Below are 72,089 nucleotides of genomic sequence, written 5' to 3'. Positions count from 1 at the left end.
TGTCTCTGTGTGTGTGCGTGTGTCTGTGCGTGTGTCTGTCTCTGTGTGTGTGCGTGTGTCTGTGCGTGTGTCTGTCTCTGTGTGTGTGCGTGTGTCTGTGCGTGTGTCTGTCTCTGTGTGTGTGCGTGTGTCTGTCTCTGTGTGTGTGCGTGTGTCTGTGCGTGTGTCTGTCTCTGTGTGTGTGCGTGTGTCTGTCTCTGTGTGTGTGCGTGTGTCTGTGCGTGTGTCTGTCTCTGTGTGTGTGTGCGTGTGTCTGTCTCTGTGTGTGTGCGTGTGTCTGTGCGTGTGTCTGTCTCTGTGTGTGTGCGTGTGTCTGTCTCTGTGTGTGTGCGTGTGTCTGTGCGTGTGTCTGTCTCTGTGTGTGTGCGTGTGTCTGTCTCTGTGTCTGGGGCACTCACTCGTCTATGATTGCGGTGTCCAGCCAGATTAGTTAGCAAGAGCTTTCTTTAGGAGAGCCACTGCTAGGTTTCCCTATGGCTGGGTCCTTCTACACTATATGTTTGGGGAAGAAAATAAATAAATAAAGGGACAATGTTATTCTCAGTGAAAAGTAATGGCAGTCCTTCGTAAAGATAGTGAAAGAACAGCGAATTCCCCCCCCCCCCCCCCTTTTATTTACAGACGAGCTTCAATGGGAAAGTAAGTCTAGTAACAATAAAATAATTCACTGTTCAGTTATTGTCCTATTGTAGTCAAGCAATGGAGACTACAAGGTTGGACAAAAAAAGGAAAGAAATGAATGAATACAAATTCCACAAATAAAAGTTGTTATAATGTGTACCATGTTTCCTTTGAATTATTCCTATATCTGGCATACAGGTTAGGGAATTAGTTAAGGAATATTATACAGTAATGACGTGTGTGTTATTTACTGTACAATCACTGACTCAGTACATCACACACTCAGTGTAAACTTGTGTTTTTTGAACTAATTAAACTTTTCCTTAACGAGTAACTGGAGTATTCCTAATGTTTGTCTCAATTAGTTAAATCATTTCTCCATCCAAGTAAGTCTAATTTTAGAATTGCACAGACTCAGAATAATGATTGGTTATCTGAGAATGTTCAAAGTTTCTGTACTTCGTGGTACAACAATAATCGTAAAACAAATGTAAAGGATAATACAGATAATAAAAGGTGATAACAGCTTAAAATATTGACAATAGGAAATATTAGAAATATTATAGAATAGAGGATAAAAAATAAGAGTAGACACATAACAGTAGACGAGGAACAGCAAACTGAAATAGAAGAAAACAGATTGAATAAAACACACAACAAACTACAGCATGGGCTGGATAATGGACTAAAAGAAAAAAAAAATATGGACTTTCATTTTATGGAAATAAGTCCAACAAATCTCAACAACATTAAGGGAATTTTAAGCCAGTGCAGAAGTTCACTGGGACCAGTATTCAGTCTCCAGTTTTATAACGCTGGACTAAATAGATATTTTAGCAGTAGAAGTTTTAACATCTCTGCTGAGAGCGAGTTTAAAACTAGCAGTAATGTATTCCTGTCAGTCAGGAAAACTCAGGTAAAGACAAGACAAGGCCAGACACCACCCTCCGAATTACCGACCTGGATTTGAAGTGTCTGCGTGAGACTGAGGCACTGTCCCCTGACACCGTGGTCGGGTTGTTGTCTAAAGTCTGGTTCGATCTTGGACGCGAGGGTGTCCGACAACTAACAAACATCTTTTGAGATACATAAAGTTGAAAACGTACTAGAACATGTGTGCTTCGCATACAACGAGTTTACAAACACCTCAAGATCCAGCTTCAGCTCCATGGCAGCTGCTCTCCTTACTTCCTTAGTGTCATTTGAAACTCCGCCCATCATCACAGCTTGTGCTCAGTCCTCTAGTTTCTAGTGAGATGGCACTTTCGATGCAGAAATGTTCTGATTGGCTAGTCATATCAGAGCTGAGACACTGTTTGAAGTGGAGGTGCCAATCACCTGTCTCCTGTGTCGGCCGGTCTGAGTAGATTACACTGATTAATTGGTGTTAAGCCGTGTCTCTGCATTTGCATACTGAGTAAATTGTCTTGATTAAGTAGGGATAGCCTCTGTCTACGCATTTGCTGACTTTTTGCAGAGAATACCAATCTGTCTGCAATATGATCTACAATAACCAACTAAGAATACCGTAACAGAAGTAAATTAGCCAACTAAAGAATATACTTTTGGCATAACAACTTTCTGTGAATTTTGCCCCATGTTTTTAAATAACACAAAAATGTGCTTGACTGTGGACAAGACAGTTTGTGATAAATTGTAGGATTGCTGGAAACACACAGTTTGTTTGGGGTTCAGAGCCAGCCCCCCTCCACAGATCCCAGCCTCTCAGCTGCTGTTTGTTTGTGTTTACAGAGACCAGCAACATCACTGAGAGATACACCCTGATTGATGAACAGAAAACCTGGACTGAAGCTCAGCAGTACTGTAGAGAACACCACACTGACCTCGTCAGTATAAAGAGTGCCAGTGAAAATGAAGACTTAGTGAACAAAGCACAGGGCACGCCCTTCTGGATAGGCCTGTTCAATGAGCCCTGGAAGTGGTCACACCAGGGGGATAGCTACACATTTTACAACTGGAGCAATGGGGAACCAAACAGTGGGGGAGACAATGTGAAGTGTGTGACAATGAGTAAGAGTGGTGGATGGCTTGGCTATGACTGCAACTCTCTCTTCCCCTTCTTCTGCTGTGAGGGTGAGGACCTTGTTCAGACTGTGTTCTCATTTAATTCAGGGGGAACAAGGGAAGCATGATTAGATCACTTCAATAGGTCCTGTTGGTGACAAATCCACTGCGGGAATCAATCACAGAGGGTCTAAATGGGGTTAAAAGAGTAAACCCCATTTCTATTTACTTAGGCTTTAAGGTATTGTGCTGTGCTGTGCTTTGCAATATCCTATAATAACACGACATGTACCTTTACACATTCTAAAACAACATTAACATTGACAGTGAATTGAGTTTTTCTCACAACGATTTCTTTGCCTACCTGGTGTTTCCATGACCTTCGTCACTCATGCCAGAATGATACTCGTGTTACAGTACAAACCACAAGCATGTTGTTAGTATATTTATTATCACCATACAGTTCTACTAGTATCCTACATTCTTACAAGCCCAGTAATCTGTGACTGTTGGTTCCATTTCCAGTGGAAATCTTTTCTCTGAAGAACATGTTTTCACTCATCTTTATTGTGCTGTCCCCTCTCCCCAGGCGGCTCCTCTGGTCAGTGTTTCTATGAAGGAGCTGGGAAGACATGGCAGGAAGCTCAGAGCTACTGTAGAAACCAAGGCAGAGACCTGCCCAGCATTTACGACCAGGCCAGGGTTAATGAGCTTATAGGTCTTGTATCTTCAACTAATGACACAGCTTACTGGATTGGGCTGTATCATGACAAAGAGAACGGGCAGTGGTCCAGTGGAGATGGTGACATCTACTCCAACTGGGAACCACACCTCTTATGTGCTTCAGTCAATGCGGAGGGAGAGTGGGAGGATTCAATCTGCGATCAGAGAAAGTATTTCATGTGCTACAGCGGTGAGTTGAGATTCAATTCCTTTGTTAATGAAACGGGCTGTATTCTTGAAACATTCAAAAGAAGAAACATCTTCTTAAATCCAGCATGTTTCTAAGATTTTTTAGAAAAGGCTACGAAGATTTGTTATTTATAACAAATGTTCTTTTTTTTCCTTCATAAGAAACTGAAGAAAAATATTTGTCAGGACAATCTTGTGTTAAATAACCACCTTTATTACAATACAAAATCTTACAGATTTCCAAAAACATTGAACCCAAACAATGGGCCGCCTGCTAAAAAACAAACAATGCAATAATAAATCTATGCGACGTGTTCAACCCGGTGAAGAAAAGTGATGAGGCAGAGAGCATCGTATACTCCAACCCTTAGGACAAGGCTGGGAGTGAGGTGGTGGGGAGGAGCTGCTAATTCGAAAGCATGGCAAAACTTTGCAAAATAGGTTTATACACCTTTATGGGTTAATTGGAACTTGCTTGTAATAGGCTTGTAGATTAACCAATGAATGTACCAGACCCTTGTACTGTAGGTTTTCTGCCTGAAACCTCACAAGCTTTCTAGTATTCTTCAAAGAAATGTTCTTATTTTTTTGGTTTAGATTGTTTATGTTTCAGATACCAAAATCCTTGTTTTAAATGTGTAGCCCTTATTAGATATGTATAAGAAATAGGTTTAACAGTTAGAATATTTTTTTTTATTCACATAAAAGGTGATAATGGGGTTTGTAGCTTTGCTATATTATGTGCAGTGGGCTGAACCTCTTATGACTGATTCATGTGTTACGCAAATTAGTCTGACAGCTATTCTGCAATATATAAAAGTTGCATCTCCCTGTTGCAAGTTAGTTTCAGTCACCATGGGCAACGGATCTGACAGATTTTGATACAGAGCTGATAGCACAATAGGTGCTTGATTGGCAGGTGCTTCCCTAACCAACACCAGGCTACATAAATGCCATGTTTCATGAGGTCTCCAAAGTGATGAGTCAGTCTTGTTGTTCATGAGAAGTATACCCTTTATTTCTCTTCCAAACACTTTTGTTGGATTCATGCAGTGGTGGTGGAGTTTGTTTTTAAAAATTGAGGTTAGCAGTTTTATCATCACCCTTTTTATACACGGGCAGTCTTATTGCACATGGAACTCGGGTTCAATCACTTTACAGCAGGAGAGCCAGCGCACCTCCACAGCTGACATTGACTTTGATCTGCTGTTTGTGTTTACAGAGGCCAGCGACATCACTGAGAGATACACCCTGATTGAAGAACTGAAAACCTGGACTGAAGCTCAGCAGTACTGTAGAGAAAACCACACCGACCTCGTCAGTATAAAGAGTGCCAGTGAACATGAAGACTTAGTGAAGAAAGCACAGGGCACGCCCTTCTGGATAGGCCTGTTCAATGAGACCTGGAAGTGGCCACACCAGGGGGATAACTACACATTTTACAGCTGGAGCAAAGGGGAACCAAACAATGACGGAGGCAATCAGAACTGTGTGATGATGAGTAAGACTGGTGAATGGACTGACACTGGCTGCAATGATCTGAACTCCTTCTTCTGCTGTGAGGGTGAGGACCCTGTTCAGACTGTGTTCTCATTTAATTCAGTGTAAATCTTCAGGGGGAACGAGGGATGCATGATTAGATCACTTCAATAGGTCCTGGTGGTGACAAATCCACTGCGGGAATCAATCACAGAGGGTCTAAATGGGGTTAAAAGAGTAAACCCCATTTCTATTACTTAGGCTTTAAGGTGCTGTGCAATATCCTATAATAACAAGACATGTACCTTTACACATTCTAAAACAACATTAACATTGATTGACAGTGAATTGAGTTTTTCTCACAACGATTTCTTTGTCTACCTGGTGTTTCCATGACCTTCGTCACTCATGTTACAGTACAAACCACAAGCATGTTGTTAGCATATTTATTATCACCATACAGTTCTACTAGTATCCTACATTCTTACAAGCCCAGTAATCTGTGACTGTTGGTTCCATTTCCAGTGGAAATCTTTTCTCTGAAGAACATGTTTTCACTCATCTTTATTGTGCTGTCCCCTCTCCCCAGGCGGCTCCTCTGGTCAGTGTTTCTATGAAGGAACTAAGAAGACATGGCAGGAAGCTCAGAGCTACTGCAGAAACCAAGGCAGAGACCTGCCCAGCATTTACGACCAGGCCAGGGTTAATGAGCTTATAGGTCTTATATCTTCAACTAATGACACAGCTTACTGGATCGGGCTGTATCATGACAAAGAGAACTGGCAGTGGTCCAGTGGAGGTGATGTCATCTACTCCAACTGGGGACGACACCTCTTCTGTGCTTCAGTCAATGCGGAGGGAGAGTGGGAGGATTCAATCTGCGATCAGAGAAAGTATTTCATGTGCTACAGCGGTGAGTTGAGATTCAATTCCTTTGTTAATGAAACGGGCTGTATTCTTGAAACATTCAAAAGAAGAAACATCATCTTAAATCCAGCATGTTTCTAAGATTTTTTAGAAAAGGCTACGAAGATTTGTTATTTATAACAAATGTTCTTTTTTTTCCTTCATAAGAAACTGAAGAAAAATATTTGTCAGGACAATCTTGTGTTAAATAACCACCTTTATTACAATACAAAATCTTACAGATTTCCAAAAACATTGAACCCAAACAATGGGCTGCCTGCTAAAAAACAAACAATACAATAATAAATCTATGCGACGTGTTCAACCCGGTGAAGAAAAGTGATGAGGCAGAGAGCATCGTATACTCCAACCCTTAGGACAAGGCTGGGAGTGAGGTGGTGGTGGCTGGGGAGGAGGTGCTAATTCAAAATCATGGCAAAAGTTTGCAAAATAGGTTTATATACAGTGCCGTGAAAAAGTATCTGCACCCTGTCTGATTTTCTGCATTTTTGCATATTTTTGACAATGTTATCAGATCTTCAACCAAAACCTAATATTAGATAAAAGGGACCCTGAGTGAACAAATAACACGAATTTGATACATATTTCATTTATTTATTAAAGAAAGTTATGCAACACCCAATGCCCCCGTGTGAAAAAGTAATCCCCCCCTTAGACTCAATAACTGGTTACACCACCTTTAGCAGCAATAACTGCAACCATACGCTTCCTGTAGTTATTGATTAGTCTCTCACAGCGCCGTGGAGGAATTTTGGCCCACTCCTCCATGCAGAACTGCTTCAACTCAGTGACATTTGTGGGTTTTCAAGCATGAACTGCTCATTTCAGGTCCTGCCACAACATCTCAATGGGGTTTAGGTCTGGACTTTGACTAGGCCATTCCAAAACTTTAAAATTCTTGTTCTTCAACCATTCTGATGTAGACTTGCTTGTGTGTTTCGGATCATTGTCTTGCTGCATGACCCAGCTGCGCTTCAGCTTCAGCTCACGGACGGATGGCCTGACAGTCTCCTGTAGAATTCTCTGATACAGAGCAGAATTCATGGTTCCTTCAATGATGGCAAGGCATCCAGGTCCTGATGCAGCAAAGCATCCCCAAACCATGACACTACCACCACCATGCTTGACCGTTGGTATGAGGTTCTTACTGTGGAATGCAGTGTTTGGTTTTCGCCAGACATAACGGGGCCCATGTTGGCCAAAATGTTCCACTTTTGACTCATCTGTCCATAGGACATTGTTCCAGAACTCTTGAGGATCATCCAGGTGCTTGAACACTGACCTTAGCTGAGGCGAGAGAGGCCTGCAGATCCCTGGATGTTGTTCTAGGGTTCTTTGTGACTTCCTGGACGATTTTACGCCTTGCTCTTGGAGAGATTTTGGCAGGACGGCCACTCCTGGGAAGATTCACTACTGTCCCAAACTTTCTCCATTTGGACAATATGGCTCTGATTGTGGTTCGGTGGATCCCCAGAGTCTTAGAAATGGCTTTGTAACCCTTTCCAGACTGATTGGCATCAACAACTTTTTTTTCCGGAGGTCTTCAGGAATTTCTTTTGTTCGTGGCATGATGTGCCTCTAGAACAGGGGAGTCAAACTCCAGTCCTCGAGGGCCGCAGGGTCTTCTGGTTTTCATTCCAACTTAAGCTCTCAATTAACATAATTGATCTAATTAGTAGTTCAATTGGACATATTTCATATGTTTCAAGGTCTTTTACACTTGAGGATTTAAAAAATGCACTTGATTCAAGGTACACTACCTGTGAAACATTTTGAGGCCAGAAGAGAAGTGTTAAATGTGTCCAGTTAATCAAATAATTAGACTAATTAAGTAATTGAGAGCTCGGGTGGAACGAAAGCCAGAAGACACTGCGCCCCTCCAGGAACGGAGTTTGACACCCCTGCTCTAGAACCTGTGTGCTGACAACTTCACTCTGTTGTCAGCACAAAGTTAGTCAGATTTATATTGGGCAGGGCTGGCCCAAATTAGGCCTGGTTGTTAAGTACTCAAACAGCTGACCCTAATTATCCCTTTAATTGGGTTGAGTTAACTAGGAGGGGCAATAACTTTTTCACACCTGAAGATTGCATGTTTGATTACCTTGCACACAAAACAAACGCAAGAAGCACCAAACTTTGGTGTCATTTTTTCTCTCAGACTCCCTCTATATACTACTACAGCCCACAAAAAAATCTGACCAAATACAATGTGAAAAATACTTTTTCACGGCACTGTACCTTATAGCTTGCTGGTAATAGGCTTGTAGATTAACCAATGAATGTGCCAGGCCCTTGTACTGTAGGTTTTCTGCCTGAAACCTCACAAGCTTTCTAGTATTCTTCAAAGAAATGTTCTTATTTTTTTGGTTTAGATTGTTTATGTTTCAGATACCAAAATCCTTGTTTTAAATGTGTAGCCCTTATTAGATATGTATAAGAAATAGGTTTAACAGTTAGAATATTTTTTTTTATTCACATAAAAGGTGATAATGGGGTTTGTAGCTTTGCTATATTATGTGCAGTGGGCTGAACCTCTCATGACTGATTCATGTGTTACGCAAATTAGTCTGACAGCTATTCTGCAATATATTAAAGTTGCATCTCCCTGTTGCAAGTTAGTTTCAGACATCATGGGCAACGGATCTGACAGATTTTGATACAGAGCTGATAGCACAGTAGGTGCTTCCCTAACCAACACCAGGCTACATAGTCACATGAGTCAGTCTTGTTGTTCATGACAAATATAACCTTTATTTCTATTCCAAACAGTTTTGTTGTGTTCATGCAGTGGTGGTGGAGTTTGTTTTTAAAAATTGAGGTTAGCAGTTTTATCATCACCCTTATTATACACGGGCAGTCTTATTGCACATGGGACTCGGGTTCAATCACTTTACAGCAGGAGAGCCAGCGCACCTCCAAAGCTGACATTGACTTTGATCTGCTGTTTGTGTTTACAGAGGCCAGCGACATCACTGAGAGATACACCCTGATTGAAGAACTGAAAACCTGGACTGAAGCTCAGCAGTACTGTAGAGAATATCACACCGACCTCGTCAGTATAAAGAACGCCAGTGAAAATGAAGAAATAGTGAAGAAAGCGCAGGGCAAGCCCTTCTGGATAGGCCTGTTCAATGAGCCCTGGAAGTGGTCACACCGGGGGCATAACTACACATTTCACAACTGGAGCAATGGGGAACCAAACAGTGGGGGAGACAATGTGAAGTGTGTGACAATGAGTAAGAGTGGTGGATGGAATGACTACGGCTGCAGCTATCTCCTCCCCTTCTTCTGCTCTAACCGTAAGGATCCTGCTCAGTCTGTGCTGCTGTTCGTACCCCAGTCTGTGAGCAGGGACTCAGAGGCTCAGTCCATCTCATCCTACAGTAGCTGTCTGACCTCCAGAGCAGGGCAGGGTGTAGTCTAGAGATCTGAAGAGCCAGAATCCAGCCCGGTCATTAAGAGTGTGAGAGGGAGCAGCTACCCCTCATTGTTATACCCAGGAGAGACGTGTGCTGTGATATACATTCTTACTATTTATCTCTATAAACTATTTATTGTATTAATTTGAAAACAATAAGCCATGTCATTGTGAACATTGCCCAGGTGGAGACAGCAGCACAGACACATTTTCATTTCAATTCATTTGATCAATACACTTAAAACAGGAAACGCTAAATCTTCTTGTGTGTTTTTACAGAGTCAACCCCCCCCCCTTCCACTCTGGACTCTCAAAGTATGCAGTGTAATCAGTTCAGTGGATTCAGAATCCACAGCAGGAATCTGGCTTTGTTCTAATCTTTCTTTTTTCTCTTTCTTTTTACATAACCAGAAACCTGGAGACCCTCTTCCACTCCGGTCTCTCACGGTAAGTGCAGTTTGAAGATGGCAGTGTGTTCAGTGTGATTGACAGCCCACCTCACATGTCATGTGATCCACTAGACCTATATAAGCTGTGTGAGTTGTGTGCAACTATTCAGCAACAACACTAGGAGAGCAGAAGGTTGTCTTTCGGCTTGGAATCCTAATTTATACAGTTACATGATATTGTACAGTTCAAAGAATCTGTCTTAGCAAAATCGACTGCCTGATAATGTCCCACTGCACTCAAATGATTTTATCATCAGTAGGTTATGCTGCAGTATGTACTGGTAACATTGTAGCTTTGTTATAAATTACTTCATTATTTTATTTATTTTACAGATTCAAACCCCACTAGCCCCCCTTCCACTCCGGTCTCTCAAAGTATGCAGTGTAATCAGTTCAGTGGATTCAGAATCCACAGCAGGAATCTGGCTTTGTTATAATCTTTCTTTTTTCTCTTTTTCTTTTTACATAACCAGAATCCTCGAGCCCCTCTTCCACTCCGGTCTCTCAAAGTAAGTGCAGTTTGAAGATGGCAGTGTGTTCAGTGTGATTGACAGCACACCTCACATGTCATGTGATCCACTAGACCTATATAAGCTGTGTGAGTTGTGTGCAACTATTCAGCAACAACACTAGGAGAGCAGAAGGTTGTCTTTAGGCTTGGAATCCTAATTTATACAGTTACATGATATTGTACAGTTCAAAGAATCTGTCTTAGCAAAATCGACTGCCTGATAATGTCCCACTGCACTCAAATGATTTTATCATCAGTAGGTTATGCTGCAGTATGTACTGGTAACATTGTAGCTTTGTTATAAATTACTTCATTATTTTATTTATTTTACAGATTCAAACCCCACTAGCCCCCCTTCCACTCCGGTCTCTCAAAGTATGCAGTGTAATCAGTTCAGTGGATTCAGAATCCACAGCAGGAATCTGGCTTTGTTATAATCTTTCTTTTTTCTCTTTTTCTTTTTACATAACCAGAATCCTCGAGCCCCTCTTCCACTCCGGTCTCTCAAAGTAAGTGCAGTTTGAAGATGGCAGTGTGTTCAGTGTGATTGACAGCACACCTCACATGTCATGTGATCCACTAGACCTATATAAGCTGTGTGAGTTGTGTGCAACTATTCAGCAACAACACTAGGAGAGCAGAAGGTTGTCTTTAGGCTTGGAATCCTAATTTATACAGTTACATGATATTGTACAGTTCAAAGAATCTGTCTTAGCAAAATCGACTGCCTGATAATGTCCCACTGCACTCAAATGATTTTATCATCAGTAGGTTATGCTGCAGTATGTACTGGTAACATTGTAGCTTTGTTATAAATTACTTCATTATTTTATTTATTTTACAGATTCAAACCCCACTAGCCCCCCTTCCACTCCGGTCTCTCAAAGTATGCAGTGTAATCAGTTCAGTGGATTCAGAATCCACAGCAGGAATCTGGCTTTGTTATAATCTTTCTTTTTTCTCTTTTTCTTTTTACATAACCAGAATCCTCGAGCCCCTCTTCCACTCCGGTCTCTCAAAGTAAGTGCAGTTTGAAGATGGCAGTGTGTTCAGTGTGATTGACAGCACACCTCACATGTCATGTGATCCACTAGACCTATATAAGCTGTGTGAGTTGTGTGCAACTATTCAGCAACAACACTAGGAGAGCAGAAGGTTGTCTTTAGGCTTGGAATCCTAATTTATACAGTTACATGATATTGTACAGTTCAAAGAATCTGTCTTAGCAAAATCGACTGCCTGATAATGTCCCACTGCACTCAAATGATTTTATCATCAGTAGGTTATGCTGCAGTATGTACTGGTAACATTGTAGCTTTGTTATAAATTACTTCATTATTTTATTTATTTTACAGATTCAAACCCCACTAGCCCCCCTTCCACTCCGGTCTCTCAAAGTATGCAGTGTAATCAGTTCAGTGGATTCAGAATCCACAGCAGGAATCTGGCTTTGTTATAATCTTTCTTTTTTCTCTTTTTCTTTTTACATAACCAGAATCCTCGAGCCCCTCTTCCACTCCGGTCTCTCAAAGTAAGTGCAGTTTGAAGATGGCAGTGTGTTCAGTGTGATTGACAGCCCACCTCACATGTCATGTGATCCACTAGACCTATATAAGCTGTGTGAGTTGTGTGCAACTATTCAGCAACAACACTAGGAGAGCAGAAGGTTGTCTTTCGGCTTGGAATCCTAATTTATACAGTTACATGATATTGTACAGTTCAAATAATCTATCTTAGGAAAATCGACTGCCTGATAATGTCCTACTCAAATGATGTTATCATCAGAAGGCTGTGCTGCATTATGTACAGGTAACATTCATGGGGTTTCCGTGCAGGGCAATTTACACGTGAAATGGCGTTGCGCGGGCACGTTTGGGAGAATTACTCGGGTAAATCAGGTTTGTGGCCGAAAAAAATGGCCAAAGAGAGGGATAGGGTAAATCTCATTTACTTGTGTAGATGACGAAACACATAGGAAAATCCATGCCCAGTTTCACATGGAAACCAGCATTTCACGTGTAAATGTGAATGAGCGTGTCTATCCTTAAGTGACATCACTATAAATACTGCAAGGGAGCAGGTCAGCTGTTACTGTGGATTCCAAGATGGCAGAAAGTAAGTGGTTGATGGGCGGTTTTATGGTTAGCAGTGGTGTAGTTCACCTTGATGCACTCTCAGAACTGACCAAATAAAATAGCAAATTAACGTATTATAGCGATCTCTGTTAACGAGGGCAGGCGCATCACACAGGGCAAGGCAATCCACACACAGGCGGAGGGCGATCGTGAACCTGGGACCTCTCGCACTAAAGCACAGCACCGATACCGCTGTACAAAAGAGCCGGCTCCCTTGCAAGGAGCGTATATCGGGCTTATGTCCTCATGTGTGATTACGTCACCTACCAGCCCTGCTGCTGCCTTCCCCGGTGCACGCTACAGTATTGATTGTGTTTTATTTGTTTGCATCATTAATATTTAACACTGACAGTAAATCCAACACAACTTAAAAGAAAGTAGAGAATCTCTGACATCACGAGCCTCCTCAGATCACTGCTGTCCAACTGAAACTGGTGGCTGAGGTGACCTTCACAGTTGCCAAGTCCGCTTATAATAAGCTGGGTTGTGCTTGTTTTTTTGAGAGTCGCGGGTTGTAATTTGCATACACATCCATACTCTAGCATGGGTTGCACTTGTTTTGAAAGGCAGTGATGCTTTTTTTTCTCGTGAGACTTGGCAACACTGGTAACCTTCCCCGTCTGTCTCACAGGCAGCCACTGATTCCTGAACACCTCATTCTGTTGACAGAGTTTGTGCAGGATACAGCAGGCAGCGGCAATGTTGGGAATGAACTAATGCTGCACTTCAGTCCGTTTCATCAGTATCTGCCACCTCCCTTTCAAGTGCCCACTACCCGTATTTGCGGATGGATAAGGTCTCTATGCAAGGGTAGTATACGCAGCATCACCTGATCCCCTATATACTGTATTGCCTGAATGAAAAGGAAATATATATAACATCTCCGCCGGTTTTCAACCATGGTGATCTGCAATACCTGTTGGTCAGTTTCATTTTATACCTCCTGAGTTCATTTTTAATTAACGAGTCGTAAGATAAATTAGTTGAAACAGTATTCACTACTAACGACATGACACCCCACTAATGACATTTGAAAAACAATTTGGTCAAGAGCAGTAAAACACATTATTAATCAACCAGGCACGAGGTATTTTGCTTTATTACAGCAGCTTAGATTCATTCGTGTACCAGTTCTCTGCGCATGGAAACCACATTTTCACAAAATGTCACTAGTAATCTTCAAAAACAGCACGAGTTCTTTACGCATAGCTAATTTACATATCAACCCCCACCTTTTCCATTCATTTGCATGATGCCGGGTGAAAAACTCAAGTAAACTAAACTGAGCGAATGGAAACCCAAAAAAGCATTTTACACGAGACATTTTTCTCAAGCAAATCTCTCGAGCTAAAAAAAACCACGCATGGAAACTCCACCATTGTTACATGTGTGATGCAAGTCCAGTCTGGCTTGAGGATAATCTGAGCCATATTGCTGTCATAAAGAAATGTAGGCTGATGGCAGCTGTAGAAGCACAATTTAAATATTACTGCAAACACCAACCCAACACTCATGACTGGCACATGAATAGTACATGAATGGCACACATATAAAAGCATATTGAAGTCAATGACATTATTATTATTATCATTACCAGGCACTCCAGTCCCTGAGGAGCTCCACCTGATCTCTCACAGTATGGTCTGGCCGGAGGCTTGGCAGTACTGCAAGGATCACTACACTGACCTAGTGAGCCTCACAAGCCTGGCTGCACAGAACAGAGTGTCGGAGCTCGTCAGGAACAGCACTGCGTCGCGATTCTGGATCGGCCTGCACAGAACCGTTGTGTATGATAACTGGTACTGGGTTGCTGGTAAGGATAAGAGGTCCCCCCTAAACTACACTGACTGGGCCCCTGGGGAGCCCAACAATCCTTACTTTGAGCACTGTGGGGAGATGGTGCTGCGGGAGGATGGGGGTGCTGAATGGAATGATCTGTGCTGCTATGAAAAGCTCCCCTTTGTCTGTTTCAAAGATTAAAAACTACCAGAAAAGGTTTTACAGCAGTGGCTCTAGTTGGGACCCCTTTAAAGTCACTTTAGAAATCTAAATTTAAATCGTATGAACATGGAATGTGTGAATAATAAAACAAAAATAAATCTTGTGTCTGACAGAGTTGGACAATGCCATGTCTGCTCTCTATAAAGAGGTGCTGCAATGCACTGCAGCCATCGCGGATGCTAGGTCTGCTTGTGATGTGGTCATTAAAAACCTTTCTGTGACCCCCAGGGGGTCCCAGCCCCCAGTCTGAGAACCACTGTCTCCACAGAACCCAGAGCTTTACTATAGGAGTAGTGCACCAAAATACTACACAATCCACGAGAAGGAAATACTATGTAGCAATCTTTAATGATCTAAATTATTGTGATATTTCATTCCATAATTGTTTAATATCCTATTGTGTGTGTTCTGTATGATTCTCTATTGTTTCCGCTCAGAGCATTATCTGCCATGCTTACTAACTATTCCAGCAATCGTGGCTTCTGAAAAGACTCAAAATCACTTCCTCACAATCAGCCTTGAGCAGTCTTTTCAGAAGCTGCTTCACTTGTTTTTATTAATTCTGGATCCACAGCTGTTTAAAATGCAGCATGTAGATAAACTGCTGCATCCTGGTACCTTTGGTTTCAATTGGTTTCACTTGGTTTCAGTTATTATTATGTAGAACATTGCCTTTGAAATATCTACATGTTCCAAATTGAAATATAAAACACAAGCAAAAAAAAAAAGGTCCAGTGATAATATTGCTGGTGTTGGTAAGCTTTCAGAAAATGAATTTGAAAGCTGGAGTTAGCAGTCCTTTAATATAGGGTATAGGGGAGAAGTTCAGAGGGGGTAATGCTTAGCTTGCTATTCTCATTATTGCTACTTTTAAGCACTTTATTTTATTTAAATATAAAAATAGTTTTTACATATTTAGAGAGCGTGTCTGTCATCAGTCAGGCCTGTATGATGTCATCAGCACCAGTATACAAAATCGCCACATGGAAAACAAAAGAGAATCAAACTTTTTATTTTCCTTGTTTGCACGTTTGTGTTGCTTCCCTGAGCTGCAGCAGAGCGGACATTCATACCCTCTGCTGCTGCAGGTAGTGGCAGGAGTGAGTCGGGTTGGGGTTGGGGTTGGGGTTGGGGTTGGGGTTGGGGTTGGGGTTGGGGTTAGGCCTGTTTAGTGCACATCAGAGTGACACAGAGTGGCCAGAAAGCTTCAAAGGAGGGAGGAAGCTTGTGTGCCTGCCTGCCTGCAGCTGAAACGACCTGCCTCTGGGGAATGCAAACAAACTGGACAGCCAACAGGGTCTGGTTTCTGATGAAACCACCTCATGCTATTCTGTTGAATGTAATAAACAGACACACTAGTTATATTTTAGTAGTTATATTTTAGTAGTTCTATTTTAATATGATGCTGCAGTTTTAACTAAACTGGAAATCTGTAATAGATAGCGTGAGTCATAGCTCACTTTATAGTCTGGATTTCTGTGTGTATTTCTTGGGATTATAAGATTAATAAAGGTTTGCAATTTGAACCCCCTGTCTTTTGTTTCTTGATTTCTCTAAATATAACAAATATCACTATAACACTATGAACTTCAAAACATTTTAATCATCCTGAAATATAACCCACTGTTACACAGAAGCTTCCCTAAACACAAGACGTTTGGAGTTAGACTACCACCTACTGTTTCTTTTTATTTTTCACAATTATTTTTCAAGTTTTTCTCCCCAATTTGAAATGCCCAATTATTTTTATTTCACGTGTGCCGTCAGCCGTCCGCTTCTTTTCACTCTGCAGGCCTGCCATGCAGCCATCTCAGAGCTACAGCATTGGAGGGCCACACAGCTCTGGGCAACTTACAGGCAGGCACGCAGGCGCCCGGCCAGTCCACAGGGGTCACCCTGGCGGTGCTCTGCCAATTGTGCGCCGCCACCTCAGAGCTCCCGTCCACGGTCGGCAGTGGAATAGCCTGGACTCAAACCGGCGATCTCCAGGCTATAGGGCGCATCCTGCACTCCACGTGGAGTGCCTTCACAGGATGCGCCACTCCGGAGCCCACCTACTGTTTCTGAGGTACTGCAGGATTTCTAAAGCTAGCAAGATAGCAACTATATTAGACAGCAGCTTTGTTCTTCATAATTCAATTGGTTTATTCAGTATATATTGATTGATATATTTTAAAGATCATGTACAAAATAAAAAGGCTACACTGTTTAAAGTGATAAAAACACAATAGTATAACATGACAGATAACTACATTTTGTGTTAGTATTATTTATTCATTTGGCAGACACCTTTTATCCAAGGTGACGTACAGGTATTACAGGGCAGTACAGGGTTACAATGCAGGATTCATAATTAAATACTGTATAGTTTACAGTAAGTGCAATAATACTAAAAGAATACACTATGAAATAGGATGCAACAAGTTAGGATTGCAAGTTATATCTACAATAACGTAGTAGTGCAATAATACATTGCAAGCCCAGTGCATGAACAATCCACTACAGGAGTTTAAAACATCTCTGTCCTCCTTAAACGTCTCCCCTGAGTTTGAGTGTGCTCAGAGCAATAAAAGAAGTACATGCGAAATCTGACTGGCTAGAGAAGAGAAGGAGCGGCACGGGAGGATGGAGAGTGGAGGGAAAGCATGACCAGCCCGCCAGGAGAGGAGGAGCGGAGAGGGGGTGTAGGGAGACACGAGGGATTAGAGGTAGGAGGGGGCAGTGTGGTGAAGAGTGTGGTAGACAAGAACAAGGGTCTTGAATTGAATGCAAGCAGAGATAGGTAGCCAGTGGAGAGTGTGAAGCAGAGGGGCAGCATGAGAGTAGCAGGGTTGGGAGAATAGCAGCAGAATTTTGAATGAGCTGAAGGGGGCGGATAGACAGTAGTCCAATATGGAGAGTACAAGAGCTTGGGCCAGGAGTTGGGTGGAATAATAAGTAGAAGCGGCAGCTGCATGTTACGGAAGAGATGTGTTGAGAGAAGGAGAGGGGGGTCAAGAGTAGCACCTAGGGTTTTAGCTCAAGGAGATGGAGAGTGTTATAGAATCGAGGGATAATGAGAGGGAGAGGAAGGAGGAGAAGCAAAAGATCAGATTTAGAGAGGTTGAGTTTGAGGTAGTGAGAATGTGTCCAAGTTGAGATAGCTGAGAGGAATTCTGAGATGCGGGAGGAGATGTGGGAATCAAAGGAGGGGAAGGAGAGGAAGAGCTAGGCGCCATCCGCGTAAAGGTGCTAGGGGAGAAAATTGTGGTTTAAAGTTTGGAGTAGGTTTGTGTGTAGATGTAAAAGCGTGGATGTACCTGGAGAATCGACTGTGTGTGAGTGAGCCTGGAGCACATAATCAAGATGTGCTGCATACTGAGGTGCTTGGAATTCATTGTTTCTGACTCACATGACAACACCACAGTCTCTCTGCTTTACAATGCACTCAACAGTGCCATCTACTGGCGGCTTTCTATACAGACATTACATTACTTTTGTTATTAACTAACAGAGACACACATTGATTTTACTTTGTTTTCTTACCAACATGCTGCTTCAGGGTTATTTCAAAGTATTTAAAGTGATTTTGTGAGTTTACATTTACACGTGGACTAGTGTGCATCATATTTCCAGAGTTGAAACATTATTGTGCACAGGTCTGATCACATTGATCACAGGTACATGGCTACCAGTCCAGCGGACCTGATGTCTCCTCACATAGACTGAATTCAATCCAAATAGCCTTACTTGAAAATCGCTGCCATCATTTTGATTTAATGTGGGATTTAGTTTCAAGGGCATAAGGACCCACATTTAAAATGAGCTTCAAACACACTGTGAAGACATTGGTTGAAGTTTTTAAAATCCTGAAATATGTTGACAAACTTACTCTCGTCACTATTTCAAGCACCGCACAGAAAGCAGGACTGGAGGACACTGTTACAAACAGACAGGACACAGCGAAGGAGACACTTACACAGAGAGGGCTGGGGGCATGGAACAGGTTACCAAGCCCTTCTGAGTTGACTAGGCAAAGTTCTGGGATCAACCAGCTGCTGGGGGCCAGATGCGCACTGATGGGAGGAATCTTCAGAACTTGTCTTCTGTATTACGGAGGGTTCTGTTTAAGACTATTCGGATTCTATAAACAAAGCTACAGGGGAACTGTTATGAGAAACATCCACACACATGGAACAGGATTCTGACACCAGGGGGCGCTATACTGCAGAATGGAAATGGCCCACTGGCATTACTTCACTTCCCTTCCTCAACAGCGACCCGGTCATCTCCTGCATGCAAAGGAGAGTTGACACAGATAGTCATACTGAGCAAGTAATGGCATAAACAGCACCCTCTATCAGTGGTTGGCTATGACTATGACTAATCTAGGCAGGAAGCCAGCAGATTAGAAGTGTCCGTGTTTCGTACACTACAGATCTGCTGCTGGCACCAGTACCGAATTCCAGGCAGCTCGAATGGTATGGGTTCTAGATAGGAGACAAGCACGCCCTGCGTTTATTACACAAAACGTTTCTCTTTATAGAGGAAACCGTAACGTAACGTTACAGTAATGTATTACAGTAATGCTATGCAATGCAATCGCGCTAATAGTTTACTATTTGTGAGAATTGTCTTATTTTCAACAATTATCATGCCGTTAGTTTGTTAAATGTGAAAACAGATTCCTATTACAATTCACCTTTCAGCAGCATCTCGTTTCGGGACGTCCATAACAGTGAGTGATATAGTAGCAGTTAATATTGTTAAAACCATAACCACATTTTATTATAATGTATAAACCCGTATCAGTATCGCTCTCTGGAAATGATAGCAGATATACACGTTACAACAAACAATACACCACAATCTATTTCATTTAAAGGTCATACATCGAGGGTGTTACACAGGCAAATGATATACTGGGAATCTGTTTTAAAACAAGGGGTTTATTAAACATGCATTCAATCTAATAGTAGGCTATGTACAGAAAAATAAAAACGAGCAATGCGGACTAGTTTAGAGGAGCGAGCTGCTAGCCCAGTCTGAGAGGGCCTGGACTAGTTTAGAGGAGCGAGCTGCTAGCCCAGTCTGAGAGGGCCTGGACTAGTTTAGAGGAGCGAGCTGCTAGCCCAGTCTGAGAGGGCCTGGACTAGTTTAGAGGAGCGAGCTGCTAGCCCAGTCTGAGAGGGCCTGGACTAGTTTAGAGGAGCGAGCTGCTAGCCCAGTCTGAGAGGGCCTGGACTAGTTTAGAGGAGCGAGCTGCTAGCCCAGTCTGAGAGGGCCTGGACTAGTTTAGAGGAGCGAGCTGCTAGCCCAGTCTGAGAGGGCCTGGACTAGTTTAGAGGAGCGAGCTGCTAGCCCAGTCTGAGAGGGCCTGGACTAGTTTAGAGGAGCGAGCTGCTAGCCCAGTCTGAGAGGGCCTGGACTAGTTTAGAGGAGCGAGCTGCTAGCCCAGTCTGAGAGGGCCTGGACTAGTTTAGAGGGGCGAGCTGCTAGCCCAGTCTGAGAGGGCCTGGACTAGTTTAGAGGAGCGAGCTGCTAGCCCAGTCTGAGAGGGCCTGGACTAGTTTAGAGGAGCGAGCTGCTAGCCCAGTCTGAGAGGGCCTGGACTAGTTTAGAGGAGCGAGCTGCTAGCCCAGTCTGAGAGGGCCTGGACTAGTTTAGAGGAGCGAGCTGCTAGCCCAGTCTGAGAGGGTCAGGACTAGTTTAGAGGAGCGAGCTGCTAGCCCAGTCTGAGAGGGCCTGGACTAGTTTAGAGGGGCGAGCTGCTAGCCCAGTCTGAGAGGGCCTGGACTAGTTTAGAGGAGCGAGCTGCTAGCCCAGTCTGAGAGGGCCTGGACTAGTTTAGAGGAGCGAGCTGCTAGCCCAGTCTGAGAGGGTCAGGACTAGTTTAGAGGAGCGAGCTGCTAGCCCAGTCTGAGAGGGCCTGGACTAGTTTAGAGGAGCGAGCTGCTAGCCCAGTCTGAGAGGGCCTGGACTAGTTTAGAGGAGCGAGCTGCTAGCCCAGTCTGAGAGGGCCTGGACTAGTTTAGAGGAGCAAGCTGCTAGCCCGGTCTTAGAAGCGGTCTGAGAGGGCCTGGACTAGTTTAGAGGAGCGAGCTGCTAGCCCAGTCTGAGAGGGCCTGGACTAGTTTAGAGGGGCGAGCTGCTAGCCCAGTCTGAGAGGGCCTGGACTAGTTTAGAGGAGCGAGCTGCTAGCCCAGTCTGAGAGGGTCAGGACTAGTTTAGAGGAGCGAGCTGCTAGCCCAGTCTGAGAGGGCCTGGACTAGTTTAGAGGAGCGAGCTGCTAGCCCAGTCTGAGAGGGCCTGGACTAGTTTAGAGGAGCGAGCTGCTAGCCCAGTCTGAGAGGGCCTGGACTAGTTTAGAGGAGCGAGCTGCTAGCCCAGTCTGAGAGGGCCTGGACTAGTTTAGAGGAGCGAGCTGCTAGCCCAGTCTGAGAGGGCCTGGACTAGTTTAGAGGAGCGAGCTGCTAGCCCGGTCTTAGAAGCGGTCTGAGAGGGCCTGGACTTGGAAATTAGGAAAAGAAGAGCTCCCTGACCGAGGAGCCGTCCTGCTCGGAGGAGAGGGCTCAGTCCCGAAGGGTGCTAGCGCGAGGATCCGAAAACACATAAAAGGGCTCTGACTCAGCAGAGGCGCCTCTCAGGGCGATAGGAACAGTCCTGGTGCGGTGCGGACCTGAAAGGAAATGGTAAAGGGTTCCCTGACTCGTCTGGTGCAGCCCTCGGATGAGGTGAAGCACAGGCCTCCGAAGCCGGGAGTGGAGAGGCGTCCCGCAGGGAACCTGTAAAACAGAGCAGATGGGTTAGTCTGGGACACGAGTACAGAGAGCGTAAAGCGGGCCATGTCCCGAAAGGAAATAGAGCAGGGCCTCACGTACTGAGGTAAGGTAAGCGCATGAGCTGAGAAAGGATAGTATGGCCAGGGGTCCCCTCTGACTCACGTGATGAGGTAAGGTAAGAGCATGAGCTGAGAAAGGATAGTATGCCCGGGGGTCCCCTCTGACTCACGTGATGAGAACCCCCCTCTGTGAAGGAAGAGGTAGCGTAGCTGACCTGAGGTCGGGGAAGTGAGACTCACCTGCCCCCCAAAGGGTGGACCCCCGGCTCCCCGCAGAACCCCACCGTGAGACAAACAACAGTAGACACGCCAGTGCATACCATAAAAGCAAGAAGGACATACAAGATAAAGAAGAAGAGTGGGTTAGACAAGGTTAGTGTGAGAGATGGTTATGTGTGTACCTGCCACTCAGTGGAGAGGAAAAAAACCCATTGACTAATGAGGGGAAAATGTCTGGTGGTCCCGCGGGCAGATAGACCCCACTCCCTGCATGCTACCTATTTTCTGATGGGCTGCGGCAATGTCGGTAGATGATGAGCGGATATATGTATCAACTGCTGAGGAAGTCCAGCGCCCCATATTTTTAATCAGATGAAGATTAATGTTAGCCTTGGCTGCGGAAGTGGCTGCTCCGATTCTAAATGAGTGAGGGGTATAGAATGGAGTCAGAAGGCCTGCTCTGGAGACAAGGGTGGTTAGATGAGATGAGAAGCAGTGGTGGAATATGATTGTGCAGGAGGAATCGATGAACAGTGGCTCTGACTGGGTTTCTTGAGGGAAATGCACTTTGTCATGGAGGAGTAGGGGTATTCTGGAGAGTCTATTTTTGACAGTTGAATAAAGTGTCCTTGATGGAGTTGGTCGGTTTTGGAGGTGCGGAGCCAGATGAGGAAGTGCGAGTCATGAAACAGGAAGTGGTCACAGGAACGGATGCCTGATGCAGGAAAGCTGGAAGCTGATGCGACGGTGAACTCTGAGTATCTGAGAAAGCCAAAAATGCTGTTTAAAAATAACTAATAGATAGATTTTGTTTTCTCACTATTTATTATTTAAGATGTGTAAAGTAAATTACTAACAATTAATTAAGATTGGGTCATTTTATCTGCATTCTGAGACCAATCTATTTACATATTTGTTCTTAACCATTTTTTTTGTCTGAAAAAGATGACTGTACATTGAATTTTGTTTTGTGAACTTTAGCAAAGACATATCTCGCTGGTTTTTGCATAAAAATCTTAGAAAAAACTTTTTTTTTTAAATATATAAATTTGTCTGCTTTCTTTATCCTTCTATGGCATACAAAAAGTAATATGGTGACCTTTCAATGTTATAGCTTTAAAACATTTCTTTACATCTGTTCTTTGAAACAAAACAAGAAATAGCATGTCTTCTGGGAAGATATAATGAATTATATACAGTAAAAAGCACTCGTGAGTAAGGGTCAGTCAGCACACAGATTTCCTACAAGAAATCATTTTGTAGGAATTCAAAAATGTTCTCTATATCTGTGTGCCACTCTGTGTTTTAGAACCAGTGTTAGCAAAACGTATGTAACGTATGTGTGGATATGATTTTGAGCACAGAAGGTTGAATATGTTGACCAGCCAATAGTGTAGGATGATTTGGTAGCTGGATCTAGAGCTGTGGCCATGTAGCGTCGGGCAGATTGTTAGAATGTTAGAATGTTGACACTGTGTCAGTGCTGTGTAGTGGGGGGGTGTCAGTGCTGCGTAGTGGGGGGGTGTCAGTGCTGCGTAGTGGGGGGGTGTCAGTGCTGTGTAGTGGGGGGGTGTCAGTGCTGCGTAGTGAGGGGGGTGTCAGTGCTGCGTAGTGGGGGGGGTGTCAGTGCTGCATAGTGGGGGGGGGTGTCAGTGCTGCGTAGTGGGGGGGGTGTCAGTGCTGCGCAGTGACAGGGGTGTCAGTGCTGCGTAGTGGGGGGGTGGCAGTGCTGCGTAGTGGGGGGGGTGTCAGTGCTGCGTAGTGGGGGGGTGTCAGTGCTGTGTAGTGGGGGGGTGTCAGTGCTGTGTAGTGGGGGGGGTGTCAGTGCTGCGTAGTGGGGGGGTGTCAGTGCTGTGTAGTGGGGGGGTGTCAGTGCTGCGTAGTGAGGGGGGTGTCAGTGCTGCGTAGTGGGGGGGGTGTCAGTGCTGCGTAGTGGGGGGGGTGTCAGTGCTGCGTAGTGGGGGGGTGTCAGTGCTGCGTAGTGGGGGGGGTGTCAGTGCTGCGTAGTGGGGGGGGGTGTCAGTGCTGCGCAGTGACAGGGGTGTCAGTGCTGCGTAACGGGGGGGTGTCAGTGCTGCGTAGCGACGGGGGTGTCAGTGCTGCGTAGTGACAGGGGTGTCAGTGCTGCGTAGCGACGGGGGTGTCAGTGCTGCGTAGTGGGGGGGGTGTCAGTGCTGCGTAGTGACGGGGGTGTCAGTGCTGCGTAGTGACGGGGGTGTCAGTGCTGCGTAGTGGGGGGGTGGCAGTGCTGCGTAGTGGGGGGGGTGTCAGTGCTGCGCAGTGACAGGGGTGTCAGTGCTGCGTAGTGAGGGGGGTGTCAGTGCTGCGTAGTGACGGGGTGTCAGTGCTGCGTAGTGAGGGGGGTGTCAGTGCTGCGTAGTGGGGGGGGTGTCAGTGCTGTGTAGTGGGGGGGTGTCAGTGCTGTGTAGTGAGGGGGGTGTCAGTGCTGCGTAGTGGGGGGTGTCAGTGCTGCGTAGTGGGGGGGGTGTCAGTGCTGCGTAGTGGGGGGGTGTCAGTGCTGTGTAGTGGGGGGGGTGTCAGTGCTGCGCAGTGACAGGGGTGTCAGTGCTGCGTAGTGGGGGGGGTGTCAGTGCTGCGTAGTGAGGGGGGTGTCAGTGCTGCGTAGTGACGGGGGTGTCAGTGCTGCGTAGTGACGGGGGTGTCAGTGCTGTGTAGTGAGGGGGGTGTCAGTGCTGCGGCTCTGAGGCACATAGACCTATGCGTGTTGACTATGGTATCATGCTGTTTAAATGTGTGTGTTTGTTTGTTTTAAATAGGTTAGTTAGGTTGGAGCAGTGTATTTAACATGCACTTCATTACTGTAATGTGTCAGCAGGTGGCATGTTTTGTTTTATATTTTACATTTCCTGCTCTACTTGGTTGTGGTTGTTTTTATTTGCAAAGTATGTTTATAATTGTTTCGAGTGTCTTGATAAAGCACATTTTATGACTGCTTTTATTCCTACACGTTCACGTGTGGTTAAAATAATTCTCTGGATGTGGAGACAGTAGCTGAAGTGTATTCTTAAATTCCCCTCACTGTGCAGCACAGTCTGTGCGCTTGAATTAAATAAAGATAGACAAGTGGAAACGCATCCTGAAAATAAGGATCTCTGCTGCCATCCGGACCTGTGCTGGCTTAAGTCTGAGTTGTAAATGAGGCTGAGCAGTGTAATAATTACTATGCGATACAAAACCATGTTTCCCCCGCTAGTTCTAAACACCTTCCCGCCCCCCTGCTTCTGTTGATTTTTTTTTATCTTGTATTTTTTTAATACCTGACTGTTGTTGTACATTTTTTAAATGTTGTGATTTATTTGATTTAGTTTTTTTGTCAGATCCATTTTCCTCAGCAGCACACCACGTGCTTTATGGTTTCAGGTACATTTGAGCACATCTTTCAGCCTCTGGACATGCAGGTACTTTTCACATTTCCATTTGATTTCATTTTTACAAACCATTTGATCTTATATGAAATTCCCCATTGCTAGTTTCTCGTGTACTGGATAAATACAGATTGTTTTCTATGTATTGTTTTTTCCATGGCGGGTTATTACAAACAAAAAGCCCGGTCTTCCCCTAGATCTCTTTCAGGAAGTAACTGGTATTCCCCTCACCTGCTGGGACATCAAAGGGAACTCCACAGTATTCAGAGCATCAAGACACTACACTATTAATGTGTTGTTCTTTTATTCTTTAATGTGTTCCTGTTAGGGGTGTGCAAGATAAAGTACATGAGTCTTCTCATTTCAGCTGTCATGGAATTAGTTCAAATGAAATATTAACTAATTGCACAGTGTGACTTTTAAACACAAATTGGCATTGAATAAAACAAACAGAAAATGTTATTTATATTAAAATAATTTTACCTTCATCTGGAATTTGTTTCAATTTTTACAAGTTTTTCAATACAAATATGGCATTTTCCTAGGGTTACTTTTACAATTGCATCTATGCAGTGGGACAAAGGCTGGGTATGCATGCACTTGAAAATGGCCTTCATGGCCATGACTTTGACGCAGCATGCACATATCACCCGCATTCCTCGTGATATAGCAAAAGCACGTCCCTCAGACGGTACATATTTTCAAGCTTCAAATAGCTGAACAATGCCATGTCAAGTGAAGCCGGAATCATGCTCGGGTCTCACGAGATTTCAGCAGTGAAGACCCCGTTTACCTGGTGTAATCCCTTACAGAAATATACTAATGGAAACCATTAAATGCCTTAAATGGTAAGCAATGATAAATAATGCTATCAAATGGTAGTCTTAATGGTAGAAAGATATACAGTGGTACTTTTTTTTATTTACCATTTGTCTCAATAATGTTCTAATGGTATAAACAGAAAATGAACACAATGAATGGTTAGTGGAATGGTGAAAAAGGTGTGAATGATGTCAGAATAATAATACAGTTGGAATTGCTATTAGTTATTTGTTAATTACTATTAGTTATTTGTCGTATACAATTATTTGAGTTGATATGTTATTTTGTAGAGGTTTTGAGCAAATATGAATTTTAAAAGTAGGTGATCAACAGTATATTTGTTTTTTCTTAAAAATGTTTTACACTCTGTAACTGCATTGTGATTTAATTGAAATGTTTTACACTCTGTAACTGCATTGCGATTTAATTGAAATGTTTTACACTATAACTGCATTGCGATTTAATTGAAATGTTTTACACTCTGTAACTGCATTGTGATTTAATTGAAATGTTTTACACTCTGTAACTGCATTGCGATTTAATTGAAATGTTTTACACTCTGTAACTGCATTGCGATTTAATTGAAATGTTTTACACTCTGTAACTGCATTGCGATTTAATTGAAATGTTTTACACTCTGTAACTGCATTGCGATTTAATTGAAATGTTTTACACTCTGTAACTGCATTGTGATTTAATTGAAATGTTTTACACTCTGTAACTGCATTGCGATTTAATTGAAATGTTTTACACTCTGTAACTGCATTGCGATTTAATTGAAATGTTTTACACTCTGTAACTGCATTGTGATTTAATTGAAATGTTTTACACTCTGTAACTGCATTGCGATTTAATTGAAATGTTTTACACTCTGTAACTGGCATTGCGATTTAATTGAAATGTTTTACACTCTGTAACTGCATTGCGATTTAATTGAAATGTTTTACACTCTGTAACTGCATTGCGATTTAATTGAAATGTTTTACACTCTGTAACTGCATTGCGATTTAATTGAAATGTTTTACACTCTGTAACTGCATTGCGATTTAATTGAAATGTTTTACACTCTGTAACTGCATTGCGATTTAATTGAAATGTTTTACACTCTGTAACTGCATTGCGATTTAATTGAAATGTTTTACACTCTGTAACTGCATTGCGATTTAATTGAAATGTTTTACACTCTGTAACTGCATTGCGATTTAATTGAAATGTTTTACACTCTGTAACTGCATTGCGATTTAATTGAAATGTTTTACAGTGTGTAACTGGCATTGCGATTTAATTGAAATGTTTTACACTCTGTAACTGCATTGCGATTTAATTGAAATGTTTTACACTCTGTAACTGCATTGCGATTTAATTGAAATGTTTTACACTCTGTAACTGGCATTGCGATTTAATTGAAATGTTTAGGATAGCCTATATATTTGGTAAAACATAAATAAATACATTAATATAAATATTGCTATAAATAAATACATACATGTCTATGTATTCATTTATCTTGGTGTTTTATTTATTTTTCACTGTCATATAAACAATGACATTTAATACTTATATTGCTCCCTGGATAAGGGCGTCTGCCAAGAAATAAATAATAATAATATGAAACTAAATAGTCAACAGTTCTTCTTCTATTGTATGTACACACTTTGATGTGATTTGACCAAGATTCTTTTTGCCTTTTAAGAAAATGTACTTACCGGTGCATGTTAAGAAAAAATACATTTTCAATAGTTTGTTACAAAATACAGTATTAATATGAGCTAGAGTTGCGAGCAACTTTACAGCTTCCAAGCAGTTAGTGTGAAATTTAAGCGCATTGGTTGTTATAAATGAAACGTTATCATCACAAATAATTTTGGACACAGCTGACTGTGTCAATTTTGTCAATATATGCATATACATTATATATATACATATATATATATATATATATACACACACACACATATATATATACAGAACTGTGCAAAAGTTTTAGGCAGGTGTGAGAAAATGCTGTAAAGTAAGAATGCTTTCAAAAACAGACATGTTAATAGATTATATTTATCAATTAACTAAATGCAAAGTGAGTGAACAGAAGAAAAAATCTAAATCAAATCCATATTTGGCGTGACCACCCTTTGCCTTCAAAACAGCATCAATTCTTCTAGGTGCACTTGCACAAAGTCAGGGATTTTGTAGGCATATTGTCAGGTGTATGATTAAACAATTATACCAAACAGGTGCTAATGATCATCAATTCAATATGTAGGTTGAAACACAATCATTAACTGAAACAGAAACAGCTGTGTAGGAGGAATAAAACTGGGTGAGGAACAGCCAAACTCAGCTAACAAGGTGAGGTTGCTGAAGACAGTTTACTGTCAAAAGTCATACACCATGGCAAGACTGAGCACAGCAACAAGACACAAGGTAGTTATACTGCATCAGCAAGGTCTCTCCCAGGCAGAAATTTCAAGGCAGACGGGGGTTTCCAGATGTGCTGTCCAAGCTCTTTTAAAGAAGCACAAAGAAACAGGCAACGTTGAGGACCGTAGACGCAGTGGTCGGCCAAGTAAACTTACTGCAGCAGATGAAAGACACATCATGCTTACTTCCCTTCGCAATCGGAAGATGTCCAGCAGTGCCATCAGCTCAGAATTGTCAGAAAACAGTGGGACCCTGGTACACCCATCTACTGTCCGGAGAAGTCTGGTCAGAAGTGGCCTTCATGGAAGACTTGCGGCCAAAAAGCCATACCTCCGACGTGGAAACAAGGCCAAGCGACTCAACTATGCACGAAAACACAGGAACTGGGGTGCAGAAAAATGGCAGCAGGTGCTCTGGACTGAAGTGAAAATTTGAAAAATTTGGCTGTAGCAGAAGGCAGTTTGTTCGCCGAAGGGCTGGAGAGCGGTACACGAATGAGTGTCTGCAGGCAACAGTGAAGCATGCTGGAGGTTCCTTGCAAGTTTGGGGCTGCATTTCTGCAAATGGAGTTGGGGATTTGGTCAGAATTAATTAAAGAGAGAGAAGCAACTGAGGCTGCCTAAATCCACAGAAGAACTGTGGTTAGTTCTCCAAGATGTTTGGGCCAACCTAACTGCCGAGTTCCTTCAAAAACTGTGTGTAAGTGTACCTAGAAGAATTGATGCTGTTTTGGAAGCAAAGGGTGGTCACACCAAATATTGATTTGATGTAGATTTTTCTTCTGTTTACTCACTTTGCATTTTGTTAATTGATAAATATAAACTATTAACATGTCTATTTTTGAAAGCATTCTTACTTTACAGCATTTTTTCACACCTGCCTAAAACTTTTGCACAGTACTGTATATACATATATATATGTGTGTGTATATATATATATATATATATATATATATACACTGTGTGTGTGTGTGTGTGTATATATATATATATATATATATATATATATATATATATATATATATATATATATATACACATACATACTGATGCACAAAAGAAATGCAACAGTCTGGTCTAATGGATTTAATCAAATATTTTAAACAGAGGTATCAAACAAAGTCACAGAAAATGTGAACAAAAATACAGATTAAAGAATCATGATAAGTTTTCAGTATGAAACGTGACACACTGTCAAAATGAAAACATTATAAAGTTAGTACCGGGTATGACCTCCCTGAGCATTAACACAATCCTGGCAGCGTTGACGCATAGACCTGATCAGCCTCTGGATAGACTGCTGTGGGATGTTCCGACGCTCCTCCTGTGCAGCTGCAGCCAGCTGGTGAAGGTTGTGTTTTTCAGGCGCAATAAATGCAAATAAAATGCATTAAAAACACAAACCAAGTGTGGCAAAGTGGTGAATACGTGCCGGTGAGTGCAGTGCAGAGCGGAGTAATCACACAAACAACGTATTGTACACGTGTGTGGCGGAGTGTCCCTCCCCTATGTATTATTATTTGTATTTTTGCTTGCGGCGCGGATAAAAGCGCTGTGTCTTTTATTATATTTAAAAACCCTGTGAGGATGCATGACTGATCAGCTACTGATTATTTAACTAGCTGACAGTCATGCATCCTTACCAAACGTGTGCAGACTCTGGCCGAGGGATAATAAGATAATTAACAACTAGTTAATCCCTCGGCCAGAGTATATAAACCTGCAGCTCTCTGCACTCGAGGTTGGGTGTACAGAGGAGAGTACGGGGAGTGGAGAGAGCGAGCAACATCTAAAAACAATTGCTAAAACGTGCTGGATTACTTGTTTGTTTGTTTATTCGTTTGGCCCTCGTGCCCTTTTGTTTGGTGTTTTGTTTAAATCTTTTGTTTGTTAATAAATACGCTGAGTGCCGTTGCACTCAGCTTCAACCGCCCATCCATTGTTTTGGTTTGAGTTACTTCCTGGTCCGTGACGTCATCAACCTCACCACTGCGAGCCAGACTGTCACAAGATGCAAGGGTGTTTATTAATGTTTATAATGTCCAGATCCTTGTGGCAACAACCTGTAAACAATAATAACGATGGAAGTGGTACAGCGGCGTGTATCACTCCGTTTGTAAAAATCCCACGGGTTTGACCCGCAACCTAAAAAAGTCCCGTCTTTCCTCACCCACACAAAACACAAACCCAGACACAGTTCCTACAGTGCGTGAATTAAGTGCTCGTGGTGCAAAGACAGTTCTGAAGTGAAAAGGTGATGTCCGGGTTTAATGCTGGTCGGCGGCTACAGTATTCTTTTAACGACAAACAACACAAAACAAACAGAGTTACGAGACAGACGAATACTGTGGTGGAAATTCAATCGTTTCCTCAAATAGACTTAATAGAAACTGACAGGAGGCAGCATGAGTAAAACAAAATAGATTACCTTTTATTGATTGCAATCAGGAGCGTTCAACAGAGTAGCACAGACTCTGTTAGCAATGAGCCGAATCGCACACACACCCTTATTTCGGTGCGGGTTATATAGTTTTAGCGCCCCCGACCCAGCCGAGAGAAGGTCTGCCTTTTCTTCCGTCTGCTCTTCTGTGGTTACCCACAGAAGTTTGTTTACCCCAAATTTGATTGGCTGGGGCAGTCGCTCCACTTTTATTCGAGGCCTGATTGGTTGTTACCGGGCAGACTTTCTGGAACCCTCTCTGGCTGTGCGTGTGGCGCTGTGCCAAAAAACACTTTATAACATCCTTATTATAAAAGTATATAAAATAAAATAAAGAGATAAACATGCAGGAACTATTTTTTCTATCTCACTTCAGTTCCCAGTGTCCTAGAGATACCGGGCAGGGCTAGTTCTTATCCTCATTGTTCCATCTATAAGCTCTTTGTACTGTTAATGCTGTGTCTAGCTTTATTGAGTTATTTAATGCCATTTAGGCAATACCTTATAAGAAAATAATCCACTACAATACACAGAACACTCACGGTTTCTTATTTCACAGTTCACGGGCTCCTTCTAGGTTTGTTTGCTAACCATCTACAAAGGAACAGATCACTCAAGCCATGCCCCCTATTTATACCCTCGTCCATGACCCCGAGGTTAACGAGCGCATCCGCTCCTCCAGTCCTCGGTTGCCACGCCGCTTACCGTCCGGGTCAATGAGCTTGGGTGCCGTAGCTCCGCCCCTTTCCTAAATGACCGACTTCCACCTACCTTACGGAATAAATTGTCGTGCCATTTAATTAAGGGTACTCTGTTCCTCTTGTACCATGCCCTCACAGGTCAAGAGGGAGATCTAACACCAAGAATCATTCGATCTCTGTCACACCAAGTTAGCAGAAACAATTGGGGCAGCCTTGGCCTCCACTGCTTTGACAGTTGTGCCTATTTCATTGGTGCTGGCCAAAGTTGCCCCAGTTGTTTCTTCTAACTTAGCTTGTGTTTTTTATACAAGTTAGTAGAAACAGTTGGTGCAGCCTTGGCCCCCATCGGTTTTACAGTGGTGCCTATTTGCTTTGCGTTGGGCAAGGCTGCCCCAGTGGTTTCTTGAAACTTGGTTTGTGTTTTTGATATCTCTACTTTAAATGGCTGGGCACTTGTGAAAATATGCCAAATTATCAAATTTCTAATGTGTTTTTGTTTCAGATACTCCACACATGCCTGCTGCCCAACTTCTGCAAACATCCATAATCAATTTAAGAAACATTTTAGTTTGTGTGCTGTAGAAAAAAAAAACTTATTTTTTTAAATTTAGTCGTTGCCAATTATTTTTTATTATTTTCTCCCAATTTGGAATGGCCAATTATTTTATTATGCTCAGCTCACCGCTACCACCCCTGCGCTGACTCGGGAGGGCGAAGACGAACACACACTGTCCTCCAAAGCGTGTGCTGTCAGCCGACCGCTTTTTTCACACTGCGGACTCACCATGCAGCCACCCAAGAGCTACAGCGTCGGAGGACAACGCAGCTCTCGGGCAGCTTACAAGCAAGCCCGCAGGCGCCCGGCCAGACTACAGGGGTCGCTGGTGTGCGGTGAGCCGAGGATACCCTGGCCGACCTAACCCTCCCTCCCCTTGGGCGACGCTCGGCCAATTGTGCGCTGCCCCCTGGGAGCTCCCATCCACGGTCGGCAAAGGAATAGCCTGGACTCGAACTCGCAACGTGCTTTTTACTGGTTGCGCCACTTGGGAGCCCCAGAAAAAAAATCTTTAAACATTCAAACAATATTATTTATTTAATCAGATCTCGGCCACAAAAAACAATTCATATTTTACAAAATCAACTGCAGATATTAGCTTCAGCATTTAATTTACGAAAGATTCAGTAATTTCATTGATAAACTGTTATTGAGAACTATACTACCCAGACTAGGCACACTACTGTTATTGAGAACTATACTACCCAGACTAGGCACACAACTGTTGTTTGTGTTCATTAACCTTTCATTTGTTACAATGGGGCGTATTGTTACAGCATTTTGAGTTACATAGTAACCTTTTGGTTAAGTGCCAACGCTTGTCGCTACATTTCTTTTCAGATCCACATATAGAAACCCTTGCCCAGAGCAAAGAGAGTAACCTCAGGTTACATTAACTCGCCCCTATTATGCCTATGCATTTGCATCAGTTATGACATCATACATGACATCATTAATTTTGTATGTAAAAATAATGTGGTATCTTGTAACAATTGTAAGTCGCCCTGGATAAGGGCGTCTGCTAAGAAATAAATAATAATAATAATAATTAATGACATCTGCAATCCTGTTTAATCAATCAGAGGCTGTTATTTTTCCAAGCCGTGTTTATATATATAATATATATATATATATATATATATATATATATATATATATATATATATATATATATAATCTCTCTCTCTTTCTTTCTCTCTCTCTCTATCTATCTATCTATAATCAGTGCTTAAAAAACATTTCTAGAAAGATTTTAGGAATATCCATTCAGCCTTTTTGATCTAAGAACTGGATGAACATCGATGGACAAAATGGCCTCCTTTTGTTCGTAAATTTGATGTAATTTAATTAGCAAGGAGGAAAGACGAGGATAAAATGCTTAAAAAAAGCTGAATGGATATTCCTAAAATCTTTCTAGAAATGTTTTTTTTTTTAAGTTTGATGGGTTCCAGAACAGCTAACTGGTGACCTTTTATTCCTTTTCTTTTGTAGATTCTAATTGTTTGTTAGACCAGAGTATGTGAACCTGGAAAACAGAAGTCAAAATTGGCAAGATATTTCTGTTTTGGGAAGGACACGCCTGTGGTATTAAAACAGAACCTTATTGATTATTAAAAGCCCTCCTTATGAAAGATTCTCACCTCTGACAGACTGAAGCCAGGACAGTAGACCTCTTTCTGTAACCCTAGTAAAAGCTGACAAACATCATGAAAACTTTCTTTGCAACCATCATCTTTGGCATTCTCCTTGGAATGGGTATGTTTTTCTATTTAATATACATCCCTTTTTGTAGTAAATTATAACTTGCGTCTATGACTATATTCATGCAAAACAAACATACACTGTACTGTACATGTACACACGTATTTTTAATGGTTACATACATTCGATAGATATAGATAGATATTGAAAAAAACTAAGTTAATGTTAAGTTTGCAATACACTAGGGAAGTTGGGGCTGACTTTTTGCACTACAGCAATATTAACTTAAGTCAATACAATCAATTATTTGTACACTCCATACTAGTGGATGCAGACCAACTATTACACATGTGGGTAACTGGGGAGACACACTCCCTGCCTGTGTCTCAATGCCTAGGTAGAACATGTCTTAAGATTGCTGTAGTGTAAAACCTTAGCCACAATTCACCTAGTTTTGTGGGTTTGTGTAGTTTTTGTAACATAGTTAAACTGAAAATCAGTCATATTTTGCAAACCTTGTGATTAAAAAAACATTTTTTTGTTGTACTCATTTTTGGCAGACTTTGCCTTTCTATCTTTATTCAGCAGCAGATACGTGGACATTTTATTTTTTTTGGTTCAGGACACTAGAGAATGTTATAAGAAACTATTTTAAATAAAAATGCCTTCACTGATTTTTCCACACCAATAAGTAAAAACATTTATCAGATATTTTTCAAAAACATATTTTAAAAAAAAACACATTATTCAGTAGATTTGGAGATAAAGGTACAAAAACATGTTACTCTGTTACCCAAAGGACCCTTCAACACTCCCTGAAGATTTTGTTGAAACATTTTGAAATATGGGCAAAATGCAAGTTTTTATTTTACTTGAGTGATTTTATGAATTGAGTCTTTTGTTAAAAAACAAACACATGGTTTAGAACTGAATATTTACTTTATTAAATTAAAAATAAATAATACTGAGAACGCTTATATAATATAAACTGAATTATTCACTGTCAGAAAATTCAAATTTACCAAAATCAGATGCCAGTATTTCTGCCAACAATTGTTCATTTATGTTAATTCACGTCTTGCCATCTTGAAATGAAATTCTGTAGCGTGGAAACGTTGCTATTATTGTGTGCCGATCAATTTCTGTATATAAACAGTAAACATATACAGAATATTCTATTATCAAAGCATACAAACAGCAAGAACAGCAGAATAAACAGTGCAGTTTAAACTTCAAACACAACCTAGTAGAAGCAAACATAGCACAATTGCAATGCCATTATAAACGCTGATTCTCAGGCTCTTTATTAGCAACAATAGACACTACTCTCGATTATTTTCTCAAAATAAATATTTATAAATAACAATAATAGTTATTCATTCCATTATTATCAGTAATAATGAGAAAAAATGAAATTATAATTGTTGTTTTTGAAAAATTCTGCTTATATCCTCTCGTTTCTTGATATTTATCAACGTTGTAAAAACATGTCTAATAAAACACGAGACGGAATCCATGTTCTAATATGATTACAAGTCAAACACTGAAAACTTTCTTCACCCTTTGAAAATGAAATGCCCCTCTCTGCAATGTCACACGAAAAAAAAAATAACAGGAAATGAAATTCTATCCCTCCCCTATCCAAGGATGTGCTTTCCCACTGTCCTTACAAAGGTACCACCAAATGTTCCTGTCAGGACACTACACTCTGATTGGTTATCATATTATTCTTAATAAAACAATGAATAATCCTCTCCCAACACCAAAACCCTAAACCTAAGGTCAGTCTCCTATACTGCAGCCATTACACATCTAAAGTAGTTCATGTTTGGCAGCGAATAAGAGTTTTTGTTACTTTAAGAAAAAAGTGATGGAGGTGCGGACTTCATCAGCTGTCCTGACAGGAACATTTCGTGGTACCTTTGTAGGCACTGCTGCTTTCCCAGTCTGTATTGCAAAGTATGGTGGCCCTGTAGGTCTTCGTTCTAGAAGCACCACTTCAGTATGACCGTGTTTACATGATCCCGGTCCTTAAAGGGTCAAGTTTGTTTTATTACAGAAGCTATTATTATTATTATTATTATTATTATTATTATTATTATTATTATTATTATTATTATTATTCTTCTTCTTAATTGTAAAGAAAAAAATGTATTTATTTATTAATTTAAGCAGGAAATCCTCCCACTGATAACGAAGCCTCATCACAGGAGGTCCTGGACATCAGTAACAGACAAATTACAAATACAAGCAACACAATAAAACACGTGCGGTTCAAACTTAAATCAGTAGCATACAGAGATCACAAAACACAATAAATAGGATATATGTATTTGTTAATGTGGACTGGAATAAATGTGGTTATTGAAATAAGATTAAAAGTAGGTAGCTAAGCACTTCTGTAGGGAATGAACTGTTCATTCTGAGGAGCACATCAAAAACGTTTTAGTCATCGTGTCCAAAAGTGCAAATGAAGGAAAAGCAGGCGGCTTTACATATACTGCACGCAAAACAACAAACAGCCCGCTACCACTCCAAAAAGAACTTCAGTCTTATTCTTGGCTATTGTAGTACTTAGCTTGATTCATGGGCTTGCAGCGATCCAGCATTTCTAATGAGTACTCTGACGAAACCGATGGGTTTCATTTGTTGTTGTCTGCAGCAGAAGAGCTGCTAGAAAGTGTATTTGAGAAGTGAAGGCATGTTCAGCACACAAGTGGTACAGCAGACTAGATGCACTTCTGTGATACTGGAAGTCGTTTTGACAGTAGATACAAGTAAGCGTCTTTCTATCCAATGAACCATCAGAAAGCTTTTCTTTTTAAATACATTTGTCATTCACTTTTAGTGCTTTGCTCCATAGCGCAGTTTTGGGACTAACTTTCTATTCAAATTATAACTGCATTATTCAATGAATTAATTCATCTCCATTTCAATTAAAATGGTGCCATGCCCATGGGGAAGGAAGTACAGTATCCTAAAAAGGTAAAAACAGAGGATTGCGATTTACATGCGTTAAAAAAAAAAATCTCCAAAAACATGAACGCGTTAATTGCAGAGTTAACTGTGATTAATTGACAGCCCTAATTACCACACAATAATATATCTCGAGTTGGTATTGAGCCGTAATGCACAAGTGCCGTAGCCACAATTATATATGTATAGTAAATACAGAGTGGAGAGGAGGGTCATAGTGGAAAATGATTGCCCCGAGGGAAGACTATTGTTCGTGACAGGGGGCTATAATGCCTGAAGCCGCAGCTAACAATAATATTCCCGAAGGGCATTTCATTGTCCACTATGAGCTGAGTCTGCAGCACATGTTTAATATATGAATCAATGAAGAATTACAATTTTTGAAGTATTTTTGGCGTACAGCTCTCCGTCTGCTTACATAAGAACATAAGAAAGTTTACAAACGAGAGGAGGCCATTCAGCCCATCTTGCTCGTTTGGTTGTTAGTAGCTTATTGATCCCAGAATCTCATCAAGCAGCTTCTTGAAGGATCCCAGGGTGTCAGCTTCAACAACATTACTGGGGAGTTGGTTCCAGACCCTCACAATTCTCTGTGTAAAAAAGTGCCTCCTATTTTCTGTTCTGAATGCCCCTTTATCTAATCTCTATTTGTTACCCCTGGTCCTTGTTTCTTTTTTCAGGTCTTTTTTCAGGTCAAGAAAGTCCCTGGGTCGACATTGTCTATACCTTTTAGGATTTTGAATGTTTGAATCAGATCGCCGCATAGTCTTCTTTGTTCAAGACTGAATAGATTCAATTCTTTAAGCCTGTCTGCATATATCCTTTTTGTAGCGAGGTGACCAGAACTGAACACAATATTCTAGTTGAGCTCTTACTAATGCATTGTAAAGTTTTAACATTACTTCCCTTGATTTAAATTCAACACTTTTCACAATATATCCGAGAATCTTGTTGCATCATTTTGAATGACCTTTTTTGCTGCAAGTGTTTACGACTGCTATTTTTGTGTCATCTGCAAATTTAACGAGTTTGCTTACTATACCAGAATCTAAATCATTAATGTAGATTAGGAATAGCAGAGGACCTAATACTGATCCCTGTGGTACACCACTGGTTACCTCGTTCCATTTTGAGGTTTCTCCTCTAATCAGTACTTTCTGTTTCCTACATGTTAACCACTCCCTAATCCATGTGCATGCATTTCCTTGAATCCCTACTGCATTCAGTTTGAGAATTAATCTTTTATGCAGGACTTTGTCAAAAGCTTTCTGGAAATCTAAATAAACCATGTTGTATGCTTTGCAATTACGCATTGTCGATGTTGCATCCTCAAAAAAATCAAGCAGGTTAGTTAGACACAATCTCCCTTTCCTAAAACTATGCTGACTGTCTCCCAGGATACCGTTACCATATAGGTATTTTTGCATTTTGTATCTTATTATAATTTCCATATAATACAAATTTACATATAATAGAAGTCAGGCTTATTGGTCTGTAGTTACCTGGTTCGGTTTTGTCTCCATTTTTGTGGATCGGTATTACGTTCGCAATTTTCCAATTGGGGATTTGTTTATTTTAAGAGCTCCTAGTCTCTAACACTTCTGCCTCTGTTATGCTAAAGTTATTTAAAACTGGATAGGAACAGGTCGACATGTGGGGCATGTTGTCTGTATCCTCCTTTGTAAAAATACCTGTGAAAAGTAATCATTTAATATATTTGCTATTTTTTTTTCTTCATCTATGATTTTGCCATTTGTGTCTCTTACACATTTAACCTCCTCTTTGAATGTTCTCTTGCTGTTATAATATTGGAAGAACATTTTGGAATTGGTTTTAGCCCCCTTATCAATGTTCATTTCTATCTCTCTCTTGGCCTTTCTAACTTCCTTTTTGACTTGCGTTTGCAGTTCCAAGTACTCTTTCTGTGTACTTTGTTTTTAGTCCCTTTTAAACGCTCTGTAAAGTGCCTTTTTTCGCTGAATATTTTTTTAAATTGATCTATTAAACCATTTTGTTGTTTAAATCATTGAGTTAAATTTGTTTGAATTTCAGAAAGTCAGAAAACACTGACAGTGATGTTTTAATCGTCGTTTTACTGTATGGAGCATCTTTCTTCTGTAGTATGTTTTGTCATTCATTTTCTGTTAAGTTACAGAATCGCTGTTCAGCAGGTCTTTGACTGGACGGTGCGTTCCTTTGAAAAGGGGCAGGAATGAGTGATGTGAACCAATTGCATGTCAGAATTTTACTATTGCCCGATGGTGTAGGGATGTTAGGGCAGTAGTACATTCTATATGCCCTCCTCTGAACCAATCACAAGCCAGAATTTCCAAGCCCTGATTCCTATATAGATATAGAATTGTACAACTCAAGTAATCTCAGGTCTGGTCATTTGATTTGCTTGGCTAACCCAGGTCCTCAAATTATTACAAGAAATCATATTCCTTCACTCAACCCAATTCCCAAATCACACTTTACCTGACCAGATTTTGGAATCTGACTGTTTATAAAAAAATAATTTAACATATTGTTTGAAATTTGAAAATTAAGATAATCCAGTTCTAGTCCATTGTCCACAAGTGTTTTATCAAACAGTTTGTTCAACAATAAATAATAAAGAAAAGCTTTGCATAATTTGTTGTGTTACTTTGGTAAGTACTACAAGCGTAGTTGCTAAATGTTATGTTTGATAGGCATCTGTGACAGGGAAGGTTTGTGTTTGACTCCGACACATGCGTACCCCTGCAGGATTGGGTCAGACGCCCTGTTGGATACCTCCTGCCAGTCATAGTGATTACAGGGAGAGACCGGACTGGGGTGTGTTGGCTGGCGATATCTGATTGGCTGGAAGGTGGGTCTTACGGGATGGCTGACCAGTTAAAATACTGGCTGACCAGTATTATACCCTCAGTTCCTTGCTCATTCAGAAGAAATGACAGTGGAAGCTTTGACAGGAGAGCCAGCATTCTGGCACTCTGCTTGTATAGCAAAAACCAAACCATTGCTGCTGTTCCTGACGTGCTGCTTTCAGGAGGAAGCCGGCATAAAAGAGAAGCAAGGACTGCTTTGAGTGGAGGAAGCATATTTAATACCCTGGCAAACCGGTACTGTCCGGGCCAGTATTTTGTTTAACTAAGAGTTAAGGGGAAGTGAACAAGCCCCATCACAGTATAACGAGTGTAATACAGTGCACAGTGTCTCTGGACCTCCTAGGACAGCAGGGGTAACGAGAGGCTTGTTTTCACAGCACCTTTACTTTGCAGTTCTGTTCTTAGTGTTTTTCCTTTTTCTTTTCTCCTGGTTTGAAATGTGTGTCACTATATTTTGACACCTGCGTGTGTAAAGAAGACTGTCTAAAAATGTACCATTGTTGGTAGCAACACGCAACCGCACAGAAGTGCAGCACTACAGAAATTAATCCTGCTCGCTGTTGTTGGCATGTCAGCGGCAGCATCTGTGCTGTGATGTGCGGTAGATGAAATGTCTGGGTAGGCATTACTGTCACGCCACATTATTGGAAACACATTATATTATTTAAAATACATACAATATAAGCCAATATTCTATGGTTCAGTTGGTAATACAAGCACAACATAGAATATAATAGAATAAAAGCCAAGCTAAAACTTGGTAGCTACACAAAACTGCATCATATCATATAAAGACTGTTATGCTTTCACGCTAACCACAAGCGGCCTAAATGTCAAAACATGTTCCATTGCGAGAGATACGAAAAAAGCATTGTTAAGGGGGCTAGAATCAATACAAAAAAGTTTTTCCAATATTACAAAAAGGACGTTAAAGGAAAAGTAAAGTGTCTAAAAGATAAAAATGGAGAAATCGTAGACAGAAACATAAAATAGAAAAATATTAAATGCTTATTTTTCCCAAGTATTTACTAAGGAGGATACAGACAACTTGCCCCAAAAGTAAGTGTGTCCCCATCCAGTTTTAAGATGATCTATATGGTAACAGTATTCTAGGAGATAGTCAACATGGATTTAAGAAAGGCAGATCGAGTCTAACAAACCTGCTAGACTTTGAGGATGCAACATTAAAAATGGATCATTGTAAAGCATATGACATGATTTACTTAACACTTACAGAAAGCTTTTGATAAAATTATACATAAAAGACTAATTCTCAAATTAGAAGCAGTAGGAATTCAAGGAAATGCATGCACATGGATTAGGGAGTGGTTAACATGTAGAAAACAGAAAGTACTGATTAGAGGAGAAACCTCAAAATGGAGCGAGGTAACCAGTGGTGTACCACAGGGATCAGTATTAGGCCTGCTCCTCTTCCTAATTTATATTAATGACCTAGATTCTGGTATAGTAAGCAAACTTGTTATTTACAAACAACACAAAAATAGGAGAAGTGGCAAACACTGTTGCAGCAGCAAAGGTCATTCAAAATGATCTAGAATTCATTCAAAACTGGGCAAACACATGACCAATGACATTTAATAAAGAAAGATGTAAGGTGCTGCACATAAGCAATAAAAATGTACAGTATAGATATCAGATGGGACACTGAACTCGAAAAAGGGACCTATGAAAAAGAACTTGGAGTTTATGTCGACACAACAATATCTTCATCTAGACAATGTGGAGAAGCGATTAAAAAGGCCAACAGAATGCTTGGATATATAGTGAAAAGATTGGAATTTAAAACAGAAAATAGGAGGCACTTTTTACACAGAGAATTGTGAGGGTCTGGAACCAACTCAAATATTTGATGTTGTTGAAGCTGACACTCTGGGATCCTTCAAGAAGCTGCTTGATGAGATTCTGGGATCAATAAGCTACTAACAACCAAGCGAGGAAGATGGGCTGAATGGCCTCCTCGCGTTTGTAACCTGTCTTATGTTCTTATGTACTACTATATTAAATTGCTAAGTTCAACGTCCAACTTCATTGTATACAAAACAGTTTTATCATCAACACAATTCAGAGAGACACAGAAAAAAAGTTGTCTGGGTTGCAGCATTTACATTTCAAAATCAGCTATTTAGTGAAAGCTATTTAGTGAATATACATTAAACAGCAGTAAATGTTAATAAAATGTTTGATTTTACTTACATAATTTGTTGAAGTCTTTCTGGACAAAAATCTTGGACATGAATAAAGAAAAATAACAAACCTAACTCGTGTACCTCAGCTTGTGAAAGGAAATACGAGGTAGGAAATAAACTAAAAAAAACAAAAAGGAACCAAAACCAGCCAGAAAGAAGCTACAGTACTATTAGCAAAGGTAATAGGGTGACGGCGGTAGTTTTCTTTACCACTGAATTCAAACAGATCCATCAAAGAGTCAAGACGATAGTTACTGGAATTGTTAAGGCTGAGAATAACTAAATTCCACACAATCCCGAATATTAGCAACTGGTTTCTGTTATATTCAAAAAATAATAGTAACGCAGAGTCCCGCCTGCACAAGCAGATTCTGTTCCTCTCTTCAACCTCAATCAGAAACAAAGGAATAAATTCAGTCTGACCTGTCCACTGAATATTCAGCGTCTACAGCACAGCAAGCTGCTCCGTATCAGGAAGTCCAGTCGACAGCATCACAAACAGCCAGGCAAGTAACTCCGGTTCTGAAAGGTTCTCCAGACTCATTCCAGCAACCACGTCAGCACGTAATGAATGTACTGCTGCCGAGGTTCGCTTCAACTGTTTCAACAAACAGCCAGGTATAGACACTTCTGTTTACGTATATATTGCTTCAGCTATTAGAAAGCCAGTAGTCATCACTTTTAAGAGCCTGCTCAGTTAAACTCCAATATAGTTAAACGCAACATGCTGCCATTCTCTGACAACGTGTGCTTGTATTTATAATAAAAAAAAATCCTGCACATATAGCCAGAAACGCTGCCTCCTCGCTTCACTGCCACCATTCCCTCTTTTAAACAAAACAACACACCCCTTTTAAGGTTCGTAGCCCGGAGTATAGCAACGTCACTGCTAAGATGGGTGGTAAGCTGTAGTAAGTTATTGAACTACTTGCCATTGTTGACATACTTGCTGCAAAAGTTCAGAAACAAATTGAGGCCCTCTGTCTGATAAAATAAAGCCTGGAGTGCCCCATCTTGTAAAGATTTATTTAGTTAGGATACAAGCATGTAGCTAAATTTCAGCTTTAGCTACATGCAGGGAGAATATTTCTACCCATTTTGTGTAGTAGTCAACTACAACTAGTATTTGGGTATTACCCATTGAGCTCTTGGGTAAGGGCCCCATGAGATCAACACCAATCATTTCCCAGTGTCTAAGTACCTGGTTAGACTGGAGCTTTCCTGCTGGTTTTCTTGTTTCGGGTTTGAATGACTGACAAACTGAACATTGCTGTACATACAGGGATACTTCTTTCCATAAGTTGGGCCAGTAAGCCACCTCAAAAATGCATTTAAGGTTTAGAATTGTTTTTGTGGTAAAAAAAACTTGATACTTGTAGCCTTGTTCAGTTATTTTAACCTTTTGGTAAAATTTGTCTTCAAGATCACAAAGCTGGATGATTGATCACCAGTCCCCTCTTCGTCTTCCATCATGATTCCTTTATAGATGATCTGGCACAGGTTCCTCCTCTTGAGCTCTCCAGATATCTGCATCAGTGAAAGTAAAGGCTTCATAATCTTCTAAAACTTCTGGGTCTGGACTCCAAGCAATATGTTCTCCTTGAGATCCATTGGTGCTCGAGACAAAGCATCGAGTGCAATATTTAACTTTCCTTTACGATACTCTCCTGGAAAGTTTAACTCCTGCAACCGCATAACCCAATGAATTAGTCGAGAATTTCGTTTGCTAGTGTAGAATACCCAAAGCAAAGAAGAGTGGTCAGTGACTACAGTAAAGGGGTTACCTTCTAAATAATATTGCCACTTCTCTAGGGCCCATAGAACAGCAAGACATTCTCGTTTTGTGGCAGAGTAGTTATGCTCAGAGGCAGTCAGAGTCCGACTGGCATAAGCCAGCACTTCTTGACCACCAGCTTGAGTTTTCTGTGTTAATACTGCACCCACTCCAAATCCACTAGTGTCAGTGCTCACAGTAAAATGCAATTTGGGATCTGGATGTCCAAGCACAGGTGCAGTAGTCAGTTGTGTCTTCAAAATATTCATAGCAGTTTTACATTCCGGTGTCCAGCAAAAGTTCACTCCCTTTTTCTTGAAGTGATTCAGTGGTTCAGCTATATCAGAAAAGTTGGGCACAAAGCGGTGGTACCATCCAGCCATTCCCAAGAACTGCTGAAGGGCTTTTAAATCCTTTGGAATGGGATAGTTCTGAATGGCCACAGTCTTTTCAGGATCCACTTTAACACCGTGAGTTGAAACTATGTGTCCCAAAAATGTTATTTCATTCTTGCAAAATTGACATTTTTTCAGGTTCAAAGTCAGTCCAGCAGCTTTCAGCGTGATGATGACAGCTTGCAGATGTTCCAGATGTGCAGAGATGCTTTTGGAGTAAATTATGATGTCATCCAGATGTACAAAACATATCTTGCCCCACAGCTCTTCTAATACAATCTCCATTAACCTTTGGAAAGTTGCAGGAGCATTTTTTAGTCTAAAAGGCATGACATTAAAGTTGTACATTTTTGCTTTCATTTTAACGTGCCAGTAACCACTTTTGAGATCTAGAGATGTCAAGATTGATGCTCCTGCCAAGGATTCAAGTATTTCATTAATTGTTGGTAAGGGGGAAGCATCACTTTCAGACACCGCATTAAGTTTCCTATAGTCTACACAGAATCTTTTTGTTCCGACCTTTTTAGAAACAACCACTATGGGTGATGCCCAAGGAGGGTGTGAGGGTTCAATGATGCCTTTTTGCAACATTTCTTTGATTTCTTCTCTTACAAAGTCTCGCTTTGGTTCAGACACGGGTATTGCGTTGAAAGTGATGATCTTTATCTGGTGCAATTCCTTAAGATCTGGTACCGGCCTTCCTTTCTGAATTATACTATTTTCTTCTTGAAAGGACGCCGTTGAATAGTTCTTGAAAGTCTTGATATCCGACTTCCCTTGACTTGGATTTATTGCAGTGTTTAAAAATATAACGTCATTGTTTGTTGATTAATGATTAGTACTTGTATCATGTACCGTACAATGGCTGGACAACTATGATTGACAGATAGACTACAGATGAAAAGCAGTTTGATGCCGTGCTTATTTCCTGTCTATTTGATCAAAGGGATTGGCTGCGTCTGCTTGGATTTCTGCCAAAAATTACGTCTCACACAGATAGAATGAACAGACTCAAAAGCAGTCACAGCCTCAGCTTTTTTCATCCCTTAGGGTGCATAGAAGAGTAAACATGCATACATAAATAGAATCTATTTTAATACATGATAGAGAGAAGCAGCTTGAGAGGCAGCTTTTGTGAATATTGCGTTCATCCGACACAGAGCTTGAGCGTGTAAACGAAAAAGCATTATCGATCTTTCTTTCACAGAGTTACACAAAAAGCAAAACGAAAATAAACAAATGTAATATATATATATATATATATATATATATATATATATATATATATTTATTTATTTATTTACAGGCAAGCCTACCTTGTCTACCCTAACTGCATGTCCCTGCAACTGTGTCTGTGACACCATTTCAGTGAACCACCCACACCCCCTTTCACAGCATCTCTCTTTTTTTATTTAGAATCTTCAATTATTTTACCCCCGATTTGGAATGCCCAATTATTATTATCTTCTCCTCTACACGGCGATTCCCAACATAGCTCAGAGGACTTGAAGCTCAGTGGCCATCCTCCGGTCCCACCAACCAATCGGCGTCTTTTTACACCCAGGAACTCGAGAGCGGATGTCAGCAGGCTACCGGCTTCTGGAGGACAAAGATCAGCCCAGCAAACCTCCTCCCCCAAGCTCACTGTGTGTCTGGCTTGTAGGGGTTGCCGCAGAGCGGTGAAGAGAAATCGTCTGCTAGTTCCCACCTCCCTCACCCCGGGAGCGTCAGGGTCAATGCGGCGCTCCCTCGGAATCCCCAGCAAAGACTGGCTGCCTCGCACAGCCAGGATTCGAACTTGCGATCTCTGATCTTTCAAAGCATCTCTAAGCAAACATTTTTGTGAATATATTAGGCCCAATTGTGTAACACAAAGGTCAGCACATTCTGTGGGTGTAAATGGTTGCAATCAGACCTTGCACTGTGAAGTGATTTTGGAACCATGCTTTGCAATCAGACCTTGCACTGTGAAGTGATTTTGGAACCATGCTTTGCAATCAGACCTTGCCCTGTGAAGTGATTTTGGAACCCTGCTTTGCAATCAGACCTTGCCCTGTGAAGTGATTTTGGAACCATGCTTTGCAATCAGACCTTGCACTGTGAAGTGATTTTGGAACCATGCTTTGCAATCAGACCTTGCCCTGTGAAGTGATTTTGGAACCATGCTTTGCAATCAGACCTTGCACTGTGAAGTGATTTTGGAACCATGCTTTGCAGTCAGACCTTGCACTGTGAAGTGATTTTGGAACCATGCTTTGCAGTCAGACCTTGCCCTGTGAAGTGATTTTGGAACCATGCTTTGCAATCAGACCTTGCCCTGTGAAGTGATTTTGGAACCATGCTTTGCAATCAGACCTTGCCCTGTGAAGTGATTTTGGAACCATGCTTTGCAATCAGACCTTGCACTGTGAAGTGATTTTGGAACCATGCTTTGCAATCAGACCTTGCCCTGTGAAGTGATTTTGGAACCATGCTTTGCAATCAGACCTTGCCCTGTGAAGTGATTTTGGAACCATGCTTTGCAATCAGACCTTGCACTGTGAAGTGATTTTGGAACCATGCTTTGCAATCAGACCTTGCCCTGTGAAGTGATTTTGGAACCATGCTTTGCAATCAGACCTTGCACTGTGAAGTGATTTTGGAACCATGCTTTGCAATCAGACCTTGCCCTGTGAAGTGATTTTGGAACCATGCTTTGCAGTCAGACCTTGCCCTGTGAAGTGATTTTGGAACCATACTTTACGCTGAGCTTGCACTGTGAAGTGATTTTGGAACCATGCTTTGCAGTCAGACCTTGCACTGTGAAGTGATTTTGGAACCATACTTTACGCTGAGCTTGCACTACTGCCAGGTGTTGGCCTCATTAACATTCTGAAAACGTTGCACAGGTTCATCTTTGGTTTTCAAACTATCCTCAGACAATTCAAACATAGCATTTATATAGCAACTATATTTCAGAGACAACTGTACATTCCCAGATTCTGGTATTTTCAATAACTTGGTAAAGACTGACAAAGTTTAATCACAATTGAATATCTAGATATATGCAAAAATATGACAAGAACCTTCACTTTATCCTTGTGTAATGGATAATTACCATTTTATAAAAACTCTTAAATGTGTTTCCCACTGAATCTATTAAAGATCCATCATATAATCACTGACCTTGCTACATTATTAAAAAATAATGAACACAAATAAAAATGTTGATTTCAAAATATCAGGCAAAAGAACACTTGAGTAATGCTGGCTTTGAAACAGTATTACTAGAAAAAGTAATGTGTCAGTGTGGCAGGGTGGCTGAGTGGTGACGTCAGGCCAGAGTCAGGAAGCAAAACACACAAGGCAGTACTGCAGGCAAAAGACGCTGCGGCTCTGTTTATTCAAATACAAAAATAAAATAAATATTTAAACAAAAAGACTTTGCTCACAGAGCACAAGAGAAAAAGTGTAAATAAAACAAATCACGAACACAAACACAAAATGAATAGGTCAGGCTGGGCTATCGCCTTCACTGTTCCTATATTCTTTTTTTAGTTTTAGTTTTTGTTTTAGTTTCGTTTTGTTTTTCTCTCTCCGCTCTCGTTCTCGCTCCTAACACCCACCCGGAACTGAGAGTGCTGCAGGTTTATATGCAGGTGACCCGATTTAGCAACAAATTAATCATTTAATTAATTCGGGAGATGGCCACCTTCTGCACGAGGTTTTTTAATTATTCCTGGCACAGGACGAGCACTAATCTCGCCTCTACCAGAACACGTTTTAAAATAAAAACATTAACAAAAAGCAGCAGCGCTTCGCCGTCACATATACATACAGTAACACGGCGTACGGCTCTCGCCGTCACATATACATACAGTAACACGGCGTACGGCTCTCGCCGTCACATATACATACAGTAACACGGCGTACGGCTCTCGTCGTCACATATACATACAGTAACACGGCGTACGGCTCTCGCCCTCACATATACATACAGTAACACGGCGTACGGCTCTCGCCGTCACATATACATACAGTAACACGGCGTGCGGCTCTCGCCGTCACATATACATACAGTAACACGGCGTGCGGCTCTCGCCGTCACATATACATACAGTAACACGGCGTGCGGCTCTCGCCGTCACATATACATACAGTAACACGGCGTGCGGCTCTTGCCGTCACATATACATACGGTAACATGGCGTGCAGCTCTCGCCATCACATATACATACAGTAACACGGCGTACGGCTCTCGCCGTCACATACATACAGTAACACGGCGTGCGGCTCTCGCCGTCACATATACATACAGTAACACGGCGTGCGGCTCTCGCCGTCACATATACATACAGTAACACGGCGTGCGGCTCTCGTCGTCACATATACATACAGTAACACGGCGTGCGGCTCTCGCCGTCACATATACATACAGTAACACGGCGTGCGGCTCTCGCCGTCACATATACATACAGTAACACGGCGTGCGGCTCTCGCCGTCACATATACATACAGTAACACGGCGTGCGGCTCTCGCCGTCACATATCCATACAGTAACACGGCGTGCGGCTCTCGCCGTCACATATACATACAGTAACACGGCGTACGGCTCTCGCCGTCATATTTACACATAACAATAATAGAAATACAATAAATAAATCATGCACCAAAACACACGGCTTTCGTCGTCATTTAAGTACAATAACTAAATCATAATATACAAATACAATAACAATAATACTACAACAATAAAACAGATGCAAAACAATAAACTGCACAGGGGTGGAGGGGGAGACCCCGTACTATAAATAAATAAACAAATTAACACATACAGGGCTCCTCGCCCTGTTACAGCCAGCAAACCACATCCAATTTGATATACTGTATATCACATCATTTTAAAACTGATCCTTTTATTGAAATGTGTCTGTTTATATACATTTAAAATATTTTGATCCTATGAAATACTAAATGCATATTATGTTGTGTGTTTCAGCATATACTCTGACCTGCAATAAATGCACTGGACAAGTTGCGTGCAATCCGGTCCCATCCACATGCAATGCTTCCCAAGTGTGTTTAACTGTATCTGGTATATTTGGGACCCCCGGTAAGTTTGGAGAGGTATTTACCAAAATGTAGTATTCAAATAACAAACAGGTGGTACAAAACTAGAACAAGCCCACCACGAGAAAGACCTTGCAGCTGTAATACTCATCATCCATCCACCACGAGAAAGACCTTGCAGCTGTAATACTCATCATCCATCCACCACGAGAAAGACCTTGCAGCTGTAATACTCATCATCCATCCACCACGAGAAAGACCTTGCAGCTGTAATACTCATCATCCATCCATGAGAAAGACCTTGCAGCTGTAATACTCATCATCCATCCACCACGAGAAAGACCTTGCAGCTGTAATACTCATTATCCATCCACCACGAGAAAGACCTTGCAGCTGTAATACTCATCATCCATCCATGAGAAAGACCTTGCAGCTGTAATACTCATCATCCATCCATGAGAAAGACCTTGCAGCTGTAATACTCATCATCCATCCACCACGAGAAAGACCTTGCAGCTGTAATACTCATCATCCATCCATGAGAAAGACCTTGCAGCTGTAATACTCATCATCCATCCACCACGAGAAAGACCTTGCAGCTATAATACTCATCATCCATCCACCACGAGAAAGACCTTGCAGCTGTAACTCATTATCCATCCACCACGAGAAAGACCTTGCAGCTATAATACTTATCATCCATCCACCACGAGAAAGACCTTGCAGCTGTAACTCATTATCCATCCACCACGAGAAAGACCTTGCAGCTATAATACTCATCATCCATCCACCACGAGAAAGACCTTGCAACTGTAATACTCATCATCCATCCATCCATGAGAAAGACCTTGCAGCTGTAACTCATTATCCATCCACCACGAGAAAGACCTTGCAGCTATAATACTCATCATCCATCCACCACGAGAAAGACCTTGCAGCTGTAACTCATTATCCATCCACCACGAGAAAGACCTTGCAGCTGTAACTCATTATCCATCCACCACGAGAAAGACCTTGCAGCTGTAATACTCATCATCCATCCACCACGAGAAAGACCTTGCAGCTGTAACTCATTATCCATCCACCACGAGAAAGACCTTGCAGCTATAATACTCATCATCCATCCACCATGAGAAAGACCTTGCAACTGTAATACTCATCATCCATCCACCACGAGAAAGACCTTGCAGCTGTAACTCATTATCCATCCACCACGAGAAAGACCTTGCAGCTATAATACTCATCATCCATCCACCACGAGAAAGACCTTGCAACTGTAATACTCATCATCCATCCATCCATGAGAAAGACCTTGCAGCTGTAACTCATTATCCATCCACCACGAGAAAGACCTTGCAGCTATAATACTCATCATCCATCCACCACGAGAAAGACCTTGCAGCTGTAACTCATTATCCATCCACCACGAGAAAGACCTTGCAGCTGTAACTCATTATCCATCCACCACGAGAAAGACCTTGCAGCTGTAATACTCATCATCCATCCACCACGAGAAAGACCTTGCAGCTGTAACTCATTATCCATCCACCACGAGAAAGACCTTGCAGCTATAATACTCATCATCCATCCACCACGAGAAAGACCTTGCAACTGTAATACTCATCATCCATCCACCACGAGAAAGACCTTGCAGCTGTAACTCATTATCCATCCACCATGAGAAAGACCTTGCAGCTATAATACTCATCATCCATCCACCACGAGAAAGACCTTGCAGCTGTAACTCATTATCCATCCACCACGAGAAAGACCTTGCAGCTGTAATACTCATCATCCATCCACCACGAGAAAGACCTTGCAGCTGTAACTCATTATCCATCCACCACGAGAAAGACCTTGCAGCTATAATACTCATCATCCATCCACCACGAGAAAGACCTTGCAACTGTAATACTCATCATCCATCCACCACGAGAAAGACCTTGCAGCTGTAACTCATTATCCATCCACCACGAGAAAGACCTTGCAGCTATAATACTCATCATACATCCACCACGAAAAAGACCTTGCAGCTGTAACTCATTATCCATCCACCACGAGAAAGACCTTGCAGCTGTAATACTCATCATCCATCCACCACGAGAAAGACCTTGCAGCTATAATACTCATTATCCATAATTATTACTCAGTAGTGTTTAATAATTATTATAAATATTATAATGGACTATTTTATAGAACGTTCATTTTAGAGTGTTTATGTGGAAGGATACATAAAAAAAATCAGTTAAAATAAATACAATTGTTAATTAATTGTCCTGTGACATCGAAGTGACATTGAAGCCTTCGTCTCGGACCCCATTACCCAAACGGTCCATAATGCCAGGCAATGCTTGATGTGAAGGGTCTTATTGCTCACTTAGACTGCAGATGATTACGGGACTGTCATGTGACCTTAAGGAATGAAGCTCTTAAGAGCATATTGGTGCTGAGAGTCATTGCTTGTTTCTTTGTTGTGTAACAGGTGTTGTTCAACACCTCTTTATGAAGAAATGTGGCCCCAAGCTACCATACTGCAATCAACTTGTGAGTGTGGATATCGACTTCTTAGAAATATCTGCTAACATTGAATGCTGTGAGACGGATCTGTGCAACTCCAAGAATTATACTGGTAAGTATACTTTTCACTGCTGGAGGGTGTATATACTGACAATTGCACACTGATAAAGGGTGAACACGCTACTAATGATAATTAAAAAAGGTTAGTGTATCTGTATATAGTACAATATCGTCTATTTATTTGTCTTTTAAACCTCACTGTGTTTTAAAATGTAAAACATTTAAATGTAACATATTTTCTTCTCAGAACAGAACGAGAAAAAAGGCGGTTTTTCATGTTTCTTATTACGAATTTAAGAATCAAAACGTGAAAATCTGTAAAGAAAGGTATATACTTTCTTTGCTGTTTGATTGGGTGACTGTTTAAAAACATTCAAATAGAATTTCTTGGCTAGGCTCTATAGGATCATCATTCGGGGCTGTGAAAGTTTTAATGAACTCAAGGTATTTCATTAAGTGGCAGCACAACAAAATTCATAAGGGAAGATGTCAGTTGACAGAGATTCCAAAACGGCAGCAAGTAAGTATGTCTTTTGTTTGAAATATTTTCTTAATTATATTGATTCTGTGAGTAAACCCCAATTTTATTTTTCAATGCATTTGGCATAATGCCGAAAGTAACATATGTTATCTCTTGCGTGTGTCACTCTGTGCAGCACTGAATCCAGGCTGAGCTGCTGCAGCCTGCTGCTTTGCAGTTTTCTGAGTGAAATGTTTCTGTCGAAGTGCTGTGGCTAGCTTCAAGGTGAACTCTCTCCTACTGATATTTTCCCCGGTGCATTCCTTGTACAAAACAGAGGAATTGCCAGGTCCAGTAGAGATAACAACAGGCTTGTATATTTAAAAAAATAGAATATTGTAGGTTATATTCAAAATAAAAACATGTATTGTAAAGGGCAGTCAAAGTTCCCTCCACGGCAGTCATTTTGATGGTTTTCACTTTTAAAGTTTTAATTACTCTGCATGTGTGAAATATACACAGTTATTATACATTATACAGTTATTATACATTTTTACATTTTTATTTTTGCGATCCCGCCTTTCAAACGCCAACAGGGTATTTAATGCATGTATTTAGTAAAAAGTCAAGAACTGACAACTGCGAATATTTCACACATTTATACTGGAAAACTGCAAAGCAGCAGGCTGCTGCAGCTCAACCTGGATTCAGTGCTGCACCGAGTGACACACGCAGAGAAAACATATGTTACTTTCGTTTCAAATTACAAAATACATTCGTTTTTACAGTTTTGTATGTACATATACCTGTTTACACACTAGTTTATACACTAGTTTATTTGATTATAGTTTTTCATTTTCTGAAGTAGTGCTTTATAGTGGTAAGTTAGAAAATAAACCTTTTTATGTTTAATTGTTCATTTAAATATTGTGTTTCGCTGTGCAGATGTTTGATATGATGTGCTTGAATAACTTTTGAGTTGTATCTGATAGTTTGTCTTTCGTTTTAATACTGATGATGTTTAAAATGTAACCGTCATAATGACTGCCCGCGGTGGTTTCAGGTATCAGAATAACCGCGGTGGTTAAAGGGATATCTGATGCGGACGCATGCATATTCTTTCCAGTTGTTAAAAACTCCAGTCCTTTGTATTTCTTTTTTTAATAAGTGTTCTAATTTGAATGCAAGTTGTGCCTTTTTGTTTAACTATTATGCACAACAGTAAAGCACAGAGAGGTGTGGTAAAGCATAGGGAAGCATTGTAAAGCACAGAGAGGTCTGGTAAAGCATAGGGAAGCATTGTAAAGCACAGAGAGGTCTGGTAAAGCATAGGGAAGCATTGTAAAGCACAGAGAGGTCTGGTAAAGCACAGGGAAGCATTGTAAAGCACAGAGAGGTCTGGTAAAGCATAGGGAAGCATTGTAAAGCACAGAGAGGTCTGGTAAAGCATAGGGAAGCATTGTAAAGCACAGAGGGGTCTGGTAAAGCATAGGGAAGCATTGTAAAGCACAGAGAGGTCTGGTAAAGCATAGGGAAGCATTGTAAAGCACAGAGGGGTCTGGTAAAGCATAGGGAAGCATTGTAAAGCACAGAGAGGTCTGGTAAAGCATAGGGAAGCATTGTAAAGCACAGAGAGGTGTGGTAAAGCATAGGGAAGCATTGTAAAGCACAGAGAGGTCTGGTAAAGCATAGGGAAGCATTGTAAAGCACAGAGAGGTCTGGTAAAGCATAGGGAAGCATTGTAAAGCACAGAGAGGCGTGGTAAAGCACAGGGAAGCATTGTAAAGCACAGAGAGGTCTGGTAAAGCATAGGGAAGCATTGTAAAGCACAGAGAGGTGTGGTAAAGCATAGGGAAGCATTGTAACGCACAGAGAGGTCTGGTAAAGCATAGGGAAGCATTTTAAAGCACAGAGAGGTCTGGTAAAGCAGATTAAAAAAAAAAAAAAGCTGTGGTAAACTAACCCTTATAAAAGTACAGTGTAATAAAGCACAGTGTAATAAAGCACAGTGTAATAAAGCATGGTAAAGAATAGTTTGTATCTTGTAAGTTAATGTGAAAACAATTACAATACACATAGTATTACTGTGAGTGCAGCGTTGAGCTGCACATCGCTGCCCTCTTGTGGCGAGAGGCGGCATTGCGGCGCTGTTGTCAGGTTTCACTTCGGTATTTATAGCAACACAATTCTCCCAGTGATCTGTGTAGCCTTGAGAGTACGTATGTATGGTGCTTGCGCAACTTTTAATAGAAATATACTACACTGTAACCTCCGCTTTCTGTTTGTAGTACTGCTGCCACCATCCGGGCATTTTTTTTTTTTTTTTTTAATCTTTCTTTCAAGACGTCGTGACAAGATTTGTTTATTTTTCTTGCAAAACGGGTGTTGTTTAGTGTGGAGAGAGAGAGAGAGAGAGAGAGAGAGAGAGAGAGAGAGAGAGAGAGAGAGAGAGAGAGAGATTTTTTCTACTGAAGCTAAAACGACTTTCTTCCTCTTTCGCAAAATGCAAACGGCGAGTTTTTTTTTTAATTAAAAAAAAAAAAAAAAAAAAGCAGGAAATGCTGGAATCGACGCGAAAAAAAACCCATACGTCGCCCTGTTTTGTTTGAATAAAAACGACACATTGACATCAAACAACGCGGCCGTTTATTTAAGGGTTTCAAAACGCGTTTTTTTATTTTTTTATTTTTTTATATAGATTATTTTGAAAATTAAAACGCCAGTGCATCGATTATCATTGATAAATGCCTATACGATAATCGAATATGAAATTAGGGTGCCGATTGCACCACTATGCAAACCATACTTTCTTCTATATGGCCCTCTGCAAGGCTCATTTAAATCTGCATGAGAAAAGAGGGCATTCCTGGAGAAATGAAAGGCTTTGCATGGAATTGCTGGAAGGGAAACCTTTATTTGCCACAACTTTTATGTCTCAAGTGAAAAAAACACACCTGGGCGGTGTTTCCATGCAGTTTAGAGATTCCAGATTCTCTCTCCATTGTCGCGACGTAGCTTGCACGCACGCACACACAGTATCACACATATTCCTCGTGCTAGAGGAAATCATAATATGTGTCATGCTAAAAAGGTACACTAATTGACCAAAAACTAAGGGGGTCATGTATCAAAATCAGCCGATGGCACTAATTTAGCACCACCATGGATTTATTAACAGCGCTACTCACAGGACCTGATGAAGACATCACAATAGAGTTGCAATAGTCCAGTCTGGAGAGCACAAGGGCCTGGACTAGCAGCTGATTGGAGTAGGTAGTTAGGAAGGGGAGGATCCTGTGGATGTTAGAAAGGAAGAAGCGGCAGATACCAGCAAGGGAAGAAAAGTGATGAGAAAATAATAAGGAGTTATCAAGGATCACACCAAGTTTGTTTTTTTTGGCAGAGGGGGATAGGGAGAGAGTGATGGAATCAATAGTGATGGGGAGTGATGGAATCAATAGTGATAGAGATAGGGAGAATGGGGGAGGGAGAGGGGGAGGATGAAAAGTACGGGAGGTTAGATTTAGAGAGGTTGAATTTGAGGTGGTGATAGGTCATCCAGTTGGAGATTGCAGAGATGCAGTTAGAGATGTGAGAGTCAAAGGAGGGAAAAGAAAGGAAGATCTGGGCATCATCAGCACAGCGGTGATAGGAGAAGCCAAGAGAAGAGATAATTGAGCCCAGAGAATAGGTGTAGAGGGAGAAGAGAAGCACCAAACCTACTGGGAGGGGGACAGGGTGAGGAGAGGGAGCCATGCCAGGAAACCTGAAAAGAACGGTTAGAGAGATAGGAAGAGGACCAAGCGAGAGCAGTATCAGAGATTCCTAGGTCAGAGAGAGTAGAGAGGGGGATATAGTGGTCCACAGTATCAAAGGCTGCAGAGAGGTCCAGCAGGATTAGGATAGAAGACTGAGGCGCAGCATGAGCAGACAGGAGAGAGTTAATGACAGATAGGAGAATGGAGGAGGATAGTTGGTGGTGTACTGCTCGTTCCAGAAGTCTTGGAGAGGAAAGGGAGGAGAGAAATAGGACAGTAGTTCAGGGGAGAGGAAGGATCAAGAGATGTGAGCAGTTTTAAAGAAATCTGGAAAGGAACCAGAGAGCAGTGAGTTATTGATGAGAGAAGAGATGAAAGGAAGGAGAGAAGGGGTGATAGATTGGAAGTAGTGAGTAGGGAGTGGGTCCAGAGCACAAGTGGTGGCTTTGGAGGACAGGAGCAGGGAGAGAAGGTCAGAGTCAGAGAGTGGTGTGAAGGAGGGTTTAGAAGAAGGATGGGCAGCAGGGGGGTGAGCTGGGTTAGAGGGAGGGAGGGTGGGGAGAGTAAAGAAGAGGCAACAGATGTCAGAGACTTTAGAGAAGAAAGAGGCAAAGTCATCCACTGAAAGAGAGGTGGATGGGGTGGAGGTTTGAGAAGGGAAGAGAAGGTGGAAAAGAGGAGTAGAGGAGATGATGGTATAGTAGAAAAACTGCTGATGGCAGAGGAGAAGGAGGAGAGGAGAGAGCGGTATGAAGTGAGGAAGGAGGGCAGCCTGGATCTTCTCCACTTCCATTCAGCAGTGTGAAGTTTGCTACGGGAGGAGCAGAGTGTGAGTGACAGCCATGGCGGGAGAGGGTTGGAGCGAGCAGGCCGAGTGACAGGGACAGGTGGAGTCGAGGGTGGAGGCTACGGCAGAGAGAAAAGAGGTGGTAGCATAATCTACTGAGAGTTTGGAAAAGGTTGCAAGGGAGGGAAGGAGGGAGAGAGCCAAGGAGGTGAAGGCAGGTTGGGAGAGGGGAACAGAGGTTACGGTGGGAGGTGAGAAAAATGGTAGAGGTTGGGGAGAGAGGGGAGTGAGGGAGAAGGAGAGGAAGTAACAGTGGCTTACTTATTTTTTGCAATCATTTTTATTATTTATTTAAAGTGTTGTGAGGTGTATCCATCTGCCAAAAAAGTAGCACCTTTTGTGGTTCCTATAGCAACAAGACAGCATTGCTTTAGACTAGGGGTGATCTATGAAGCTAATGTTTTAATTACTATATATATATATATATATATATATATATATATATATATATATATATATATATATATATATATATATAAGGGATAACACACGACAGGGCGTCGGTTGTGTTGCATTAACATACGAAGCGTATGGAGTGCCTTATCCCGCTTATAAAACGGACGGGGGATAACTAGCCAAAACGGCTGTGTGACGGGGTGCCCGCCACTTGTTAATTTATATGTTTGTACTGTTATGATTTATTACTGTTTTTATGTATATATGTATTTGTTCCTTTTATTATTAATATGAGTTTGCGTTTGTGTGTTTTGGATCAGCAGGGAGGGGTTTAAATTCCTTTATTTATGATTCAATCTTTAGATTATATTCAGATTTGAATTCTTACATGCAAAATAATAATAACAGTTCGATTGAACTTTACACAATACAGCAGCCTGTCTTCATATACACCCCGGGGAATTACGCAATTACGCGCCCGCATAATTTTACGCATAAAACGTATGATCAAGCATTGCCGCATAATAACCCTTAAGACCGTTAATAAATGGTCCGTAAGTGATACTGAGAGTGGGCAGCCCGCAATTAAGTTCTTGAAATGCGTACGGATTTTCAACCCCAGAAGAGTTCCTGTAATGTCTCATGTCAAGCAGGATTCCGCTTCAATTCCTGGCTTCAGTGACATTCCACAAGAGGAGTTTGCTTTGTATACCGGGAAGGTGGCGCTCGACGCGATCCAGCGCGCTGAACAGTCAGGGGGAATTGACATCGCCATGTTTTGGTCAGCAACATCCGACCGATTCCCGAATATAAAAACATTAGCTTTTAGATACATACATGTTGTAACAAACACAGCTGATGCTGAGCGCAACAACTCGCTGTACAACCTTGTTCTCTCTGATCGAAGGCGTTCTCTTTCGGAGGACAAACTAAAATAGCTGGCTTTCCTTTACTTCAATCTTGCAATTTAAAAAGACTTCACGTCAACATAACATCATTTTGATTAGTCTTTGATGCTTTATTTAATTTGTACCTGCTGTGCTATGGTAGTATAAGAAGTACCGAGTATAACTGCACATATTTTTTTTCACATTGCACAGTACTTTTGTTTAATAGTTAGTTTTTTGCACTTGTGAGCATCTAATTCATAGCAGGCTAATTTTGCTGAAAAGTCCTTATGCTAAATTTACTGCATTTAGTTTTAAAATTTACACCTAATGGGTCATTTTTTTGTTCAAGGAATGATAAAGCAGTTGATTCTGTGATACAAATGTGCTGTGTGCTATATAAATACAAAATACCTGTACATATTTCTAAAGAAGGTTAAAACAGTGTTATATTTAGTTCGATTTGTAAACAAATAATACAAAGGATTTAATGTTGCATAATTTTGTATTTTTCCTTGCATAATTTTGTATTTTTCCTGTGCATAATTCCATGGGGTGTATTCATATAATCACCATTGAGTTTTCTAACAACAGTCTTTGATGCGGCTGCCAGTGAGCCTTAGAGCGCCACCTACTGACGGGGTGCCACCATCGCAATTATATTATTGTTTAGTTTTTTTTTTTTTAAGGGGGTACCTATTTTCCTGGCAATTCTATTTTGTTTCTACCCAACTTACTTTCTATGTGCCACATTAATTATTGATTAATTGGGCTCCAGCCACAAACTATAAAAGTCAGGAGAGATCCTTTGTCAGGGGAGAGAGCTCAGAGATTGTTCTGTTTTACTTTGGCCCCCGTGCCATTTGTTTTCCCGAGTGTTTTGTTTTGTTTAAACGGTTTGTTTTGTTTAATAAAAGCTGAGCGCCGTAGCGTTTCAGTTTTGCCCCTCCATTACTTGTTTTGAGTCTGTGTTTCTGGTCTGATGTCACCCCTGCAAAGCCATCCTTCTCACAGTTAGTGTCAGAGTGGGATGACAGCGTCGCCAAGCGTCAGGCCAAAAATACTGCTTTTTCTGTTTTTTCAAAAATAGTGTTTTTTGTTTTTATTTGGGGGGAAAAAAATAAATAAGGGGCGGGCACCCAGTCACAGGCTAAAATAACAATAAAACATGGCTAAAAACTTAGCGACTGTAAATATATACACTGCTTTTAGAGAAAATGTATTAATTGAACTGGTATTAGACTAAAATAAGTTCCGCCGTGCATTAAGCTATATTTATGCATAGCTTAAAACCCCTGAGGAGCCAATCAGTGTGCAGCATTCAAAATTCTGTTTTCTATCTATCTATCTATCTATCTATCTATCTATCTATCTATCGATAGTCACCTCCAAAATTATTGGCACCCTTGATAAAGATCGAAACCACAGTGTTTTCAATGGGGTTCAAGTCCAGAGACTGAGATTTTGTGGTCAATTAACCATTTCTTTGTGGCTGTATGCTTGGGGTCATTGTCTTGCTGGAAGATCCACTTGCGGCCAAGTTTCAGCCTTCTGGCAGAGGCAACCCAGTTTTTGGCTAAAATGTCCTGGTACTGGGTAGTGTTCATGATGACTTTGACCTTAACAAGGGCCCCAGGACCAGTGGAAGCAAAACAGCCCCATAACATGGGCAGCAGTGTGGAGTAGTGGTTAGGGCTCTGGATTCTTGACCGGAGGGTTGTGGGTTCAATCCCAGGTGGGGGACACTGCTCCTGTACCCTTGAGCAAGGTACTTTACCTAGATTGCTCTAGTAAAAAAACCAACTGTATAAATGGGTAATTGTATGTAAAAATAATGTGTAAAAAAATAATGTAATTGTATGTAAAAATAATGTGATATCTTGTAACAATTGTAAGTCACCCTGGATAAGGGCATCTGCTAAGAAATTAATAATAACATCAAAGATCCACCACCATATTTTACAGTAGGTATGAGGTTCTTTTCTGCACACGCATCCTTCTTTCGACACCAAACCCACCGCTGGTGTGCGTGGCCAAAGAGCTCTGTTTTCGTCTCATCTGACCATAGCACCCGGTTCCAATCGAAGTGCCAATGGTGTTCAGCAAACTCCAGGCGCTTACGTTTGTTGGTTGTTCTCAATAAAGCCTTTTTTTCTGGCAACCTTTCCAAATAGTCTATTGACATGAAGGTGGCGTCTAATTGTAGATTTGGAGATTTGGTGACCCCAAGATGCAACCAAGTTCTGCAATTCTCCAACTGTGGCCCTTGGATTTCTCTTTGCCTCCCGAACCATCTGCCTCACTGTGTGTGGGAGCAAGATACACTTGCGTCCTCTACCAGGCAAGTTTACCACTGTTCCAGTGGTTTTGAACTTCTTAATTATTGCCCTAATAGTGGTAAGTGGTATATTTAGTTTTTTAGCTATTGTTTTGTACCCATTGCCTGATTTATGAAGGTCAACAACCATTTGTCTCTTTTCATATGTGAGTTCTTTGCCTTTCCCCATGGTGATGGATGACAAATGGATTTCATATGCGTGTTACCCCATTTTTATACCCCAGTGAAACAGGAAGCCATGGAAGGCCACAATACAGTTCCTTAAGACTGAGATGAACTTAAAGAAGTAGAATGTTAATGCAGATTTAATTTAATTTGATTTTATTTATAAGAATCTTTAGGGGTGCCAATAATTCGCTGATGTTTAATGGAGTTTCAGAAGCATAAAACATCATCTCTTGTTGGATTAAGGTTTCCTTGGAAGTAGTGTGTGTTTGTTGCCGTCCATGAAGTAACAATTCCATTGCTTGTTCGGTCTTCGTTTTCTTTTTAACAGGTAAGTCCTCTGTGCTGCACTTACTTGTACAGGCACAATTTCCGTCATTTTCGAGTTTGTCCTCCACCAGCCTCACTAGTTTGGAAGAGAGTGCTTCATGCACGCGGGCTTTGGTCTGTTCGTATAGGAAATCCAGATGGCAAAATCGTGGGGTCAAGAAATGAGATAAAACACAGTGGCATAACCTCATTACTTGGGTCATTCAGCTGATGTAAATCGCAGAGACAAATTACGCACAAGCTTATCTCTCAAACTCTGTTTAACTGGAATTAGCAAATCAGTTGATTAAAGAAGACGCTGTCTCCTCTTCATCAGGAACTTCAGTCAGTCTGTGTTTTATCCCTGTTGCAAGTGGGTACAAAGAACTAGCCGTAATGTTTTTCTCTGCACTCAAAAGTATTGTAGCCAGTTCGAATGGCTGTAGTAGAGGGAGTATCTCATCCATTAGCTTCGTGAGATCTAAAGTAGCTGCGTCAGACTTTCTGGTCAAATCTGGGTTTGACAAAACAGCAATAGCTGGCCATTTTAATTCAAGAAGGTGTTCAAACATATAATAAACTGTGTTCCACTTTGAGTGGTGCTTTTTCTGTGTTCAGCATTTCTGTTTGTTTCCTATATAAATCGCTTGTTGCCATCTCAATCTTTTTAAAATGTGCAACCAGTCTCCTTGCTGCTGCCACTAACACATGGACTTGTCGTACATCCTCCAAGCTTTTCTGAATGATGAGATTTATATTGTGCCCTGCACAGCTCACACGTGCCACGCTACCACAAAGTAACACAGCACGCTCGCCAGCAGAAAAGACATTGCTCGGTAGTGATGGACATTGAATCACACTCCTGACTTGAATCTTGTCAAAGCTTTTCCTTTGCACACTCGTGATCCAGAGTAATGAATTTGGGAATTATCTTTCGACAGAGCTTCATAGCCTGGAGCAAGATTGGCAATCAGATTTTTAAACGCAGATCCCTCTACTATACTAAGAGGTCTGATATCTTGTGTGACAACATCCACTATCAGGCCTGTTATTTATTTTGCTGTGATGCTTTTTGGATCAACTTTCTTTCCAAAATAAGCTGTCACTGAAGGTGTTGCTTTCTTTAGTTTTTTACTTGTGTTCCGCTGTCGTATTTTGTCGGGTGCTGTCTTACTAAATGATCTCGCAGGTGGGTGGTATTGCCACAGTAGCTCATTAAAACATCATAAACAGTGCATTTTACATTTCCATTTAGTTTTTTTGTCACGCTTAGTACCCTTGAAAACGCGTACGTTTTCAAGGGTACTAAGCGTGACAAAAAAAGGTTATTATTATTATTATTATTATTATTATTATTTTATTATTATTATTATTATTATTATTAAAGGAACCAAAGGAAAGACAAATAATAAGAGTGATTTTATTTTTTGCTGGTCCAAATAAAAAACGGTCCTATTTTACTGATAGTTGTGTTTTTTTGGTTTTTTTTCAACCATCGCTGGTTATTTTATCCATCGAAGGTTATTCTAACGATTCGATGCATCGATGCATTGTCCCAGCCCTAAAAAACATTGCCTGACAGCGTGCACTGTTGACAGAAACACGATTCTCCCCTTCATTCTTTGCTAAGTTGAATTTAAGAATGTTAGTAGATCACTGAGATCAGATGATACTGATAAGCTAAAAATACCAAGTACTGCTACAAATATGGGAGAACATGCATTTGCGGTTTGTGCAGAAAAAACTGGAATAATTTACCGGGGTACCTACTAAATGCACATGATATTTTTAAGAAACATTTAAAGAAACATATTCATATTCAAGTAAATGTTTTTTTATAATGTGTGTTTTTGTTGTTGTTTATACCGGTTTAAGTGTAGTTTTTAAGAAATATTCAACTCTTTTGTACTGAAATAAGCATTGTCTATGTATTTATTATTTGTTTATTTAGCAGACGTCTTTATCCAAGGCGACTTACAGAGACTAGGGTGTGTGAACTATGCATCAGCTGCAGAGTCACTTACAACTACGTCTCACCCGAAAGACGGAGCACAAGGAGGTTAAGCGACTGAATAAACTGCCATTTTTGTTTGATTACAAGTTCTCTCCATTGAGCTCTTTTCAGTTTGAATAAAAAGGAGATTCAATTATTTTTTGTTTTATTCTGACAATTATAATTGTGTATTTTTGTTAGAGCTGAAAGGAGCTTGCATTCAGATTCCTGTTTTTCAAGTAAATACAGTATGTTACATGTTAACGTGTTACAGAACCCCCTGCAGAAACACATTACCTTTTTTGACATAAACTAGGGATTTACTTTTATCAGCTTTTACTTGGCAACGTTCGCCGGGAGAAAGACTTTTTTTTTGTAAGCATTGCAGTGTATCTGCAACAATACTGGTGAACTGAGTGTCGTGCAGAGTATCCAGATAATGCTTCCTTCTGCAAGAATACTGGTGAACTGAGTGTCGTGCAGAGTATCCAGATAATGCTCCCTTCTGCAAGAATACTGGTGAACTGAGTGTCGTGCAGAGTATCCAGATAATGCTCCCTTCTGCAAGAATACTGGTGAACTGAGTGTCGTGCAGAGTATCCAGATAATGCTCCCTTCTGCAAGAATACTGGTGAACTGAGTGTCGTGCAGAGTATCCAGATAATGCTCCCTTCTGCAAGAATACTGGTGAACTGAGTGGCGTGCAGAGTATCCAGACCACGCTCCCTTCTGCAAGAATACTGGTGAACTGAGTGGCGTGCAGAGTATCCAGACCATGCTCCCTTCTGCAACAATACTGGTGAACTGAGTGGCGTGCAGAGTATCCAGATAATGCTCCCTTCTGCAAGAATACTGGTGAACTGAGTGGCGTGCAGAGTATCCAGACCATGCTCCCTTCTGCAACAATACTGGTGAACTGAGTGTCGTGCAGAGTATCCAGACCATGCTCCCTTCTGCAAGAATACTGGTGAACTAAGTGGCGTGCAGAGTATCCAGACCATGCTCCCTTCTGCAACAATACTGGTGAACTGAGTGTCGTGCAGAGTATCCAGATAATGCTCCCTTCTGCAAGAATACTGGTGAACTGAGTGGCGTGCAGAGTATCCAGACCATGCTCCCTTCTGCAAGAATACTGGTGAACTGAGTGTCGTGCAGAGTATCCAGATAATGCTCCCTTCTGCAAGAATACTGGTGAACTGAGTGGCGTGCAGAGTATCCAGACCATGCTCCCGTCTGCAAGAATACTGGTGAACTGAGTGGCGTGCAGAGTATCCAGACCATGCTCCCTTCTGCAACAATGCTGGTGAACTGAGTGGCGTGCAGAGTATCCAGACCATGCTCCCTTCTGCAACAATACTGGTGAACTGAGTGTCGTGCAGAGTATCCAGATAATGCTCCCTTCTGCAAGAATACTGGGGAACTGAGTGGCGTGCAGAGTATCCAGACCATGCTCCCTTCTGCAAGAATACTGGGGAACTGAGTGGCGTGCAGAGTATCCAGACCATGCTCCCTTCTGCAAGAATACTGGTGAACTGAGTGGCGTGCAGAGTATCCAGACCATGCTCCCTTCTGCAAGAATACTGGTGAACTGAGTGGCGTGCAGAGTATCCAGATAATGCTCCCTTCTGCAAGAATACTGGTGAACTGAGTGGCATGCAGAGTATCCAGACCATGCTCCCGTCTGCAACAACGCTGGTGAAATTAGTGGTGTGCAGAGTATCCAGACCATGCTCCCGTCTGCAACAATACTGGTGAACTGAGTGGTGTGCAGAGTATCCAGACCATGCTCCCGTCTGCAACAACGCTGGTGAACTGAGTGGCGTGCAGAGTATCCAGACCATGCTCCCGTCTGCAACAACGCTGGTGAAATTAGTGGTGTGCAGAGTATCCAGACCATGCTCCCGTCTGCAACAATGCTGGTGAACTGAGTGGCGTGCAGAGTATCCAGACCATGCTCCCGTCTGCAACAACGCTGGTGAACTGAGTGGCGTGCAGAGTATCCAGACCATGCTCCCTTCTGCAACAACGCTGGTGAAATTAGTGGTGTGCAGAGTATCCAGACCATGCTCCCGTCTGCAACAACGCTGGTGAACTGAGTGGCGTGCAGAGTATCCAGACCATGCTCCCTTCTGCAACAACGCTGGTGAAATTAGTGGTGTGCAGAGTATCCAGACCATGCTCCCGTCTGCAACAACGCTGGTGAACTGAGTGGCGTGCAGAGTATCCAGACCATGCTCCCTTCTGCAACAACGCTGGTGAAATTAGTGGTGTGTTGTGTGAACAGAAAGCCAGCATCGTTGCATGAGGGAGTGTGATCGGATACACTACAGTCCTGACTTGGTCCTGCTGGCGAACGCTGTTCAGTAAATGCTGAGAAATGTGTTGCCCGGTTGATTTATGATCCATGATGTGTGATTAAAAAATTTCAAGAGTCAAACCACACAGAACACAGCAAAGATGCCACATCTTGGAAACTTGAAGTTAATAAAAAAAGGTAGCAGTTCAGTGGAAGTAGATTTCTTTTCATTATACTGTGTGTGTGTGTGTGTGTGTGTGTGTGTGTGTGTATATATATATAAATTACATACCTGTTTTTTATTCTTTTTTTTTTAGTTTTGAAGACAGAGAAAGAAAATGGGGTTCATTGTCCGGCCTGCCTTGGTCTCCCTGGGGACTGCAGTGACACGCTGCTTACGAAGTGCAGTGGGAGCCAAAACCAGTGCATCACAGTCTCTATGTCATATTATGGTAGCTTTCTTTCTGTTTTCATTTCTTAAAGGTGTCAAGTCTTTTAAACCAACTTTCTTATGTCAAACCACATATGATCTCTAGTATTTAAAAGCATCATGTTAGATCAAGTGAATACATGGGCCAAATCACAACTACGAAACCTACATCTATGGTTAAACTTAAAAATTACCACATTGTCAGATTACTGGTAATATTTTTAAGTTGCGTCAATAAGGATCTGCATTTATCAACTGACATGGAAAACTCCAAACATTATACTATACTATGAACAAACTGAATGATATATTTAGAATATTTTACTGCAACAAACCAAATAACCCTTCATGTAAATAGAGCATTTCCTTTCTGTGTGACAGCGTGAGGTCGTCTGAAGAGAATTTAAACAATATGTTGCTTTGTTTTAATTTATTTTTTGGTGGCGGTGAAATTAAGATTTCCGCTACCTCATCCACAATTTATCGCCTTCAAAGAGTTCATTTTTCAATTGAATTATCTTAGTTCTCTGTATACTTCCAGTCATAAAATTAATATATTTCTCGTACGTGCTGGACAAAACACAAAAGTAAAGGCTCCAATCAGAATCTGCGTGTGGTTGCTCTGCACACTGATTGGCTGTATCTCTCTTGCTACTGAACTGGGTGACGTATCCCTCTCCTGCGGTTCTATTGCCTTCTATTTTTCCACCACCAGAATTTTCCCTGCCAGTGCTGTAGCATGCGTCCTGTGATTGGCTCATAGTATCAGCTGATGCTGCCTGCCAAGTTTATTGCTTCTGTTCAGTGTGGTGTTGGATCGAAACAATCACACAAGCGATAACTGAAGATTAATCTTGTGGTTTCAACATGGGGCGAAAATGCATGGCTGTGTAAAAGAAAAATAATGTTTTGAGAGATTTAAAAAAGTAGCAGTGAAGGATGGTGAGAATAAAAGAGCATGTTAAAAGCAACACACCAAGCTAAAAGAGGGTGGTGAGGGGGGGTTAGCTTGTGGATGACAAACACCTGTTAGGAGACGCAAATCCGCTGTTGATACTGGCAAACATTCAATTTTGCGTGTTTCAGCTGACATCTGAAGGGCATCACGTGATCAGCTCACTTTAACCCCGAGGATACCCGGCTATTGTAGGCCATCACACGCCCAGACCCTCTTCTTCTCAGGTGGCAATGAACACACATCTCACGTATGGTTCGGTTGAACCGTTCGCAGTGGCCATTGTCAGGGGATGGTGCGGTTCTTTCATACAGCTCTGATATAATACCAGCCTCGAAACTGCAATGGGATGGACAGCAGTAGTAACGAACCGGAGCCAGATAAGAGCGTCTGCTTCTTCGTAGGTACTTCAATCGTAAATCTGGTAAACATATCGATTAAAACCAGGACATTTTCATATCCATCTGTGGATTTTTCTAAACGGGTGTAATCCTGCTCTAACATTGATGCATATCATTGGTGCACGAAAAACATGTTTGGCCAGAGCACATCGTTTGCACTGCTTCACCCACATCTGGACAGTGTTGGTCATTGTTAGAACATAAGGAATTCCAGAACAAGGAAAGGACATTCGGCCCACTCATGCTCATTCATTTTGATGCTAGTGTGATCCATTAGCGCTCACAAGAGGAAAAAACAAACCCCTAACAGATTATTAAGGGAAATAAAACCTCTGGGAATCCGTGGCTAAGCGGATCTGGGCAGGCTAGCTAAAGGTCTTATTGTGGTTTTCACTGAAAGGGTCAGGCCTATATATTAACGGTCATGGCAGCATCCAGTCTCTTCATGAAAGATCCGAGAGTCTCAGCTTCAACTACTTTCTCCAGTAACCTATTCCAATGGTTCACCATCCTTTCTGTGAAAAAGTTTATTTTCCCTTCCGTTCTGAATTTGCCCTTCTTCAGCTTCCACCTGTGGTCCCTGGTTCTGCTCTTGGTTATCTGAAAAACATCATTCTCAGCAGTAACTTTTTTATACCTTTCACAGTTTTGAATATCTCTATCATGTCTCCTCTAACTCTTCTCCTTTCTAGCTATATTAATTAAGCTCTTTCAGTTTGTCTTCATATGACATGCCCTTTAATGTTGCTCTCCTCCGTACTCTTTCTAAAGGCTCTGTGTCTTTTTTTTATAATACAAGGATCATAACTGTACACAATATTCTAAGTGTGGTTGCACCAGTGCATTGTATCATTTTAGTATAACCTCTCTAGATTTCAATTTGACTGTTTTTGCAATATAACCTAGTATTCTGTTTGCCTTTTTTATAGCTTCTCCACATTGTACTGTTGGCTTTAGTGTTTTATCCACTACGACCCCTAAATCCTTTTCGTATATGGCTTCTTCTATTTCCTTGCTGTTCATGTTATACTTCTAATATTTTTTCACCCTACATGCAGGGCTTTACATTTCATCTGCCATGTGTCAGCCCATGTTTGGATCTTATTCAGATCTCTTTGGATTATTAATGCTGCTGATTGAGGGTTGGCAACCCCTCCCAGTTTTGTGTTGTCTGCACATTTGCACAACTTACTGATTATATCCAGGTCTAGATTATTTATATAGATTAGGAATAACAGCGGAACACCCTGGAATCCTTCAAGAAGCTGCTTGATAATATCCTGGGATCAATAAGCTACTAACAACCAAGCGACCAAGATGGGCCAAATGGCCTCCTCTCGTTTGTAACCTTTCATTTGCCATGTGTCTGCCCAGTTTTGAATGCATTCTAGATCATTTTGAATGACCTTTGCTGCTGCAGCAGTGTTTGCCACGTCTCCTATTTTCCCCTGAAATAAAAGACCCTGGATGTGTCTTTTAAATTCTTGGAAGACTTGTGGTTGAACTCTTCGGTGTCTTTGCTTTATTGGGCTTGCTTCTCCGTCAGGATCCGGTGTGTCTCTGTCGTGGTGTAGCCATAATCATGTCAGTTTAAAAAAAAAAACATCTCAATGACTCTCCAATAAAGTTCTCAGGGTCCTGACCTGCGACAGAGTCAATCCTTGTAAGTTCACCTGTACAGGAAGTGACAATTCCTCCACATCTGCTTCAGAAGACTGTCAACTTCTGGCTTGAGGTCTCGAATGTTCAATACATTTCCTCTCTTCAAATGCTACTACCTCTTTTGAGGAGTCTCACAGGAACTCTCTGTTGTGGCACTGGCAAGGACGTTAAGTCGAGTGTGAGGGTACAGCTTCACGGGCCTCTCACTTGAGTTGAGGAGTCTCACACTCAGGGAGCGCTCTTTTAGCTTCATGGCCCCGACTCTCTGGAACTCTCTCCCAGCTTTAGTGCGTGCAGCTCTCACAGTCGCTCGCTTCAAATCAACTCTCAAGACCCACTTGTTCTCTTTTGCTTTCCATGCTCTCTAACCCTGGTATCTGTTATTAGCATCCACAATGTTTAGAATTCCCATCCTAGCCTTGTATTTAATGTATTATGCCTATATTTAATGTATTTGCATTTTTTTAACCCCCCCCAAACTCGTAATTTGTAAAGTAGCCCCCTCCTTCACACCTTCAACAGCGCTCCCTCAATCCTCCATCTTGTTTCTCTGCTCTCTGAACCCCATAAAACAGTGCCCTTTTCAGATATATTACATTATAATTGGCTAGAGGCTGTAGCTTTCAGTTAATTAATTGGCTAATTGTAATAATATTTTTTTTGTGTGTAAAACATGTTTGTAAAACATTTATTGTCTTTCAGATGCCACAGGTAAATATGTGAATTTCCTGTTGAAGGGCTGCGCGAGTCAATCTGCCTGTCATGAAGAATCTTTTATACAGTTTGCTAGGTTTTATTCAATCAACTATAATATAACTGCATCTTGTACCAGTGGATTCTGTCCCCATGGAAACATGTCCATTCTTTTTGCATCTGTTATTCTGGCTTTCAAAGTCGTGTTTATTTAAGGCAGGGAATGGTACTGTTGCAGTTTGTGAAATGTGTGCTGCTTCATGCCACTCTCTAAACGTCATGTGGGTTACGACTGTTAATAAATCTTAGTATAGTGTATCAGTGCCTGTCCCACAAAAATACATATACTCTGTTACTCCTGCTGTGTTAATACTAATAAAAGTGATAAAAGCCTCTGGCGTTCATTTCTGCTGAATGATAAATAACCCACACAGACATACTCTTCCCATGCTGGCGTTGTTGGTGTTAGCCCTGGTAGATGGTTTTCACTTGACCATCAAGTTTTAATACAATTCTTATTATGTACATTCTTGTCGTGTTTGCCAATGCTATGAGTTTGGAAAGTCATATGCTATAAAGTGCAACTGCAAAAAACGATCAAAAATGAAATAAACAAACATTTGAAAAGAAGTAAGTGTATATACAGGTATATAATTTATATAAGGAACTGAACAACCGAAACGATGTAAAATAAAGAAAATAAATGGGTTTATATACAGTCATATTCTATAATGTGCAACTGCAGAAAACGGTAAAAAGATTTAAATAAACAACCATTTGAATAGAAGCAAGTCTATATACAGGTATATAATTTATGCACGAAACTGTACAACCCAAAAGACAAAAACCTAACTCCTTCTTGGAGTACTAACTAAACGTTTCAGTCATTAAGTGTGAGCCGGACAGCTAAGCTTTTCTAGGACTGGTCCTACAGGCTTCCCCCTCTCGGGTCTTATCCCTTCCACCGCCACCAGAACAACCCTTTTCACCTGCTGATATTCCTGCCTGCTAATTGCAACCAGGTGTACCTAATTATACTGAGCCATGTGATCCTAATCCTGGCTCCATGAAACACTGATACAATTAAACACAAACCAATGAAGCTTCTTATAGGGATTCTTGACCCATCATCATCATCTTGTCAACCTTCACAGGATATAAACTACGTGTGATCCTCGGACCCACATACCTCCCTCCTATCACACTACCATACACTCTGCCACAATAAGTAACACAAAATTGAAAATATACAGATTATATAGACATAGATACATATAGACATAGACATAATAAAGCTCAAATACACAACTGAAATGGAAATAAAAAACAAGCACTTGAACATAAATGTTTTCTCTTTGCAATCGCAACAACACAAAATGTTATCAAAGAAGCCCAAGTGTTTGCACAGTCCACACAGATGTTATCAAAGAAGCCCAAGTGTTTGCACAGTCCACACAGATGTTATCAAAGAAGCCCAAGTGTTTGCACAGTCCACACAGATGTTATCAAAGAAGCCCAAGTGTTTGCACAGTCCACACAGATGTGGCTTCTCCACATACAGTTTGCAGTGCACTTTCCAAACTCTGCTTTTACGCTTTGGGCACAACTATCACGAGTGTCTTACCTGGCATTGTCGTTGCTTGCGGCTGGCACCGGGGTCGTCTTCTGTTCAGAATGCTCCTGGAGAAGTTGGGCGAGCTGCAATATATAGTTTCTTGCCTGTGCATTCATTGTAAAGAATAAAAGAGTTTATGGCTGCTAGATCCAATACATATATGGTTCTGTGTCCAGGTGTTCCCAAATGAAGTGCTGGAGTGATCTGTTTCAGCATTTGGCAATTCACTAGCACTGTCCTCACTTTCACTGCTGCTGGACGTTTCTCCTACGCAAACCTACTGTTCATCATTCAGATTTGTAAGTGGCAACAACTTGTTCGTCTCCAGATTCACTTTTAGATCACTTCTGTAGTAATTCTCAGCATTGATCAGCAGTCATACATCTTTGGCGACTCATTTTCACTTTTTTTACAGTGCAATTGTGGAAGAGTGGTTAAGCTCTGACATATTTAATAATATGAGTAAATGTCAAACTAGGTCACAGGAGATACTGTACCTCCTCTCATGACAGACAGCAGACACCTGATTTACAAAAGGCTGATTGACGTGCAATAGACAGCTGAGATTACAAAACGCCATGCAAAGGCTGCAGACTGACAGCGATCTTCTGAACTGTGATTAGATCAGAGACGTGGCTGACGAATACTAATAACAAAACAGCATACGGTATTGTAGAAACAAAATACAATTGTTTTCATGTAGTGTCAATATGACCGGTCTGGTAGCTCTAGGTATGAGGGTATTATATCTCCCTTATATCCCTCAAACTTTGTCAGGAGAATTAAGGCTATGAGATCTTTAAGAATATGTCCATACAGTACAAAAATGTCAGTTCATGTTTTTAATGCATTCTACCTGGTCTTGTGGGTAACAGAGACCCCTCCTCAGCTCTGTCTCCAGACTCCTCAGGACCTCACCTCTACCTGGTCTTGTGAGTAACAGAGACCCCTCCTCAGCTCTGTCTCCAGACTCCTCAGGACCTCACCTCTACCTGGTCTTGTGGGTAACAGAGACCCCTCCTCAGCTCTGTCTCCAGACTCCTCAGGACCTCACCTCTACCTGGTCTTGTGGGTAACAGAGACAGACCCCTCCTCAGCTCTGTCTCCAGACTCCTCAGGACCTCACCTCTACCTGGTCTTGTGGGTAACAGAGGCAGACCCCTCCTCAGCTCTGTCTCCAGACTCCTCAGGACCACTGCTAGTTATTTAGACTGTACAGTACTTGGGGTTGGTTGGTCACATACCTGCCCAGGAATCTGAATTCAGTAACTCTTGTAGCACTTCGTCATCACTGCGAACACCATGCCAGTTATTATATTATAGATATAAAAAGAGCAAATAGATTATTAATTCAATAACTACATATAAAAATGAGCTTATATATAAAAATATTGTCACCCCTAAATCCTAATCATTTAGCAAACACATTTACATCGTTGTTCTAAGTAACACAGACCTGGATGTTCAAAGGAATGAAATAAAAGTAAAAGTAATA

General features: G+C 41.4%; 1 protein-coding gene across 1 annotated transcript; it reads left to right on the top strand.

Annotated features, from left to right (window-relative positions):
- The first annotated feature begins 33,461 nt into the window (after nucleotides 1-33,461).
- LOC117965125 (phospholipase A2 inhibitor NAI-like) lies at nucleotides 33,462-69,376 on the top strand. The gene is made up of 5 exons (XM_059007459.1): nucleotides 33,462-33,594; nucleotides 48,742-48,855; nucleotides 51,295-51,441; nucleotides 65,156-65,290; nucleotides 68,989-69,376. The coding sequence occupies exons 1-5, from the start codon at nucleotides 33,546-33,548 to the stop codon at nucleotides 69,192-69,194; spliced, it is 651 nt and encodes a 216-aa protein (XP_058863442.1). The 5' UTR covers nucleotides 33,462-33,545; the 3' UTR covers nucleotides 69,195-69,376.
- Nucleotides 69,377-72,089: the final 2,713 nt, after the last annotated feature.

This window comes from Acipenser ruthenus, chromosome 35, assembly GCF_902713425.1.
Source record: "Acipenser ruthenus chromosome 35, fAciRut3.2 maternal haplotype, whole genome shotgun sequence".
Taxonomy (NCBI): Eukaryota; Metazoa; Chordata; class Actinopteri; order Acipenseriformes; family Acipenseridae; genus Acipenser; species Acipenser ruthenus.
The sequence above is the reverse complement of the archived record's forward strand: the minus strand, read 5'-3'. Positions and strand labels throughout refer to the sequence as shown.

What these genes read in the sequence shown, in the direction of transcription:
- LOC117965125 (XM_059007459.1), top strand. Translation starts at nt 33,546, where the DNA reads ATGAAAACTTTCTTTGCAACCATCATCTTTGGCATTCTCCTTGGAATG. An exon ending in TGGTATATTTGGGACCCCCG is followed by an intron (nt 48,856 to 51,294) that starts GTAAGTTTGGAG and finishes GTTGTGTAACAG; the next exon opens with GTGTTGTTCAACACCTCTTT. An exon ending in CAACTCCAAGAATTATACTG is followed by an intron (nt 51,442 to 65,155) that starts GTAAGTATACTT and finishes TTTTTTTTTTAG; the next exon opens with TTTTGAAGACAGAGAAAGAA.